This window comes from Dendrobates tinctorius, unplaced genomic scaffold, assembly GCF_039654945.1.
Source record: "Dendrobates tinctorius isolate UK_male_01 unplaced genomic scaffold, ASM3965494v1 ptg000130l, whole genome shotgun sequence".
Taxonomy (NCBI): Eukaryota; Metazoa; Chordata; class Amphibia; order Anura; family Dendrobatidae; genus Dendrobates; species Dendrobates tinctorius.
The window spans coordinates 3,702,871-3,774,959 of NW_027361798.1; the positions used below are offsets into that span (position 1 = coordinate 3,702,871).

The following is a 72,089-nucleotide window of genomic DNA, read 5'->3' on the forward strand; positions in this document are numbered from 1 at the left end:
GACCGCATTCAGTTTCCTGAAGTCATTGCAGAACCGGATGGTGCCGTCCGGTTTAGGAATTAGCACAATCGGGCTGGACCAAGCACTGTGCGATTCCTCAACGACTCCTAACTAGAGTTGAGCGACTTTTGGTTTTTTAGGGTCGCGTTTCGTTTCGTGAAACCCGACTTTTCCAAAAGTCGGGTCGAGCAAGATCGTCCGATTATAGGGAAAAGTCGGGGTCGTCCCGAAACACGAAACCCAATGTAAGTCAATGGGGAATAAAAGTCGGCAGTGAGAGGAGGACAGGAAACACACCTACAGTGCCCATTTGAATGCCAAAAGCATCAATTCTTCTTACTTAAGCTTGTCAACCTTAATTAACTTCATAATACAAGTTACGCACTGAAAAATGGGGGTTATTTGGCTAAAGTTGTGGGGGGGGGGAGGGCTGGCTGCAGGTTTTCATGTGCCCTGGGCGAAAGAGCGCCCCTTTAACACATACCACAACTCATCATGCTCCGATACGGCAGATAAATAGCGGTATAGTACAATGAAAAATACCTCACTTTTTACATCTCATGACGAGGCCCATCTATTTCTCCATACAGAATCATTGGTCCCATATAATGTTTGAAACAGTATATGATGAGCTCCACATAATGCTACAGTATATGTTGGTCCCCATGGATGAAGCTCCACTGTCTTATGGGCCCAAATAATGCTCCAAACATAATGGGCCCCATTTCTAATGCTCTAGTGTATAATGGGCCCTGTAAATGCTGCTCCAGTGTCTGATGTCCACCTTTGGAATGTTCCAGTGTATGGTGGGCCCCATCTATCATTCTCCAGAGTATAGTGCTCCCCAAAAATTGCTGTCCCAACATTGAAAACAATCAAATAAGTCTCCTCACTAGGGAATCCCTGTACTTGTCTGGACAGGTGCTGTAGCTTGCTTAACAGCTCGCCAGCCGTTCTCACGCCCAGTATGGATTGCACGTGATTGCACAAAGGTTAGAAAGGGTACCGTATCCCTGGATAACATGTATGGATAGCGTACACATTCAAAATATATGTCTCAGGAGGCAGGCTCAGACGGTGTCAGGCCCAGTATGGATTGCACGTGATTGCACAAAGGTTAGAAAAGGTACCGTATCCCTGGATAACATGTATGGATAGCGTACACATTCAAAATATATGTCTCAGGAGGCAGGCTCAGACGGTGTTAGGCCCAGTATGGATTGCACGTGATTGCACAAAGGTTAGAAAGGGTACCGTATCCCCGGATAACATGTATGGATAGCGTACACATTCAAAATATATGTCTCAGGAGGCAGGCTCAGACGGTGTCAGGCCCAGTATGGATTGCACGTGATTGCACAAAGGTTAGAAAAGGTACCGTATCCCTGGATAACATGTATGGATAGCGTACACATTCAAAATATATGTCTCAGGAGGCAGGCTCAGACGGTGTTAGGCCCAGTATGGATTGCACGTGATTGCACAAAGGTTAGAAAGGGTACCGTATCCCCGGATAACATGTATGGATAGCGTACACATTCAAAATATATGTCTCAGGAGGCAGGCTCAGACGGTGTTAGGCCCAGTATGGATTGCACGTGATTGCACAAAGGTTAGAAAGGGTACCGTATCCCTGGATAACATGTATGGATAGCGTACACATTCAAAATATATGTCTCAGGAGGCAGGCTCAGACGGTGTCAGGCACAGCATGGATTGCACGTGATTGCACAAAGGTTAGAAAGGGTACCGTATCCCCGGATAACATGTATGGATAGCATACACATTCAAAATATATGTCTCAGGAGGCAGGCTCAGACGGTGTTAGGCCCAGTATGGATTGCACATGATTGCACAAAGGTTAGAAAGGGTACCTTATCCCCGGATAACATGTATGGATAGCGTACACATTCAAAATATATGTCTCAGGAGGCAGGCTCAGACGGTGTTAGGCCCAGTATGGATTGCACATGATTGCACAAAGGTTAGAAAGGGTACCGTATCCCCGGATAACATGTATGGATAGCGTACACATTCAAAATATATGTCTCAGGAGGCAGGCTCAGACGGTGTTAGGCCCGGTATGGATTGCACGTGATTGCACAAAGGTTAGAAAGGGTACCGTATCCCCGGATAACATGTATGGATAGCGTACACATTCAAAATATATGTCTCAGGAGGCAGGCTCAGACGGTGTTAGGCCCAGTATGGATTGCACGTGATTGCACAAAGGTTAGAAAGGGTACCGTATCCCCGGATAACATGTATGGATAGCGTACACATTCAAAATATATGTCTCAGGAGGCAGGCTCAGACGGTGTTAGGCCCAGTATGGATTGAACGTGATTGCACAAAGGTTAGAAAGGGTACCGTATCCCTGGATAACATGTATGGATAGCGTACACATTCAAAATATATGTCTCAGGAGGCAGGCTCAGACGTGTCAGGCCCAGTATGGATTGCACGTGATTGCACAAAGGTTAGAAAGGGTACCGTATCCCTGGATAACATGTATGGATAGCGTACACATTCAAAATATATGTCTCAGGAGGCAGGCTCAGACGGTGTCAGGCACAGTATGGATTGCACGTGATTGCACAAAGGTTAGAAAGGGTACCGTATCCCCGGATAACATGTATGGATAGCGTACACATTCAAAATATATGTCTCAGGAGGCAGGCTCAGACGGTGTCAGGCACAGTATGGATTTGACGGCCCAGATTACACAGCGGAGGAGCAGGGAGAGGTAAAGATTGCAAATGCTGGGGCCCTGCCCAAGCAAGGGGGGCCCACTCGTGGGCGTCGGTACTGGCACTGGGCCCCTCATAGTACAGCGGTGTGTCTGACGGCGGGTGTGCACCACCACCGTCAGAGACACTTGATTGCACTATGAGGGACCCTGTGCCAGTGCCCGCGCCCAAGAGTCGGCCTACCCACCTGTCCAGGGCAACGGCACTCGCACGGTGTCGTGCGGTAGGTGGTGACCCCGGCCATGGGGGGGGAGGCAGCACAGTTAGGGAGTTTTAGAAAGTGGCATATGTTGATGTTGGACATTCAGCTGATGCAAAAGGCGAAATAGGTGAAGTACCAGGAAGAGGTGGACCAAAGCAAGCCATTTTTCTGTCACCCTATGTGTCATCAGGGGAAGGTGGGACAAAATCCTTGGAAACCCATGCGTGGTTCATTTTAATGAAGGTTAGATCATCCACATTTTGGGTTGACAGACGGGTCCTTTTTTCTGTCAGGATTGATCCAGCTGCACTGAAGACTCTTTCCGATAGCACACTTGCAGCTGGGCAAGCGAGCTCCTGTAAGGCATATTGGGCCAATTCAGGCCAGGTGTCCAGTTTAGCGGCCCAATAGTCAAAGGGGAGTGACCTGTGTGGGAGAACATCGATATGGGAGGAAAAGTAGTTTGTAACCATAGTTGACAACTGCTGTCTCCTGTCACTTTCCATCGATGCAGTATTACCAGTTGTGTGAGCGGTATTTGAAAAATCAGTCCTCAACATTGTCATGAAACCCCTGTCTCCAACGCCACTTCTGCTGTGTGCACCACGAACACCTCTGCCAAGCTGCCCCCGGCCCGTACGGCTCGTGTGAGAACCATTACCGCTGCTGTGTGCTGGGAATGCCTCAAGCAACCGATTTACCAGAGTTGCTTGTTTATTAGCCAATATTAGGTCAAGGTTCTCCTGTGGCATGATGTTTTGTAATTTGCCTTTATAGCGTAGATCCAGGATGCTGGCCAACCAGTAGTCGTCATCGTTCATCATTTTGGCAATGCGGGGGTCCCTTTTTAGGACCCGCAAGGCATAATCTGACATGTGGGCCAATGTTCCCGGTGTCAATGATGCAGTGCGAGTGCTGGGTGGAGGAGCACTTTCTGGCAAATCCACATCCCTCCAGTCACGCACAAACCCTGTACCAGACCTTGCCACGCCAACATTTTCACTTGCCCCACGAGATGCATCCTCCTCCCCTAAGTAATCATCCCCATCATCATCCTCCTCCTCCTCTTCTTCCTCCACCTCGTCCAGGAGAGGTCCCTGAGCAGACAATGGCTGAATGTCATCAAGGATTCCCTCCTCCTCTTCCTCCTCATCAACATTGGCTGCAGACGCCTGCTCCTTAAGGTGCGTCAAAGTTTGCATGAGCAGACGCATAAGTGGGATGCTCATGCTTAGGATGGCGTCGTCTGCGCTTACCAGCCGTGTGCATTCCTCAAAACACTGAAGGACTTTACAGAGGTCTTTCAGCTTCGACCACTGCACACCTGTCAACTCCATGTCTGCTCTCAAAGTGCCTGGCCGTGTATCTTCCCACAAATGCATTATGGCCTGCCTCTGCTCGCACAGCCGCTCCACCATGTGCAGGGTGGAGTTCCACCTTGTTGCAATGTCGATAATGAGGCGGTGGTTGGGAAGGTGGAGCAATCGCTGCAGCTTCTGCATACGAACGGAGTGTACAGGCGACCGGCGGATGTGCACGCACAGTCTTCGCACCTTCTGGAGCAGGGCTGTTAACTCCGGATAATTTTTGAGGAAGCACTGCACCACCAGGTTCAAGGTGTGAGCCAAGCAAGGTATGTGGCTGAGTTTTGAAAGGGCTATGGCTTCCACAAAATTACGCCCGTTATCACTAACTACCTTGCCTGCCTCAAGATGTACACTGCCCAGCCATGACTCAGTTTGTCGCTTCAAGTACTCGGCCAGCACCTCCGTGGTGTGTCTGTCGCCCAAACACATCATCTGCAACACAGCCTGCTGACACTTTCCACTAGCTGCTCGATAGGGGGACACATCGTGTGCAACAGTGGCAGCTGCAGATGGAGTGCTCGTACGACTGCGCTCTGTGGACGAGCTTTCGCTTCTGGAGGAGAAGGAGGAGGAGGGTCGAACGCCTACAGCCAACTGTTTCCTATACCGTGGGCTAGGCAGCACTGTCCCACCGCCGCTGTCCCCTGTGGACCCTGCATCCACCACATTAACCCAGTGCGCAGTGATGGACACGTAACGGCCCTGGCCATGCCGACTGGACCATGCATCAGTTGTGAGGTGCACCTTTCCGCTCACTGAGAGCTGAAAGGTGTAGAGCTGTATGATCAGTGCCACCACCTCCTCCCTGCAGAGCTGTATGATCAGTGCCACCTCCTCCCTGCAGAGCTGTATGATCAGTGCCACCTCCTTCCTGCAGAGCTGTATGATCAGTGCCTCCTCTGCAGTTTATGAGCTGCTGATAATCCGGGCGCAGTGTCAGGATGGGTGTGATCTGGTGATAATGGGGAGCTGCACTGTACAGCGCTGTGTACACGGGGTCATGGCAGTGCGGTGGCGGCTGCTCCAGGTCTCCTCCTGCGCTGGAGATGACGTCACCGGATTTCTCTATTCTGTACAGCGGGAGATGAGCGCGATCTGCTGAGAGCCGCATCATGGAGGAGGCGGGGTTACAGGGCGGGAGGCCGCGGTTTGCTTCACGATAATTGGTCAAACAAATCAGGTTTTTATTGGCTTCTATTTAATGTAAGCACCAATGGCGAGCAGGGGGCGTGTTTCCTATAGACCAATGAGGACGCGCACTAGGGGATAAATACCCTGCTCCCGCCGCTCCTCACATCACGTTTGTGTACATCTATTCAGAGCTATGGCCAGAACCAAGCAGACCGCCCGTAAATCCACCGGAGGGAAAGCTCCCCGCAAGCAGCTGGCCACTAAGGCAGCCAGGAAGAGCGCTCCTGCTACTGGCGGAGTGAAGAAGCCGCATCGTTACCGCCCAGGAACAGTCGCTCTCCGTGAGATCCGTCGCTACCAGAAGTCCACCGAGCTGCTGATCCGTAAGCTTCCCTTCCAGCGCCTGGTGAGGGAGATCGCCCAGGACTTCAAGACCGATCTGCGCTTCCAGAGCTCGGCGGTGATGGCCCTGCAGGAGGCCAGCGAGGCTTATCTGGTGGGGCTGTTCGAGGACACCAACCTGTGCGCCATCCACGCCAAGAGGGTCACCATCATGCCCAAAGACATCCAGCTGGCCCGCAGGATCCGTGGGGAGAGAGCTTAGATCTTCCCGAGCACCGACCACAACACAAAGGCTCTTCTCAGAGCCACCAAATCCTCCCACAGATGAGCTCCTTCCTGCCGTTTCTCCTTCCTTCCTCCTGGTTCGGTAATATCTGGGCTGCTTAGTCCACAGTTGTCTGAGGGCCGTTATTCTGGCCGGTTCCGTTATCGGTAGATCCAGCGGTTCTGTTCCTGCTTCCATGCAGCCTCATACAGAAGGGGGAAATGAGCAGCGCACGGTCACTAAGGAGTTAACCGGAGGAGTCCATACCTGGCTCTGGGATTGGTCGCGCCTGCGGACTTCTCTCATTGGCTGATCACAGACCCGTTGATGGTTTTGAATTTCCCGCTCAATCCCTTTCCTGTCCTTTGGATTATTCCCGGCCCCTCTGCTTAGTAGCGGAGATCGCTGTGACGTGAGCCGTCCGGTCTGGGGCAGCTGCACCCGCAGAGCTCAGAGTCCTGCTCCCCGGAGCTGCTGATCGCTCCCCTGATCGGCCGCCGCCGTTACCTTCCCTTCATCTCACAGCAGCACTCCGAGCTCTGTACTGTGCACAGAGGGGTCTGTGTCCGGATATAGCGCCCATACACCCTGTTACAAGGCTCAACCCCAGAATAGATCGGAAAGTGCAAACAGCGGTGCGAGCTCCAGGGGCTGAAGACAGGGGCAGCACCGAGAGAGGAGGCCGCAGCCAGGACCGCAGTGTGTCCGGAGGAAGAGAGCCGCCCGGGCTGCGACATCGAGTCCCGAGATCACAGGGACCCACTGAGCCCGGGGCAGCTCCATAGAGAGCAGCGACCTCCTCCTGGTCTCTGTTGGAGGCGCCGGCACTAGGGGCAGAGCTGTGGTTCCATAGTTGGGGTCATTGATTCCTTTCCACACATCTCGGATGACGTTACTGTAGAGTTGGGACCTGGTGACAGAGCAGTGGGTATAATCCTCTATATATCTCTCTAGTGGGTGACACAGTGGATATAATTCCTGCTATTAGCAGTTGGCACAGTGGGTATATTCCTGTATATGATAATTTGCTCCGGGATTTAGATCCGGTGGTTGGTGCAAAGTGTGATGTGGGCAGATGTTCTCCTGATCACAGGCAGAGCGACCCTGTATTCCTGCACCGTCCCTCCCTGCCCATGTGGTGGCGCAGAAACACAGACAGCCCCTCTCATCGCATGTAGGTATCCTGTTGATACCCCAATCCTGAGCCGCTGCTCAGGAGCGTTCACACCGGCGTCCATTCATCAGTGCAGCTGCATTCCACTCCTCGCAGCCATCCTACAACCCACAGGATCTCAGCAGCAGGAGACGTGGCACAACCACATTTATTACCAGCACTCGGATTTCTGCTCTGTAGTAACTGCAGCATCATAGGAGGTGACTGTGCGGCCGATCGATTCCCCCATACACCCGGATCATCTGTGCCCCACCTCACACTGAGACTACTCACTGGATCAGCTCCAGAAGAGAGAACGTCTCCCCCAATGCGCAACGTCACAAGCCGGTCCCGGCGATCACACCAGCAGCGACCGCTAGACCCCAGCGGGAATTGCAGCCTCTCACGTGAGATGTGGGCGGCTCTGAGAAGAGCCTTTGGGTTGTCAGGACAGAGACGAGAATACAATTAACCTCCGAAGCCGTAGAGAGTGCGGCCCTGGCGCTTGAGCGCGTACACCACGTCCATGGCGGTGACGGTCTTCCTCTTGGCGTGCTCGGTGTAGGTGACGGCGTCACGGATCACGTTCTCCAGGAAGACTTTCAGGACGCTGCGAGTCTCCTCATAGATGAGGCCGGAGATGCGCTTCACTCCTCCCCTGCGAGCCAGACGGCGGATGGCAGGCTTGGTGATGCCCTGGATGTTATCACGGAGCACCTTCCTGTGCCGCTTGGCGCCGCCCTTCCCGAGACCTTTCCCTCCTTTACCGCGACCAGACATTGGCATGGGACTATGGGATGGAGGATGTATGATGGGTATATGGGCACTGGACTATGGGATGGAGGATGTATGATGGGTATATGGGCACGGGACTATGGGATGGAGGATGTGTGATGGGTATATGGGCACGGGACTATGGGATGGAGGATGTGTGATGGGTATATGGGCACGGGACTATGGGATGGAGGATGTATGATGGGTATATGGGCACGGGACTATGGGATGGAGGATGTATGATGGGTATGATGGGTATATGGGCATGGGACTATGGGATGGAGGATGTATGATGGGTATATGGGCACGGGACTATGGGATGGAGGATGTGTGATGGGTATATGGGCACGGGACTATGGGATGGAGGATGTATGATGGGTATGATGGGTATATGGGCACGGGACTATGGGATGGAGGATATGTATGATGGGTATATTGGCATGGGACTATGGGATGGAGGATGTATGATGGGTATATGGGCACGGGACTATGGGATGGAGGATATGTGATGGGTATATGGGCACGGGGCTATGGGATGGAGGATGTGTGATGGGTATATGGGCACGGGACTATGGGATGGAGGATATGTATGATGGGTATATGGGCACGGGACTATGGGATGGAGGATAATTATAATTTCCTATAACTAACCACAGTTAGTTACTATGCCCGGGCAGCGCCGCGCTCTTCAGCTAGTAAATGATAAAATTATCAGTCTGCCTTCATGCTCTAAGAAAAGAACTATGTGCCTTTTTTAGATAATCGCTACTAATTTGGGGGTTTGCCACGGACCCTCTTAATTAACTCTTTGATTAAGTGAATCGTGGCTGGTGGCAGCGTGGTGTGTTCGGTTGGTTGGGCTAGTTGACAGTACGGAAGGGTCTTATATGCTGATTGAGTGGCTGTGGCCAAAGCATTGATAATTCCCTTACTGCAGTAGTCTAATTGTCCGTGCACAACAAACAGCCCATCCGACAACTATTTATCCTAGGTGCAGTTCCCTGACTGACCTGAGGGTAAGGGGGGCGTCGGAGAGCTGCGAGTTCCAAAGTGGAACTGACAAAGTGGCATATCCATAAATCCCCGCAGTTCTTGGAAGGTTGTTAGCAGTGGTGAGGCATCCAAAATACCCCCCTGCGGTAAATTGTTAGAGCAAGATTAGCTTGCTGTATTTTTGTCACATGGTGCCAGTGGTGGGATAACTAAGATAAGCCCCCACTGTGCCTGTGATAGCCGTGTGCCGGCAGTGCGTCACATCTATCTGTCCGCTGACAAACCCGTGCCGGTGGTGGGATCGTGACATATTGGTGGCACAGGGTGCGTTTTCATCACATATTGGTGGCAGCAGTGGGATTTTCATAGAGCATTAGTGATTTGGTTTGAGCAATCATTCCTCTCACTAAAGACCTGCACGGTTCCTGCGGGAATCCTGCATCATAGGTTTTGGAGAACAGACTCAGTGGTTACTAGTACTGAGACATTAGTGTGTAAGTGCGAGTATTCCCTCCCTTTTCTTCGTTTTTCTTTTCTATCTTTTATTTGGCAACCATGGCGGCAAAAGGAGAACGCTGGTATACACAGCAGAAAAAGGAAACTCTTGCTGGAGTATGCACGTACCGAGGCATTGACGCCACAAACAAAACCAGAGACTAATTGATCGCGGCTCTGTTGCAGCTGGACAATGCACAGAGCCCATCGGGCGCAGAAGCCGGCCCTAGCCAAGGTGGCGCTGCATCTGAGGTCCATCCACCGTAAGCCGGCCCCACATGCAACCAGGCCAGGCTGGACCCCTACCTGCAAGCGGCCTTGGACGCACTCCCTGCCGAAGACCATGATGGACGTCTGAAGCTGATCCAGCAAGCTCAGGAGAGAGAGGAGCAGCGAGCCGAGCGGGAGGAGAGAGCCGAGCGCCAAGCACAGGCTGAGAGAGCCGAGCGCCAAGCGCAGAGGGCCCATGAACTGGAGGTGCTCCAGCGGGGAGGAATGCCCCCACAGCCCAAAGCAGTGAGCCCAGCAACGCCCAGAGTCCTAAACCCTGGCCAGAGCATTTTCCCGTGATGAAAAAGGAAGGGGACTTGGACATATTTCTGCGAGCCTTTGAGAAAGCCTGCAGACAGTACCGGCTGGCTAAGGACCAATGGGCCAGATACTTGACCCCAGGGCTAAAAGGCAAAGCTCTGGAGATGTTTAATTCTCTACCGCCAGAAGACGATGACGACTATGATGCCATCAAGCAGGTTCTGATCGCCAAATACCGGCTGACACCTGAGGTATACCGAAAGAAGTTCCGGAACCTCCAACGTGGCCCACACGATAGCTATAGCTACAGTATGTGGTGCAAGGACTCAGGACCCACTTTGACCAGTGACTCCATGGACTGTCAGTTGATTCCTTTGAGCTGCTAAAGGACCTGATGATCAAAGACCAGTTCCTGCATCTCTGCCCAGCTGAGGTCCGACAGTTTATCCTGTCGGGCAGGGCCTTGGAATGGGCCACTCCACTGTGGGAGCGTGGGGATCCCCTGGTACAGAGTGCCACCCACTTCTTGGTCGCTCTGAAACAGGTCTTCCAGGTGCAAAAATTAAAGATGTGTCTGACAGGATATCAGGACTCTTCAGACCTACAGATGACTACCCATTCCTGCTACTACATGTGGGGACAAATGACACCGCAAGAAACGACCTGGAAACCATCTGCAGAGACTTTGAAGACTTAGGCAAGAAAGTGAAAGAACTGGGAGCGCAGGTGGTCTTCTCTTCCATCCTCCCTGTGGATGGCCATGGAACAAGGAGGTGGAATAAGATTCTGCAGGGGAACAACTGGCTACATCGATGGTGCCGTCAGCAACGATTTGGATTTCTGGATCACGGAGTGAACTACTTATACGATGGACTACTTGCTAGAGATGGGGTGCACCTTATGAAGACTGGAAAGCATGTATTTGGAAGTCGCCTTGCTACACTTGTAAGGAGAGCTTTAAACTAGAACAACATGGGAAGGGAAGCAAAAGACCAGAAAAAGCCATACACCTGACAAATGCTATTGAGAACTCTGCTATTAGAAGTGGAAAGGAAGAACAAAGACGAAAGAATCTAATTAATAAAAATATTGGAGAAAGAGAAACCAATCACAAACTAAAATGTTTCTATACTAATGCACAAAGCATGGGCAACAAACAAGGAGAATTGGAACTACTAACACAGGAAAAGAAATATGATGTCATTGGAATCACTGAAACTTGGTGGGACAATACACATGATTGGAATACAAGACTAGAACGATACAACTTATTTGCAAGAAACAGACTTGATAAACGAGGAGGGGGTGTCGCATTGTATGTTAGAAACACGTATATCTGCACAGAGATTGAAGCTTCAGAGACTGGGAGTTCTGTGGAAACTGTTTGGGTAAGAATACAAGGACAGAACAATGGAAAGGACACCATTGTAGGCATTTACTACAGGCCGCCTGTGCAAGCTGAAGATATGGATGAACTCTTTATGCATCAAATGGCCAAGTTCTCCAAAAAATATGACATAGTTGTCATGGGAAATTTCAACTATCCAGACATTTGTTGGGAATCTCTCTCAGGCAAAACTAACAGGTCAAGGAAATTCTTATCCTCTCTTGCTGACAACTTTATCTTCCAAAAGGTAAAGGAGAAAACAAGGGGAACTGCTACCTTGGATCTAATCCTTATAAACAGGGAGGAAATGGTTGAGGAGGTAAAAGTGGCTGGGACCCTAGGAGGTAGCGACCATGCTATTTTAGAATTTTGGATAACTAGAGGCGGAAGACCTGTGAAGACTCAGACGTCAAGGTTAGATTTCAGAAAGGCAGATTTTAAGGGATTCAGAAAGAGAATTGGAGGGATCCAATGGCTGGATATCCTTAAAGACAAAAATGTCCAGGAAGGATGGGAAATCTTGAAAAATGAAATTCTCAAAGCACAGTTGTTAACAATTCCGAAAAGAGGGAAGAATAGGAAGCATTTAAGGAAACCAGGATGGATGAACACAGAACTTAAGCACATGCTAAAAAGGAAGAAAAAAATGTTTATAAAATGGAAAGAGGGAGGCATATCTAAAGAAGAATATAATGCTGTCTGCAGAACCTGCAGGGCACAAATCAGATTATCTAAAGCTGAAAATGAATTGAGGCTTGCAAGAGATGTCAAAAGAAATAATAAAGGATTTTGGGGATATGTCAAAAGTAAAAGAAAAGTCAAAGTTGCTATAGGATTTTTACAGGATGAAAATGATGAAATGGTAAGACAGGATGTTGAGAAGGCTGAACTTTTAAATTCCTATTTTGCATCTGTTTTCTCTCAGAAAGGAAATGTGAAATCAACTGTTATTCACTGTCCTATTAAGGGAATAGAAGAATCCAGGATATCTATAAACAGAAAGAAAGTGAGGAAACACTTAGCTAACCTAAATGAATTCAAGTCTCCAGGTCCAGATGAATTACACCCCAGAGTACTGAAGGAGATAGCAGAAGAAATTTTTGAACCCCTCTCCATAATCTTTGAAAATTCTTGGAGAACAGGAGAAGTGCCAGAAGACTGGAGAAGAGCAAATGTTGTCCCTATCTTCAAAAAGGGGAAGAAGGTGGACCCAGGCAACTATAGGCCGGTGAGTCTGACTTCTATACCAGGAAAGATCTTTGAACAAATTATTAAACAACATGTATGTCAATACCTGGATAAGAATGAAGTGATTAAACAGAGTCAGCATGGGTTTGTAACTAATAAGTCATGTCAGACTAACTTAATTTCCTTCTATGACGGTATCACTGATTGGGTGGATCAAGGAAATGCTGTAGATATAGTATATCTTGACTTCAGCAAAGCATTTGACAAAGTCTCTCATACAATCCTTATTGAAAAAATGACAAAGTATGGAACGGACAAGGCAACTGTTAGGTGGATTCATAACTGGCTTAGGCCTCTTTCACACATCAGGTTTTCGCCGTCAGGCGCGATCTGGCGCTTTTGACAGAAACCGGATCCGGCGAAATGCAATGCCGGATCCGGTTTCCCCCCCATTGACTTGCATTTGCGCCGGATCGCGCCGGATGGCCATGCGTTTCATCCGGTTTTCGCCGGATCCGGCAATGTGTCGCGATCCGGCGTCTGGAAAAAACGGCTACTGTAACGTTTTTTGTCTCCGGGGTAAAAGCCGGACACGTCCGGCTTTTTCACACAATGAAAGTCTAGAATCATAGAATCATAGAATCGTAGAGTTGGAAGGGACCTCCTGGGCCATCTGGTCCAACCCCCTGCTCAAAGCAGGATTCGCTAAATCATCCCAGTTAGATGTCTGTCCAGCCTCTGTTTGAAGACTTCCATTGAAGGAGAACTCACCACTTCTCGTGGCAGCCTGTTCCACTCATTGATCACTCTAACTGTCAAAAAGTTTTTTCTAATATCTAATCTGTGTCTCCTCCCATTCAGCTTCATCCCATTGCTTCTAGTCTTTCCTTGTGCAAATGAGAATAAAGTTGATCCTTCTACAATGTGACAGCCCTTTAGATATTTGTAGACAGCTATTAAGTCTCCTCTCAGTCTTCTCTTTTGCAAACTAAACATTCCCAAATCCTGCAACCTTTCCTCATAAGACAGGGTTTGCAGACCGGTCACCATTCTGGTCGCTCTTTTCTGAACTTGCTCCAGTTTGTTGATGTCTTTTTTAAAATGTGGTGCCCAAAATTGGACACAATATTCCAGATGAGGTCTGACCAAAGAGGAGTAGAGGGAAATAATTACTTCACGTGATCTAGACTGTATGCTTCTGTTAATACATCCTAGAATTGCATTTGCCTTTTTTGCTGCTGCATCACACTGTTGACTCATATTCAGTCTGTGATCTATTAGTATACCCAAGTCTTTTTCACATGTGCTGTCACTTAGCCCTATTCCTCCCATTCTGTATATGCTTTTTTCATTTTTATTGCCCAGATGTAGTACTTTGCATTTCTCCCTGTTAAAAACCATTCTGTTAGTTGCTGCCCACTTCTCCAGTTTATTTAAATCTTTTTGAATCCTCTCTCTCTCTTCTCTAGTATTAGCTATCCCTCCTAGCTTTGTGTCATCAGCAAATTTAATCAGTTTACCCTCAATTCCTTCATCTAAATCGTTGATAAAGATGTTGAACAATACAGGGCCCAGGACAGAGCCCTGTGGTACCCCACTTGAGACATTCTTCCAACTGGATGTGCAGCCATTTACGACCACTCTTTGGGTCCGATCACTAAGCCAGTTATGAATCCACCTAACAGTTGCCTTGTCCATTCCATACTTAGTCATTTTTTCAATAAGGATTGTATGAGAGACTTTGTCAAATGCTTTGCTGAAGTCAAGATATACTATATCTACAGCATTTCCTTGATCCACCCAATCAGTAATACCATCATAGAAGGAAATTAAATTAGTCTGACATGACTTATTAGTTACAAACCCATGCTGACTCTGTTTAATCACTTCATTCTTATCCAGGTATTGACATACATGTTGTTTAATAATTTGTTCAAAGATCTTTCCTGGTATAGAAGTCAGACTCACCGGCCTATAGTTGCCTGGGTCCACCTTCTTCCCCTTTTTGAAGATAGGAACAACATTTGCTCTTCTCCAGTCTTCTGGCACTTCTCCTGTTCTCCAAGAATTTTCAAAGATTATGGAGAGGGGTTCAAAAATTTCTTCTGCTATCTCCTTCAGTACTCTGGGGTGTAATTCATCTGGACCTGGAGACTTGAATACATTTAGGTTAGCTAAGTGTTTCCTCACTATCTTTCTGTTTATAGATATCCTGGATTCTTCTATTTCCTTAATAGGACAGTGAATAACACTTGATGTTACATTTCCTTTCTGAGAGAAAACAGATGCAAAATAGGAATTTAAAAGTTCAGCCTTCTCAACATCCTGTCTTACCATTTCATCATTTTCATCCTGTAAAAATCCTATAGCATCTTTGACTTTTCTTTTACTTTTGACATATCCCCAAAATCCTTTATTATTGCTTTTGACATCTCTTGCAAGCCTCAATTCATTTTCAGCTTTAGATAATCTGATTTGTGCCTTGCAGGTTCTGCAGACAGCATTATATTCTTCTTTAGATATGCCTCCTTCTTTCCATTTTATAAACATTTTTTGCTTCCTTTTTAGCATGTGCTTATGAGCGCCGCAATGCGCCGGATCCGGCGAAGGCCGGATCCGGTGGCCGGATCCGGTTTTTTTGGTCTGAGCATGCTCAGTAGCTCTGCCCACAAGACATATATAAAAGCAAGACAGTGGGACCCACAGCCACACCCAACATGCCACCCAAGAAAACAACCAAGCGCAGCAGGAGAAGGCAGGAGACCACTGCAGCACCATCAGCACCACCACCACCCCAAATGGAGCAGCAAATGGAACATGCTGAGGAGGGGAGGCCAGCAGCAGATGAGAGACGGTAATTATCAAATCCCCCATTCCTCCAAACTAGGGCTATTGAATATCAAGATATTCATTGGCCCTTTGTTTCTCTTTATTCAACAGCTGCCCAATAGATGCAGCAGCAGCAGCAGCAATGGCAGCAGGTGGAACACCACCCACAGGCATGGAGTGTGGCCACCAGGAAGACAGCACATCATCTTCTGGGAGCCCTCCCTCGCATCGTCAGCGTTTGACGGTAAGTTTTTATTTCCAAAATCCATCATCTCTGTAATATATGTCTATTCATTGCCTTTTATTTCAAAACAGGAATCACAAGATGAAGAGGAGCTCCCAGAAGAAGAAGGAAGGGGTGGACAGACACCTGGAGTGGGCTCACAATTGGTAAGTTTTTTGCATCAAACGCAGAAACACAACATCACACTACACACAACACATAGAAAACAATGTTCTGCAGACCACACACAGCAAACAAATGCCTACATCCAAAGACATAACATTTTTTGTTTTTTTCTCTAGTCTTCCCAATCTGGTGCTCGGCCAAGAGGTCCTCGCAGTGCCTCCCAGGGTCGTCGGCGACAGCAACGCGGCGGTCACCAGCGTGTAAGTATAAATATTTTTGCTTTGTTTTTTTGCACTTTTTATTTCATTTCTTTTGTGGAGGCTAATTATGTTATTTTTGTCTTTTTCTTTAACAGCCTTCACAGCGTGCTCCCGACTCTGACGGTGAGGATGGAGGGATTGATGTGGACCGCCTCATCGATCTCGTCAGAGAAAGGGAGCCGCTCTGGAATATGGCTGACCGCCGCCACGCTGACCTTATCGTTACCCGACGACTCTGGGAGGAAATCTGTTCGCTCCTTGTGGGCCGCTGGGAGGACCTCGATGTTCGGGCCCAGATTAAAGAGCGTAAGTATATACAGTACCGGTTGCTTGATGTAAACCAGTGTTTCCCGAACTCCAGTCCTCGTGGTCCCCACGGATCATGTGTTCAGGATTTCTATTTACTTTGGAAATCCTGAAAACATGACCCCTGGGGACCATGAGGACTGGAGTTTGGGAAACACTGATGTTGTATACTAACCACTCCTTTCTCGTTTCAGGGAACAGAATTGTGAATCGGTGGCGGTCTGTGAGGGATCGTTTCAAGAAGGAGTTCAATAAAGAGATGCGGGCCCCGAGTGGATCTGGAGGACGCAGGAGCAAGTACAAGTACGCACAAGCCCTGTCGTTCCTCCGGGAAACAATGGTCACTAGAAGGTAAATATTACACACCACATGTGAAAAAAAATGTTAGATGTAACTTTTTTTTTTCAGCCAGGGCCATACCATGTCAGTATTTTAATTGTTTTTTTTTCTCTTTATTCCACAGCACGGTGAGCAGCACTCGGGAGCCTGCACGATTGGACCCTTCTGAGGCGATCCCTGAGGAGACCGGCACCGAGGGACACTTCGACCGCCCCGGTACATCTGCACCTTCCCAGCCTTCCCACACATTCGACCCATCTGTCCCATCCACCAGCACAGGAGCATCGTGGCTGCCTACATTACATGAAGCTGCTGGTGAGGAGATCGCTTTCCCTTTACCCCACCCTTCTGCCCCTGCCACCTCTAGTACACCTGCGGGTACTGGGCGGCAGCGGCAGAGGGGTCAGGAAAAGAGTTATGCGCCAGAGTTCTTGCATCTGAATGCATCTTTCCAGAACTGTCTAAAAGTCTTGTCAGAGCAAATCTCCGCAGGCTTTCAGCAGATCAACTCCAGCATTCTGGAGGTGAAGACACTTCTGCAAACCATGCATTCAGAAGCAAGATCTTCGCCAAACCACAACTTTTTCAGGTCTGTTGTGGAGCGCATGGCAACACTATCTCCTACCCAGCAGATGCATGTAATGCATTCATGCCACGGTGCTCTACAGCAGGTTACCTCCCAACCTCCACCTCCCACCACTGTAGTTCCTCCACCTGCACCCCCTCCAGCCACTTTCCATCCTCCCCCTCCTATTACATCTGCACCCCCTCCAGCCACTTTCCATCCTCCCCCTCCTATTACATCTGCACCCCCTCCAGCCACTTTCCATCCTCCCCCTCCTATTACGTCTCCGTCTCATCAGGAGATGCTGTCTCTCCTTGTGATGCCAGAAGGTATCGACCAGGTCCTCCTAGGGGTTCCCTGGTTACGGGCCCACTCTCCCCACATAGACTGGTCCTCGGGGAAAATCCTCGCTTGGAGTAAATCCTGCGAGGGTAGGTGTCTGAGGGACTGCATTCTGGTCGCTACTTCTGAGGTTCCTGCAGATCTTTCCTCGCTTCCCAAGCCATATCGGCAGAATGCAGACGTTTTCTCCAAGAAGGCGGCGGAGATCCTTCCGCCGCACCGCCCTTACGACTGTCCTATTGACCTCTTGCCCGGCGCTGAGCCTCCCGGGGTCGAGTATACCCCCTATCTCTCCCAGAGACAGAGGCCATGTCGCAGTATATCAGGAAGAATCTGGCAAGGGGATTCATTAGGAAGTCGGTGTCCCCGGCGAGAGCGGGATTCTTCTTTGTCCAAAAGAAGAATGGGGAATTACGTCCGTGCATCGATTACAGGGGACTTAACGCCATAACCGTTAAGAACAAGTATCCTCTGCCCCTGATATCGGAACTATTTGATAGGCTACGGGGAGCGAGAGTGTTTACTAAGCTTGATCTGCGGGGAGCCTATAACCTGATTCGCATCCGTGATGGGGACGAATGGAAGACGGCATTTAACACCAGAGATGGGCACTATGAATATCTGGTGATGCCCTTCGGGCTATGTAACGCCCCAGCCGTCTTCCAAGATTTAGTGAACGATATCTTCCGGGATATGCTTGCCACCTTGGTAGTAGTCTATCTGGATGATATTCTTATTTTTTCTCCAGATATTGACTCCCACCGGAGAGATGTTCGCAAAGTTTTCGATCTCCTGCGGGCCAACTCCCTCTATGCCAAATTGGAGAAATGTGGGTTTGAGTCCTTGCCTTTCCTGGGTTACATCATCTCAGCCCAGGGTTTGGCCATGGATCCTGCCAAGCTACAGGCGGTGATGGATTGGCAGGAACCCCATTCTCTCAAAGCGGTGCAGCGCTTTATGGGGTTCATAAATTACTATCGCCAATTCATTCCCCATTTCTCAACTTTGGTTGCACCCGTGGTAGCCCTCACCAAGAAGGGTGCGAACCCCAAACTGTGGTCGGAGACTGTCTCCAAGGCTTTCGCCTCCATTAAGTCCCATTTTGCTAGCGCTCCCATTCTACATCGCCCTGATGTAGATAAGCCATTCATTCTAGAAGTGGATGCCTCCTCCGTCGGTGCTGGGGCGGTCCATTTCCAGAAGGACTCGCAAGGTCGGAAGCACCCATGCTTCTTCTTCTCCAAGACCTTCACACCGGCGGAGAGGAATTATTCCATCGGGGACAGAGAGTTGCTAGCAATGAAACTGGCCTTCTCAGAATGGAGACATCTCCTGGAGGGGGCTCGCCATCCTTTCCAGGTGTTCACCGATCACAAACATTTGGTCTATTTGCAGACGGCTCAGCGGCTGAATTCTCGTCAGGCCAGATGGTCCTTGTTCTTCTCCCGGTTCCATTTCACACTACATTTTCTCTCCAGGGAGAAGAACGTCCGAGCCGATGCTCCTTCTCGCTCTGTGGTGTCATCAGAGGAGGAGGAGGAGCCTCACTGATAGTCCCATCGGAGAGCCTGAGGACCGTGGCTCTGGTTGCTCTTGAGTCTGTACCTCCGGGCAAGACTTTTGTCGCTGTCCATCTGCGACCGGAGGTCCTCTCGTGGGCTCATTCGTCCACAGTGGGAGGTCATTTCAGGATCAAACTGAACTACTGGCGAGGACGTACTGGTGGCCGCATATGGCCCGTGACGTCAAGGGCTATATTCAGGCGTGCGTCTCTTGCGCCCAGAATCGGCCCTCTCGGCAGCGGCCCGCTGGGTTACTCTATCCTCTGCCGGTTGCGGACAGGCCCTGGGAGATGGTTGGTATGGACTTTGTGGTGGGTCTGCCCAAGTCCAGTGGCAGCACCGTCATCTGGGTGATCACCGATCATTTCTCCAAGATGGTGCACCTAGTACCACTCTCTCGGTTACCGTCGGCACGAGGCCTAGCGGCATTGTTCATTAAATATGTTTTCCGCCTACACGGCATGCCGGATAAGATTGTCAGCGACCGGGGTCCCCAGTTTGCTTCTCGGTTCTGGAGAGAGCTCTGTTCTCTGCTCAGCATTGAGCTAAATCTCTCTTCGGCCTATCATCCCGAGACGAATGGGTTGGTGGAGAGAGCCAACCAGACCCTGGTGACATATCTGCGACATTTTGTCTCAGCTAGGCAGGATGATTGGGCGTCCTTACTGCCGTGGGCGGAGTTCGCCTTGAACAACGCGGTAGCCGATTCCACCGGTCAGACCCCATTTCTCTTAAATTATGGTCAGCATCCGCGCGTCCCCGTGCCCATGCCCGTGTCATCCACCGACTCTAGGGTGGCAGACTGGGCGGTGGAAGCACGTAACATTTGGGACCACACGCAGGATGCTATCCGGGCCTCCAAGGAGAGAATGAGGTCCTCCGCTGATACCTGCCGGCGCCCTGCTTCTGACCTTTGCCCCTGGCGACTTAGTGTGGCTCTCTGCCCGTAACATCAGGCTGCGGGTGGAATCCGCTAAGTTCGCACCACGCTACATCGGTCCTTTCAAGGTCCTCGAGCAGATTAATCCTGTGGTCTACCGTCTAGCCCTTCCACCACACATGGCTATCTCGGACACGTTTCATGTGTCTCTCCTCAAGCCAGTTCACATGTCCCGGTTTTCTGAGCCAGCTGCCAGAACATCAGATCTGTCGTCTGACGAGTTTGAGGTCAATGCCATCGTGGGATGCAAGGTGATGCGGGGCAAAAAGTTTTACTTGGTGGATTGGAAGGGTCATGGTCCAGAGGCCCGGACCTGGTGGAGAATATCCACGCTCCTCTTCTCATTGCAGAGTTTGAGCGGAGCGAGGCTCAGAGAGGAGGGGGCCCTAGGAGGGGGGGTAATGTTAGGCGTCGGATTTCCGGCGCTGCACAGCGGGAATCCCAAGCCTTGCCTCTGACGGTCTCCCATTCCTTCCCAGCCGCAGAGGAGCTTGCTCAGCAAACTCGTCAGTCCCAGCGCTCTGTCCAGACCAGCTCCGTGGGTTTGCTTGCTGCTGCCGAGCTCTGTGAGCGAAAACAGGCTACGACATCTATTATTTGCGGTAGTGCGGCTCTAAGGCCTGTTTCACACTTCCGTTTTTGTGTCCGCCAAACGGATCCGTTTCCGTTTTTTTGACGGAAACTGATGCAAACGGATCCGTTTTTTAAAAACGGATCCGTTTTTTTGACGGATCCGCGGTAACCGTAATGGAAGTCTATGGGACAAAAAAAAACGGATCCTGCAAAAAATGGCGGATCCGTTTTTTTACGGAAAACAACGGATTTTGACGGATTTGAAAAAACGGAAGTGTGAAACAGGCCTAAGTTATAAGAGATCGCCTCGGTACACCTTGGGTGAGGTTAACCCCGTATGTGCCGTTATTGCACCGCCATATCGCGTCCGCCATTGCCGAGCAGCAGTTAACACCTCTGCACGGTGGACCTCGGGCTGCGAACGCACCTAAACACCATCTTATTATTTGGTGTGTTCCGCCAGCCCTTAACAATACTACTGATTACTCCATGGAGCTGTTTTCACATACCATGCTTGGATTATCAAGTGAAATGGTGAATTACCCAGGCCAAGATGAATCTGACATGGAGTGCACTGATGCACAGCCGCTGATGGATGATTCTGCTGGTACATTCACTCAGAGCACTACATTGTCCTCGCAGTGTACAGAGCCAGATTCTGACCCTGATGAGACTCAGGTGCCCCTTCCCGCACACTATACCACCATACACGGTGACACAGAGGAAGGTGCACATGACATTGAAGAGGAGGTGATGGATGACCCAGGTGTTGACCCAGATTGGCATCCATTGGGGGAAGAGGGTGCCGCTGCCAATAGCTCAGAAGAGGAGGAGGAGCATCCGCCGCAGACATCAACATCGCAACAGCTGTTATCTGGCAGGCCCGGAGCACTCCAAAGACAGGTTCCAAAAAACCGAAAAGTTGCTTGACTGCTTGGCCAGACGGTCAAAATAGCACAGCGTGCAAGGACGCAAAATGTCTTCCATAGTAGAAAGAGTGCAGTGTGGCACTTTTTTGAACAAAATCCTCATGATCAGGCCAAGGTTACCTGTAAGAAGTGCGCAAAGACCTTTAGCCGAGGGAAAAATCTGAAAAATTTGAATACCAGTTGCATGCTTAGACATTTAACCAGCATGCACTTGCAAGCGTGGACACAACACCAAACCTCAAGTACCTCATGTGCAACTGATCACAACGAAGGTAGTCAGCAACGCTACATTGTTTCCCCCACTGTAAGCCCACCGGTTAGCACAGCAGCAAATGTTGAGGTGTTGATGCAAGGCCACAGCAGTCAGGGAATCCCACTGTTATATCAACGAAAGACTGAATCTAGGACATCAGAAAGAACACCAACTCCATCACCATCATCAACCCTCTCTCAGTCCGCCCTGTCCACCGCTACTTCCACCATATGCAGCTCTCAAGTCCAGCTCACCCTCCCAGACACTATGAGTAGGTCAAGAAAGTACTCAGTCTCTCATCCACGTACACTGGGTTTGAACGCCCACATTGCCAAACTAATCTCGTTTGAGATGATGCCCTTTCGGTTGGTGGAAAGCGCAGCTTTCCGCGAACTCATGGCCTATGCAGTACCACGCTATGACCTACCCAGTCGCCACTTCTTCTCTCGCAAAGCCATCCCAGCCCTCCACCATCATGTGAAAGACCGCATTGTCCATGCACTCAAGCAGTCAGTGAGCGGAAAGGTGCACCTCACAACTGATGCATGGTAAAGTCGGCATGGCCAGGGCCGTTACGTGTCCATCACTGCGCACTGGGTTAATGTGGTGGATGCAGGGTCCACAGGGGACAGCGGTGGTGGGACAGTGCTGCCTAGCCCACGGTATAGGAAACAGTTGGCTGTAGGCGTTCGACCCTCCTCCTCCTCCTCCAGAAGCGAAAGCTCGTCCACAGAGCGCAGTCGTACGAGCACTCCATCTGCAGCTGCCACTGTTGCACACGAGGTGTCCCCCTATCGAGCAGCTAGTGGAAAGTGTCAGCAGGCTGTGTTGCAGATGATGTGTTTGGGCGACAGACACACCGCCGAGGTGTTGGCCGAGTACTTTCAGCGACAAACTGAGTCATGGCTGGGCAGTGTACATCTTGAGGCAGGCAAGGTAGTTAGTGATAACGGCCGTAATTTTGTGGCAGCCATAGCCCTTTCAAAACTCAGCCACATACCTTGCTTGGCTCACACCTTGAACCTGGTGGTGCAGTGCTTCCTCAAAAATTATCCGGAGTTAACAGCCCTGCTCCAGAAGGTGCGAAGACTGTGCGCGCACATCCGCCGGTCGCCTGTACACTCCGTTCGTATGCAGAAGCTGCAGCGATTGCTCCACCTTCCCAACCACCGCCTCATTATCGACATTGCAACAAGGTGGAACTCCACCCTGCACATAGTGGAGCGGCTGTGCGAGCAGAGGCAGGCCATAATGCATTTGTGGGAGGATACACGGCCAGGCACTTTGAGAGCAGACATGGAGTTGACCGGTGTGCAGTGGTCGAAGCTGAAAGACCTCTGTAAAGTCCTTCAGTGTTTTGAGGAATGCACACGGCTGGTAAGCGCAGACAACGCCATCCTAAGCATGAGCATCCCACTTATGCGTCTGCTCATGCAAACTTTGATGCACCTTAAGGAGCAGGCGTCTGCAGCCAATGTTGATGAGGAGGAAGAGGAGGAGGGAATCCTTGATGACATTCAGCCATTGTCTGCTCAGGGACCTCTCCTGGACGAGGTGGAGGAAGAAGAGGAGGAGGAGGAAGAGGATGATGGGGATGATTACTTAGGGGAGGAGGATGCATCTCGTGGGGCAAGTGAAAATGTTGGCGTGGCAAGGTCTGGTACAGGGCTTGTGCGTGACTGGAGGGATGTGGATTTGCCAGAAAGTGCTCCTCCAACCAGCACTCGCAGTGCATCATTGACAGCGGGAACACTGGCCCACATGTCAGATTATGCCTTGCAGATCCTAAAAAGGGACCCCCGCATTGCCAAAATGATGAACGATGACGACTACTGGTTGGCCAGCATCCTGGATCCACGCTATAAAGGCAAATTACAAAACATCATGCCACAGGAGAACCTTGACCTAATATTGGCTAATCATAGAATCATAGAATCGTAGAGTTGGAAGGGACCTCCTGGGCCATCTGGTCCATCCCCCTGCTCAAAGCAGGATTCGCTAAATCATCCCAGTCAGATGTTTGTCCAGCCTCTGTTTGAAGACTTCCATTGAAGGAGAACTCACCACTTCTCGTGGCAGCTTGTTCCACTCATTGATCACTCTAACTGTCAAAAAGTTTTTTCTAATATCTAATCTGTGTCTCCTCCCATTCAGTTTCATCCCATTGCTTCTAGTCTTTCCTTGTGCAAATGAGAATAAAGTTGATCCTTCTACAATGTGACAGCCCTTTAGATATTTGTAGACAGCTATTAAGTCTCCTCTCAGTCTTCTCTTTTGCAAACTAAACATTCCCAAATCCTGCAACCTTTCCTCATAAGACAGGGTTTGCAGACCGGTCACCATTCTGGTCGCTCTTTTCTGAACTTGCTCCAGTTTGTTGATGTCTTTTTTAAAATGTGGCGCCCAAAACTGGACACAATATTCCAGATGAGGTCTGACCAAAGAGGAGTAGAGGGAAATAATGACTTCACGTGATCTAGACTGTATGCTTCTGTTAATGCATCCTAGAATTGCATTTGCCTTTTTTGCTGCTGCATCACACTGTTGACTCATATTCAGTCTGTGATCTATTAGTATACCCAAGTCTTTTTCACATGTGCTGTCACTTAGCCCTATTCCTCCCATTCTATATATGCAACTCTGGTAGATCGGTTGCTTGAGGCTTTCCCAGCACACAGCAGCGGTGATGGTTCTCACACGAGCCGTACGGGCCAGGGTCAGCTTGGCAGAGGTGTTCGTGGTGCACACAGCAGAAGTGACGTTGGAGACAGGGGTTTCATGACAATGTTGTGGACTGATTTTTCAAGTACCGCTCACACAACTGGTAATACTGCATCGATGGAAAGTGACAGGAGACAGCAGTTGTCAACTATGGTTACAAACTACTTTTCCTCCCATATCGATGTTCTCCCACACAGGTCATTCCCCTTTGACTATTGGGCCGCTAAACTGGACACCTGGCCTGAATTGGCACAATATGCCTTACAGGAGCTCGCTTGCCCAGCTGCAAGTGTGCTATCGGAAAGAGTCTTCAGTGCAGCTGCATCAATCCTGACAGAAAAAAGGACCCGTCTGTCAACCCAAAATGTGGATGATCTAACCTTCATTAAAATGAACCACGCATGGGTTTCCAAGGATTTTGTCCCACCTTCCCCTGATGACACATAGGGTGACAGAAAAATGGCTTGCTTTGGTCCAGCTCTTCCTGGGACTTGACCTATTTCACCTTTTGCATCAGCTGAATGTCCAACATCAACATATGCCACTTTCTAAAACTCCCTAACTGTGCTGCCTCCTCCCCCCATGGCCGGGGTCACCACCTAGCGCACGACACCGTGCGAGTGCCGTTGCCCTGGACAGGTGGGTAGGCCGACTCTTGGGCGCGGGCACTGGCACAGGGTCCCTCATAGTGCAATCAAGTGTCTCTGACGGTGGTGGTGCACACCTGCCGTCAGACACACCGCCGTACTATGAGGGGCCCAGTGCCAGTACCGACGTCCACGAGTGGGCCCCCCTTGCTTGGGCAGGGCCCCAGCATTTGCAATCTTTACCTCTCCCTGCTCCTCCACTGTGTAGTCTGGGCCGTCAAATCCATACTGGGCCTAACACCTTCTGAGCCTGCCTCCTGATGTATAGACATATATTTTGAATGTGTACGCTATCTATACATGTTATCCGGGGATACGGTACCCTTTCTCACCTTTGTGCAATCACGTGCAATCCATACTGGGCCTGACACCGTCTGAGCCTGCCTCCTGATGTATAGACATATATTTTGAAAGTGTACGCTATCCATACATGTTATCTGGGGATACGGTACCCTTTCTAACCTTTGTGCAATCACGTGCAATCCATACTGGGCCTGACACCGTCTGAGCCTGCCTCCTGATGTATTGACATATATTTTGAATGTGTACGCTATCAATACATGTTATCCGGGGATACGGAACCCTTTCTCACCTTTGTGCAATCACGTGCAATCCATACTGGGCCTGACACCGTCTGAGCCTGCCTCCTGATGTATAGACATATATTTTGAATGTGTACGCTATCCATACATGTTATCTGGGGATACGGTACCCTTTCTAACCTTTGTACAATCACGTGCAATCCATACTGGGCCTGACACTGTCTGAGCCTGCCTCCTGATGTATTGACATATATTTTGAATGTGTACGCTATCAATACATGTTATCCGGGGATACGGTACCCTTTCTCACCTTTGTGCAATCACGTGCAATCCATACTGGGCCTAACACCGTCTGAGCCTGCCTCCTGATGTATAGACATATATTTTGAATGTGTACGCTATCCATACATGTTATCTGGGGATACGGAACCCTTTCTCACCTTTGTGCAATCACGTGCAATCCATACTGGGCCTAACACCGTCTGAGCCTGCCTCCTGATGTATAGACATATATTTTGAATGTGTACGCTATCCATACATGTTATCTGGGGATGCGGTACCCTTTCTCACCTTTGTGCAATCACGTGCAATCCATACTGGGCCTAACACCGTCTGAGCCTGCCTCCTGATGTATAGACATATATTTTGAATGTGTTTTGAATGTGATCAAACAGCAAATATATTTAACTGTTTGAAAGCTAGACAAAACTAGTAGGTGCAGGTCTGTAAGAACGGAACATGTCCTCCACTTATTCTCACAGAGTGACACACAGATAGCTTCACTGTGGCTGTGATAACAGCCGTTACACGGTACTGTGTGAGGAGCGTACACTGCTGTATGGTGTGAAAAAATGCACGCTCAGCACCTCAGCAGGACAAAAAAAAAAATTGGGATTGCTTTTAAAAAAGCAGTTTGCGGAACAGTGGGTAAACAGCAATGCAGCTGTCAGGAAGCCTTAGAAGGCAGCCTAACAACCAACACCGCTCATCCACCACAATATAGCCTCCCCTTGCACTGCACACACAGTGACTGGTGTGTTGCACAGGCAAAATCGCTAGCAGCAGAAGCAGTTTTTTTGTCTTCTTCCCTGCCTAACGCTCTCCCTACAGAATCAGCAGCAACCTCTCCCTATACAAAGATCGGCAGAAGTAAGATGGCGGTCGGCGTGCACGCCCTTTTATACCCCCTGTGACGCCCACCAAAGCAAGCCAATCACTTGCATGCCCTTCTGAAAGATGGTGGTGACCCGTGCCTATGTCATCACGTTGCCCACAGTGTCCGTGGATCCTGATTGGCTGAAATAGAGCGCAAAACAAACTTTTGAAACGCGACTTTGGCGCGTAAGTCGCCGACCTCGTGGCCGACCTCATCCTAGGGTCGGGTTTCGTTTCATGAAACCCGACTTTGCCAAAAGTCCGGGACTTTTGAATTTTTTCAACCCGTTTCGCTCAACTCTAGTCAGCACTATGTTGGATTCTTGACTATTCGGGGCTGTATAGCAGTATAGAGGGCGCTTACGGCACTTTATGGAGATATACATGACTATATGGAGGTAATCGGCATTATAGTGAGGGTATTCAACCTTATCTATAGATTATACAGATTTTTCTGGAATCCTTGCAGCATTATATGAGTATTCAGCACTAGATGGCAGTATACAGCATATGTGGCCTCTGTAGTGCTGTATACCGCCCAGTATGGAGTCAGCTGAGGATAAACGGGAATTCCACACTCCCTGGTGCTGCGGCCACTGGAGACAATCAGCGCTGGGATCTCCCAATATGTACGCCGCCTGGAGTCACTGAGAATACATCCAGTAACACCGACTATGAACCTGCACTAATAGAGGATTATACCCACTGTGCCAAGCACTAATAGAGGATTATACCCGCTGTGCCAGGCACTAATAGAGGATTATACCCACTGTGCCTCCAAGCACTAATAGAGGATTATACCCCCTGTGCCAAGCACTAATAGAGGATTATACCCACTGTGCCAAGCACTAATAGAGGATTATACCCACTGTGCCAAGCACTAATAGAGGATTATACCCACTGTGCCAAGCACTAATAGAGGATTATACCCACTGTGCCAATCACTAATAGAGGATTATACCCGCTGTGCCAGGCACTAATAGAGGATTATACCCACTGTGCCTCCAAGCACTAATAGAGGATTATACCCCCTGTGCCAAGCACTAATAGAGGATTATACCCACTGTGCCAGGCACTAATAGAGGATTATACCCACTGTGCCAAGCACTAATAGAGGATTATACCCACTGTGCAAGGCAATAATAGAGGCTTATACCCACTGTGCCAAGCACTAATAGAGGATTATACCCACTGTGCCAAGCAATAATAGATGATTATACCCACTGTGCCAAGCACTAATAGAGGATTATACCCACTGTGCCTCCAAGCACTAATAGAGGATTATGTCCACTGTGCCAAGCACTAATAGAGGATTATACCCAATGTGCCAGGCACTAATAGGGGATTATACCCACTGTGCCAAGCACTAATAGATGATTATACCCACTGTGCCAAGCACTAATAGGGGATTATACCCACTGTGCCAAGCACTAATAGAGGTTTATACCCACTGTGCCAAGCACTAATAGAGGTTTATACCCACTGTGCCAAGCACTAATAGAGGGTTATACCCACTGGTCCTCCAAGCACTAATAGAGGATTATACCCACTGTGCCTCCAAGCACTAATAAAGGATTATACCCCCTGTGCCAGGCATTAAGAGGATTATACCCCCTGTGCCAAACACTAATAGAGGATTATACCCACTATGCCAAGCACTAATAGAGGATTATACCCACTGTGCCAAGCACTAATAGAGGATTATACCCACTGTGCCAAGCGCTAATGGGGGATTATACCCACTGTGCCAGGCACTAATAGAGGATTATACCCACTATGCCAGGCACTAATAGCTCTCCGGTCAGGTGGAGGCGTCTGACTGATGATGATCTCCCAGAGATTGATTTATTTCCAGGCCGGAATCTCACATTGTCAGTAATTTCTCGTTCCTCCAGCGGCGCTGACAGGACGAGGTTTGCGGAATTTTCTTGTTAGCATAATACAGAGAAGCGAGAAATTCACATCACCAACTGTCCTGTGCTCAGCCAATCAGCGAGAAAGGGGAGGGGCTGAAAATGCCAATTCAGGACAACAAACATCTCCGGTACGCGTCATCACTGTGCAGTTCTCACTCCGGTCCGCCTAGCCTCCATATAAAGGAGGACTCAACGCTGACCCCTCACAGTCGTCTGAAGATTTCCTGAACGATGTCTGGTCGCGGTAAAGGAGGGAAAGGTCTCGGGAAGGGCGGCGCCAAGCGGCACAGGAAGGTGCTCCGTGATAACATCCAGGGCATCACCAAGCCTGCCATCCGCCGTCTGGCTCGCAGGGGAGGAGTGAAGCGCATCTCCGGCCTCATCTATGAGGAGACTCGCGGCGTCTTGAAAGTCTTCCTGGAGAACGTGATCCGTGACGCCGTCACCTACACCGAGCACGCCAAGAGGAAGACCGTCACCGCCATGGACGTGGTGTACGCGCTCAAGCGCCAGGGCCGCACTCTCTACGGCTTCGGAGGTTAATTGTATTCTCGTCTCTGTCCTGACAACCCAAAGGCTCTTCTCAGAGCCGCCCACATCTCACGTGAGAGGCTGCAATTCCCGCTGGGGTCTAGCGGTCGCTGCTGGTGTGATCGCCGGGACCGGCTTGTGACGTTGCGCATTGGGGGAGACGTTCTCTCTTCTGGAGCTGATCCAGTGAGTAGTCTCAGTGTGAGGTGGGGCACAGATGATCCGGGTGTATGGGGGAATCGATCGGCCGCACAGTCACCTCCTATGATGCTGCAGTTACTACAGAGCAGAAATCCGAGTGCTGGTAATAAATGTGGTTGTGCCACGTCTCCTGCTGCTGAGATCCTGTGGGTTGTAGGATGGCTGCGAGGAGTGGAATGCGGCTGCACTGATGAATGGACGCCGGTGTGAACGCTCCTGAGCAGCGGCTCAGGATTGGGGTATCAACAGGATACCTACATGCGATGAGAGGGGCTGTCTGTGTTTCTGCGCCACCACATGGGCAGGGAGGGACGGTGCAGGAATACAGGGTCGCTCTGCCTGTGATCAGGAGAACATCTGCCCACATCACACTTTGCGCCAATCACCGGATCTAAATCCCGGAGCAAAATATCATATACAGGAATATACCCACTGTGCCAACTGCTAATAGCAGGAATTATATCCACTGAGTCACCCACTAGAGAGATATATAGAGGATTATACCCACTGCTCTGTCACCAGGTCCCAACTCTACAGTAACGTCATCCGAGATGTGTGGAAAGGAATCAATGACCCCAACTATGGAACCACAGCTCTGCCCCTAGTGCCGGCGCCTCCAACAGAGACCAGGAGGAGGTCGCTGCTCTCTATGGAGCTGCCCCGGGCTCAGTGGGTCCCTGTGATCTCGGGACTCGATGTCGCAGCCCGGGCGGCTCTCTTCCTCCGGACACACTGCGGTCCCGGCTGCGGCCTCCTCTCTCGGTGCTGCCCCTGTCTTCAGCCCCTGGAGCTCGCACCACTGTTTGCACTTTCTGATCTATTCTGGGGTTGAGCCTTGTAACAGGGTGTATGGGCGCTATATCCGGACACAGACCCCTCTGTGCACAGTACAGAGCTCGGAGTGCTGCTGTGAGATGAAGGGAAGGTAACGGCGGCGGCCGATCAGGGGAGCGATCAGCAGCTCCGGGGAGCAGGACTCTGAGCTCTGCGGGTGCAGCTGCCCCAGACCGGACGGCTCACGTCACAGCGATCTCCGCTACTAAGCAGAGGGGAATAATCCGAAGGACAGGAAAGGGATTGAGCGGGAAATTCAAAACCATCAACGGGTCTGTGATCAGCCAATGAGAGAAGTTCGCAGGCGCGACCAATCCCAGAGCCAGGTATGGACTCCTCCGGTTAACTCCTTAGTGACCGTGCGCTGCTCAATTCCCCCTTCTGTATGAGGCTGCATGGAAGCAGGAACAGAACCGCTGGATCTACCGATAACGGAACCGGCCAGAATAACGGCCCTCAGACAACTGTGGACTAAGCAGCCCAGATATTACCGAACCAGGAGGAAGGAAGGAGAAATGGCAGGAAGGAGCTCATCTGTGGGAGGATTTGGTGGCTCTGAGAAGAGCCTTTGTGTTGTGGTCGGTGCTCGGGAAGATCTAAGCTCTCTCCCCCCGGATCCTGCGGGCCAACTGGATGTCTTTGGGCATGATGGTGACCCTCTTGGCGTGGATGGCGCAGAGGTTGGTGTCCTCGAACAGCCCCACCAGATAAGCCTCGCTGGCCTCCTGCAGGGCCATCACCGCCGAGCTCTGGAAGCGCAGATCGGTCTTGAAGTCCTGGGCGATCTCCCTCACCAGGCGCTGGAAGGGAAGCTTACGGATCAGCAGCTCGGTGGACTTCTGGTAGCGACGGATCTCACGGAGAGCGACTGTTCCTGGGCGGTAACGATGCGGCTTCTTCACTCCGCCAGTAGCAGGAGCGCTCTTCCTGGCTGCCTTAGTGGCCAGCTGCTTGCGGGGAGCTTTCCCTCCGGTGGATTTACGGGCGGTCTGCTTGGTTCTGGCCATAGCTCTGAATAGATGTACACAAATGTGATGTGAGGAGCGGCAGGAGCAGGGTATTTATCCCCTAGTGCGCGTCAGCCAATCAGGATCCACGGACACTGTGGGCAACGTGATGACATAGGCACGGGTACCACCATCTTTCAGAAGGGCATGCAAGTGATTGGCTTGCTTTGGTGGGCGTCACAGGGGATATAAAAGGGCGTGCACGCCGACCGCCATTTTACTTCTGCCGATCTTAGTATAGGGAGAGGTTACTGCTGATTCTGTAGGGAGAGCGTTAGGCAGGGAAGAAGACCAAAAAACTGCTTCTGCTGCTAGCAATTTGGCCTGCACAACACACCAGTCACTGTGTGTGCAGTGCAAGGGGAGGCTATATTGTGGTTTATCAGTGGTGTTGGTTGTTGGGCTGCCTTTTAAGGCTTCCTGATGGCTGCATTGCTGTTTACCCACTGCTCCGCAAACTGCTTTTTTAAAAGCAATCCAATCTCCCTTATCCTCTCGTCACTTTGGTCACAGGCAGCTGTGCCATCGAGCGTGTCACATAGCGCTCAGATATCAGTGGGCCTCACACAATCCACAAGTGTCCAGTGTCCAAAAGTGTACGCAGAGATTCAAAATCTCCATTATCCTCTCGTCACTTTGGTCACAGGCAGCTGTGCCATCGAGCGTGTCACATAGCGCTCAGATATCAGTGGGCCGCACACAATCCACAAGTGTCCAGTGTCCAAAAGTGTACGCAGAGATTCAAAATCTCCATTATCCTCTCGTCACTTTGGTCACAGGCAGCTGTGCCATCGAGCGTGTCACATAGCGCTCAGATATCAGTGGGCCGCACACAATCCACAAGTGTCCACTGTCCACAAGTGTGTGCAGAAATTCTAAAACTCCCCTGTCCTATAGACACCTTGTACCTTGTTTTACATTACTATATAGTTTGTTGGATTTTGTCTACATTTCTACCAAAAATGAGGAAGGTTGGTGGAAGAGGCCGTGGAATTGGGCGGGGGTTGGCAGCTGGTAATGAGGGTGTTGGTGGTGGATCTGCTGATGGTAGTGGCAAGAGCAAAATAGGACCGAATGCAGGAGGTGCTGACCCTGCGTCATCGTCTGGCTACATAAGGACTCGAACGCTTAGTTTTCTAGGAGTTGGCAAACCGCTTTTAAAGGCAGAGCATCAGGAAAAAGTTTTGTCTTACATTGCTGACTCAGCCTCCAGCTCTATCGCCTCCTCTTCTTCAGTTGTAAAAAGTAAAAGCACTGAGTCGTCATTGGAGGCTCATGTTCATGAACCACACCTTTCCTTGTGTCCTTCACCCCAACCAAGATTGAAGGATGACGCAGGCCATACTACTGATTACTCCATGGAGCTGTTTTCACATACCATGCCTGGATTATCAAGTCAAATGGTGAATTACCCAGGCCAAGATGAATCTGACATGGAGTGCACTGATGCACAGCCGCTGATGGATGATTCTGCTGGTACATTCACTCAGAGCACTACATTGTCCTCGCAGTGTACAGAGCCAGATTTTGACCCTGATGAGACTCAGGTGCCCCTTCCCGCACACTATACCACCATACACGGTGACACAGAGAAAGGTGCACATGACATAGAAGAGGAGGTGATGGATGACCCAGTTGTTGACCCAGATTGGCATCCATTGGGGGAAGAGGGTGCTGCTTCCAATAGCTCAGATGAGGAGCATCAACAGCAGACATCGACATCGCAACAGCTGTTATCTGGCAGGCCCGGAGCACTCCAAAGACAGGTTCCAAACATCAAAAGAGTTGCTGGACAGCTTGTCCAGAGGGTCAAAAGATCACAGCGTGCTAGGCCGCAAAATGTCTGCCAAAGTAGGAAGAGTGCAGTGTGGCACTTTTTTGAACAAAATCCTCATGATCAGGCCAAGGTTATCTGTAAGAAGTGCGCAAAGACCTTTAGCCGAGGGAAAAATCTGAAAAATTTGAATACCAGTTGCATGCTTAGACATTTAACCAGCATGCACTTGCAAGCGTGGACACAACACCAAACCTCAAGTGCCACATGTGCAACTGATCACAACAAAGGTAGTCAGCAACGCTACATTGTTTCCCCCACTGTAAGCCCACCAGTTAGCACAGCAGCAAATGTTGAGGTGTCGTTGCAAGGCCACAGCAGTCAGGGAATCCCACTGTTATATCAACGAAAGACTGAATCTAGGCCATCAGAAAGAACAACAACTCCATCACCATCATCAACCCTCTCTCAGTCCGCCCTGTCCACCGCTACTTCCACCATATGCAGCTCTCAAGTCCAGCTCACCCTCCCAGACACTATGAGTAGGTCAAGAAAGTACTCAGTCTCTCATCCGCGTACACTGGGTTTGAACGCCCACATTGCCAAACTAATCTCGTTTGAGATGATGCCCTTTCGGTTGGTGGAAAGCACAGCTTTCCGCGAACTCATGGCCTATGCAGTACCGCGCTATGACCTACCCAGTCGCCACTTCTTCTCTCGCAAAGCCATCCCAGCCCTCCACCATCATGTGAAAGACCGCATTGTCCATGCACTCAAGCAGTCAGTGAGCGGAAAGGTGCACCTCACAACTGATGCATGGTAAAGTCGGCATGGCCAGGGCCGTTACGTGTCCATCACTGCGCACTGGGTTAATGTGGTGGATGCAGGGTCCACAGGGGACAGCGGTGGTGGGACAGTGCTGCCTAGCCCACGGTATAGGAAACAGTTGGCTGTAGGCGTTCGACCCTCCTCCTCCTCCTCCTCCAGAAGCGACAGCTCGTCCACAGAGCGCAGTCGTACAAGCACTCCATCTGTAGCTGCCACTGTTGCACACGAGGTGTCCCCTTATCGAGCAGCTAGTGTAAAGCGTCAGCAGGCTGTGTTGCAGATGATGTGTTTGGGCGACAGACACACCGCCGAGGTGCTGGCCGAGTACTTGAAGCGACAAACTGAGTCATGGCTGGGCAGTGTACATCTTGAGGCAGGCAAGGTAGTTAGTGATAACGGCCGTAATTTTGTGGCAGCCATAGCCCTTTCAAAACTCAGCCACATACCTTGCTTGGCTCACACCTTGAACCTGGTGGTGCAGTGCTTCCTCAAAAATTATCCGGAGTTAACAGCCCTGCTCCAGAAGGTGCGAAGACTGTGCGCGCACATCCGCCGGTCGCCTGTACACTCCGTTCGTATGCAGAAGCTGCAGCGATTGCTCCACCTTCCCAACCACCGCCTCATTATCGACATTGCAACAAGGTGGAACTCCACCCTGCACATGGTGGAGCGGCTGTGCGGGCAGAGGCAGGCCATAATGCATTTGTGGGAGGATACACGGCCAGGCACTTTGAGAGCAGACATGGAGTTGACAGGCGTGCAGTGGTCGAAGCTGAAAGACCTTTGTAAAGTCCTTCAGTGTTTTGAGGAATGCACACGGCTGGTAAGCGCAGACGACGCCATCCTAAGCATGAGCATCCCACTTATGCGTCTGCTCATGCAAACTTTGACGCACCTTAAGGAGCAGGCGTCTGCAGCCAATGTTGATGAGGAGGAAGAGGAGGAGGGAATTCTTGATGACATTCAGCCATTGTCTGCTCAGGGACCTCTCCTGGACGAGGTGGAGGAAGAAGAGGAGGAGGAGGATGATGGGGATGATTACTTAGGAGAGGAGGATGCATCTCGTGGGGCAAGTGAAAATGTTGGCGTGGCAAGGTCTGGTACAGGGTTTGTGCGTGACTGGAGGGATGTGGATTTGCCAGAAAGTGTTCCTCCACCCAGCACTCGCAGTGCATCATTGACACCGGGAACATTGGCCCACATGTCAGATTATGCCTTGCGGATCCTAAAAAGGGACCCCCGCATTGCCAAAATGATGAACGATGACGACTACTGGTTGGCCAGCATCCTGGATCCACGCTATAAAGGCAAATTACAAAACATCATGCCACAGGAGAACCTTGACCTAATATTGGCTAATAAACAAGCAACTCTGGTAAATCGGTTGCTTGAGGCATTCCCAGCACACAGCAGCGGTGATGGTTCTCACACGAGCCGTACTGGCCGGGGGCAGCTTGGCAGAGGTGTTCGTGGTGCACACAGCAGAAGTGGCGTTGGAGACAGGGGTTTCATGACAATGTTGTGGACTGATTTTTCAAATACCGCTCACACAACTGGTAATACTGCATCGATGGAAAGTGACAGGAGACAGCAGTTGTCAACTATGGTTACAAACTACTTTTCCTCCCATATCGATGTTCTCCCACACAGGTCATTCCCCTTTGATTATTGGGCCGCTAAACTGGACACCTGGCCTGAATTGGCACAATATGCCTTACAGGAGCTCGCTTGCCCAGCTGCAAGTGTGCTATCGGAAAGAGTCTTCAGTGCAGCTGGATCAATCCTAACAGAAAAAAGGACCCGTCTGTCAACCCAAAATGTGGATGATCTAACCTCCATTAAAATGAACCACGCATGGGTTTCCAAGGATTTTGTCCCACCTTCCCCTGATGACACATAGGGTGACAGAAAAATGGCTTGCTTTGGTCCACCTCTTCCTGGTACTTCACCTATTTCGCCTTTTGCATCAGTTGAATTTCCAACATAAACATATGCCACTTTCTAAAACTCCCTAACTGTGCTGCCTCCCCCCCCATGGCCGGGGTCACCACCTAGCGCACGACACCGTGCGAGTGCCGTTGCCCTGGACAGGTGGGTAGGCCGACTCTTGGGCGCGGGCACTGGCACAGGGTCCCTCATAGTGCAATCAAGTGTCTCTGACGGTGGTGGTGCACACCCGCCGTCAGACACACCGCTGTACTATGAGGGGCCCAGTGCCAGTACCGACGCCCACGAGTGGGCCCCCCTTGCTTGGCCAGGGCCCCAGCATTTGCAATCTTTACCTCTCCCTGCTCCTCCGCTGTGTAATCTGGGCCGTCAAATCCATACTGTGCCTGACACCGTCTGAGCCTGCCTCCTGAGACATATATTTTGAATGTGTACGCTATCCATACATGTTATCCAGGGATACGGTACCCTTTCTAACCTTTGTGCAATGACGTGCAATCCATACTGGGCCTAACACTGTCTGAGCCTGCCTCATGCTGTATAGACATATATTTTGAATGTGTACGCTATCCATACATGTTATCCGGGGATACGGTACCCCTTCTAACCTTTGTGCAATGACGTGCAATCCATACTGGGCCTAACACCGTCTGAGCCTGCCTCATGCTGTATAGACATATATTTTGAATGTGTACGCTATCCATACATGTTATCCGGGGATACGGTACCCTTTCTAACCTTTGTGCAATCATGTGCAATCCATACTGGGCCTAACACCGTCTGAGCCTGCCTCCTGAGACATATATTTTGAATGTGTACGCTATCCATACATGTTATCCAGGGATACGGTACCCTTTCTAACCTTTGTGCAATCACGTGCAATCCATACTGGGCCTAACACCATCTGAGCCTGCCTCTTGCTGTATAGACATATATTTTGAATGTGTACGCTATCCATACATGTTATCCGGGGATACGGTACCCCTTCTAACCTTTGTGCAATGACGTGCAATCCATACTGGGCCTAACACCGTCTGAGCCTGCCTCATGCTGTATAGACATATATTTTGAATGTGTACGCTATCCATACATGTTATCCGGGGATACGGTACCCCTTCTAACCTTTGTGCAATGACGTGCAATCCATACTGGGCCTAACACCATCTGAGCCTGCCTCTTGCTGTATAGACATATATTTTGAATGTGTACGCTATCCATACATGTTATCCGGGGATACGGTACCCTTTCTAACCTTTGTGCAATCACGTGCAATCCATACTGGGCCTAACACCGTCTGAGCCTGCCTCATGCTGTATAGACATATATTTTGAATGTGTACGCTATCCATACATGTTATCCGGGGATACGGTACCCCTTCTAACCTTTGTGCAATGACGTGCAATCCATACTGGGCGTGAGAACGGCTGGCGAGCTGTTAAGCAAGCTACAGCACCTGTCCAGACAAGTACAGGGATTCCCTAGCGAGGAGACTTATTTGATTGTTTTCTATGTTGGGACAGCAATTTTTGGGGAGCTCTATACTCTGGAGAATGATAGATGGGGCCCACCATACACTGGAACATTCCAAAGGTGGACATCAGACACTGGAGCAGCATTTACAGGGCCCATTATACACTAGAGCATTAGAAATGGGGCCCATTTTGTTTGGAGCATTATTTGGGCCCATAAGACAGTGGAGCTTCATCCATGGGGACCAACATATACTGTAGCATTATGTGGAGCTCATCATATACTGTTTCAAACATTATATGGGACCAATGATTCTGTATGGAGAAATAGATGGGCCTCGTCATGAGATGTAAAAAGTGAGGTATTTTTCATTGTACTATACCGCTATTTCTCTGCCGTATCGGAGCATGATGAGTTGTGGTATGTGTTAAAGGGGCGCTCTTTCGCCCAGGGCACATGAAAACCTGCAGCCAGCCCTCCCCCCCCACAAATTTAGCCAAATAACCCCCATTTTTCAGTGCGTAACTTGTATTATGAAGTTAATTAAGGTTGACAAGCTTAAGTAAGAAGAATTGATGCTTTTGGCATTCAAATGGGCACTGTAGGTGTGTTTCCTGTCCTCCTCTCACTGCCGACTTTTATTCCCCATTGACTTACATTGGGTTTCGTGTTTCGGGACGACCCCGACTTTTCCCTATAATCGGACGATCTTGCTCGACCCGACTTTTGGAAAAGTCGGGTTTCACAAAACGAAACGCGACCCTGAAAAACCAAAAGTCGCTCAACTCTACCCTGCAGACATCTTTCCGGTGGGTGGGCAAATCTGGCGAAAAGATGAGGATGTCATCCAGATAGACCACCACCGAGGTAGAAAGCATGTCACGGAAGACGTCGTTGACGAAATCCTGGAAGACAGCGGGCGCATTACAAAGGCCGAAGGGCATGACCAGATATTCATAATGGCCATCCCGAGTATTAAAAGCTGTCTTCCACTCGTCTCCCTCACGAATACGGATCAGGTTGTATGCCCCTCGTAGATCTAGCTTAGTAAAGAGTCGCGCCCCACGCAACCTGTCGAACAACTCGGAGATCAACGGGAGAGGGTACTTATTCTTTACCGTGATGGCATTGAGACCCCAGTAGTCGATGCAAGGGCGTAACTCTCTGCTCTTCTTCTGAACGAAGAAGAAGCCTGCCCCGGCCGGTGACACCGACTTCCTGATAAAGCCCCGTGCCAGGTTCTCCCGGATGTATTGGGACATTGCCTCCGTCTCCGGGAGAGATAATGGGTAAACACAACCTCGAGGAGTTTCTGTGCCTGGCAGGAGGTCAATCGGGCAGTCATAGAGACGGTGCGGCGGGAGTGTCTCCGCGGACTTCTTAGAGAAGACGTCCGCATATTGATGGTAAGGTTCAGGGAGCGTGGAGAGGTTTGTAGGCAGCTCCGTAGACGCTACCTGAAGACTGTCCCTGAGACACCTACCCTCGCAGTCCTTGCTCCAGCCCAATATTCTCCCCGAAGCCCAATCAATGTGAGGGGAGTGACATCGAAGCCAGGGAACCCCAAGGAGCACCTGATCGATGCCATGAGGCATAATAAGCAAGGACAGGGTCTCCGGATGTGAGGGGGACATGGCGAGACCGAGTGGGACCGTCTGATGGGTCACTCGAGACGGCAATGGTGCCCCATCCACCACCCTGATGGTCAGAGGTTGTGGGAGTAATACCAGAGGGATAGTGTGACTCTGGGCAAAACTCGAGGACATAAAGTTCCCCTCGGCCCCGGAATCCAGAGTGACCTCTGCCTCCCAGGTGGAGGAACCATTATCTAGGGTACCCCGGAATACCGGCTTAGGTGAAAAGGACTCCATCTGGGACTGGCCACCACCTACAACCATGGAACGGGGTCGTCCCTTCGGCCGCTGAGGACATGTGCCAGCCGTGTGGCCAAAGTGTTGGCAGTGGTAACAGCGCACGGAGCCCCGCACCTGACGTGACTTAGTGCCGGTGCGAGATACCTCCATGGGCTCGGTGGAGGGAGACTCCTGTGCGGAATGGCTCAGCGGTTCGGTAAAGGTGGGAGCCAGGTTAATTTTACGTCGGGATTGAGTCCTCTCCAACCCGCGCTCCGTGAACCGGAGATCAATACGGGTGGAGACGGCGATCAATTCCTCCAGAGATGTGGGAATATCTCGGGTAGCTAGAGCATCCTTGATGTGATCAGCTAGGCTTCTCCAGAACACTGGGACTAATACTTTGTCCGGCCACTCCAGTTCGGAAGCCAATGTCCGAAACCGGACAGCATAATGGCTAACCGAGAGTGACCCTTGTGTTAAGGACAACAGGTCGAGAGCCGTATCGTGCGTGACCTGTGGTCCTAAGAAGACCTGCTTCAGAGCCGCGAGGAACTGAGCAGGCCCCTGAACCACAGGATCATCACGTTCCCACAATGGCGTGGCCCACTGCAATGCCCGGCCAGACAATAAGGAGACAATGAAGCCCACCTTAGCCCGCTCTGTAGGAAACCGTGCAGCCAGCAACTCCAGGTGAATGGAGCACTGACTGACGAATCCCCTACAGGTGGCGCTTTCACCCGAAAACTTATCGGGGAGCGGGAGGGAAGAGATTGTCGGCGAGGGCAAGAGTGTGGGTACACGTGAGACGGCCTCAGCGACCGTCTGGGCGGCAGCTAGCGCAGCATTCGCAGCTGAGTTGGTGCTCTCGATAGCCGCCAACCTGCTCTCCAGCTGCCGAATGTAGCGCTGCAGCTGCTGCACGTCTGCCATTGCCAGCCAGACCCTGGCGCTAGTGTAATGTTATGGTCGGCGGAACGCACCAGATATAAAATAATAAGAGGTGCGTTCGCCGCCCGGGGTCCACCGTGCGGTAGTTGGTAAGACCGCTGCTGGGCAATGGCAGATGCACCAGAAGGTGAAGTAGTGCGCACGGGTTAATGTCACCCGAACGCTAGGAGCGGCTCTGTTCAGACACAGAGTCGCTTGCCAGAAATAAATACAAAGGTGCTGGCCCTGTTATCGTCACAGGAGTCAGCGTGTGGCGTCGCAGCCGCGAACACCAATAGCTGCTGTTAATGCAGCGCAGCGGCAACTATAGCCGCAAGCGTCGGCGCCGAGGACCGGGCACCGACGGACGCTAGTGTAGGCGAAGGAGCACTGTGGCGTAGCTTGCCACTGCCTGGTGCTGACCTAAGAACACTCTCTGTCACCAATCGTATTATCCGAGGGAAGGGGTTTCATAATGAGTCAGCCAACAGTCCATGCATCCGTCACCATTCACACAAATAGCAAGATAAGTCTACACTAGCGCATCGCCGAGCCGCCCTGCGGGCTTTTTATAGCGATGCGCTTCCGGAACCTTCCATTAGCTTGGGAAGGACCAATCAGAGCAGCTGGCGTTACTGAACCCCACTAACAAAGGAACTAGTGTTTTTCTCTGTGCAGATGGCAGTGTTGGAGCCCAGGGTCAATCATGGAGTAGGCTGAGGCCTACTTGGAGCAAGTGTAAAATCTGATGTAGTTTGAATGTGGAGGGAGCAGGAGATATTGCCGGACACACAGCAGGGGAGCAGCTGGCGTTATTGAACCCCACTAACACTGCAGCATGTGTTTTTCTCTGTGCAGACGGCACTTCTGAGCAACAACTGGCAGTGTTGGAGCCTAGGGTCAATCATGGAGTAGGCTGAGGCCTACTTGGAGCAAGTGTAAAATCTGATGTAGTTTGAATGTGGAGGGAGCAGGAGATATTGCCGGACACACAGCAGGGGAGCAGCTGGCGTTATTGAACCCCACTAACACTGGAGCATGTGTTTTTCTCTGTGCAGACGGCACTTCTGAGCAACAACTGGCAGTGTTGGAGCCCAGGGTCAATCATGGAGTAGGCTGAGGCCTACTTGGAGCAAGTGTAAAATCTGATGTAGTTTGAATGCGGAGGGAGCAGGAGATATTGCCGCATACAAAGCAGGGGAGCAGCTGACGTTGCTGAACCCCACTAACACAGGAGCGAGTGTTTTTCTCTGTGCAGACGGCACTTCTGAGCAACAACTGGCGGTGTTGGAGCCCAGGGATTACAGTTCAGGTGGTTGAAACATGAACACAACAGGACACCTGGATACTGTTGCCAACTAATTATTTATTCTGGAAGAGGACTGGCAAATTCCGGTGAGATCCAGGCCTTGTTCATTTTCAGAAAAGTAAGCCGGTCAACGTTATCGAAGGATAGTCGCGTGCGACGGTCTGTTAGTACAGCACCTGCTGCACTAAAGACGCGTTTCGATAATACACTGGCAGCAGGGAAAGCCAGCACCTCCAATGCATACTGGCTAAGCTCTGGCCATGTATCCAGCTTAGAGACCCAAAAATTGACGGGGGAAGAGCCGTCTGGGAGTACACTGAGAGGTCAAGACATGTAGTCTGTCACCATCTGACGGAAACGTTGCCTCCTGCTGACTGGAGCCATCTGTGATGGTGTAGACATTTGTGGCGGGCACTCAAAACTTTGACTCATTTGGGCCATAGTGGTCTTGCCTTGTGCTGTGGCGCTGCCTCTGCTCCCTCTGTGCAGAGCTTCCTCCACTGCCTCGATGCACAGAGCTGCTTTGTAAAGCACTAGCAGCAGTGCTGTCGGTTGGAATGGAGAACATGATGGACTGCACCAGTGTGTCTTGGTACATTTTACGCTCCCAGTTCAACCGTGAGGCTTTGTAAGTTGTCCCGGTAGCGAGGATCTAGGAGTGTGTACACCCAATAATCAGCTGTGTTGAGAATATGGGCGATGCGGCGGTCGTTTTTCAGGCACTGCAGCATGAAGTCAACCATGTGCTGCAGACTCCCAACTGCCCAAGAACCGCTGTCCCCTGCTTGAGTCTTCATCTCTGCCTGCTCTGCATCACCCCACCGTCGCTGTACATACTGACTAGAGCTTTGTGTACCTCCCTCCTGTGGAGAGATGTCTTCCTCCTCCATCGACTCCTCCTCATCCTCCTCACAAAGTGTCCCCTGCCTAGGCCTTTGTGAGGAACCACGTAGCGCAGACTGTCCAGAAGCAGATGGCATTTGAGACTCCTCATCCTCCACCTCTTCCAGAACCTCCTCCCTTACTGCTTGCAGTGTTTTTTGAAGCATGCAGATAAGGGGGACAGTCATGCTGACTAGTGCATCATCTGCACTCGCCATCCGCGTGGAATCATCGAAGGCACGCAAAACGAGGCAGATGTCCTTCATAGAGGCCCACTCAGTGGTGCTGAAGTGTGACCGGTGCACAGTGCGACTTGTTTGCGCCTGATGCAGCTGGTACTCCATGACTGCTGCATGCTGCTCACACAACCGCTCCAACATAAGTAACATAGAATTCCACCTGGTGGGTAGGTCACATATGATGTGATGTTCCGGAAGGCGTAATTGGCGCTGCAGAGCAGCAAGGCGCGATCTTGCCATGCTGGAACGACGCAAGTGAGCGCACTCTATGCGGACCTTGTGCAGCAGTGCATCAAGATCCGGATAGTCCCTCAGAAAACTCTGCACGACCAAGCTGAGCACATGTGCCAGACATGGGATGTGAGTGAGGTTGCCTAGGCCCAGAGCTGCCACCAGATTTCGGCCATTGTCACACACTACCCAGCCTGGCTGGAGATTCGCTGGCACAAACCATATGTCGCTCTCCTGCTTGATGGCATTCCAGAGCTCCTGCGCTGTGTGGCTTCAATTCCCCAATGAAATTAATTTCAGTACGGCCTGTTGACGTTTGGCCACGGCTGTGCTCATATCGGTCGTAACAGGCTCCTGCTGCGCTGTTTCAGAGGAACTTGAGTAGGAGGAGAAGTCTATGTGTACAGACTGGATTCCTGCAATCCGTGGAGTTGGCAGAACACGTACAGCGCCACTCTCCAGATCTGTACCCGGCTCCACAACATTGACCCAATGGGCAGTGAGGGAAAGGTCTCCTCCCTGTCCATGGTTACTGGTCCACGCATCGGTGGTCAGGTGGACCTTGCTACTGACGGCGTTTAGTAGCGCATGTTTTATTTTTCCCTCCACATGTTTTTGCAGGGCAGGGACGGCTTGCCTGCTGAAATAAAAGCGGCTGGGCACAGTGTATTGTGGGAAAGCCAATGCCATGAAGTTCCGGAAGGTGTCAGTCTCCACCAGCCTGAATGAGAGCATTTCAAGGGCCAGTAGTTTGGCAATGCTAGCATTCAGAGCCTGTGCTCGGGGATGGTTTGCCGAGTATGGCCGCCTTTTCTCCCATGCCTGTGCTACCGATGGCTGTAGAGTGGCCTGGGAGTGTGAGGATGACAGGGAACGTGGTGCTGTGGGTGGAATGTCACAGGGTCTCCGGACAACAGTGCCAGAGGTTCTTCCTTGGCGATCCTGTGAGGAAGCCGAACCAGCTGTGTGTGAGCTGGAGGAAGAGGCCCCAACATGAGCTGAAGAGGTGGTAGGTGGTGCTGTACGTTGGCCTACGTCTTCAGTGTGTCTGTGTAACTCCAGCTCGTGCTTGGTCCGCACATGTTTCCACATATTTGTGGTATTGAGGTTGCTGACACTTTTCCCTCTTTTGACTTTCTGATGACACAGCTTGCATTTGACAAAGCAAATGTCATCTACAACTGTGTCAAAAAAGGACCACGCACTGCAAGTCTTGGGAGCGCCCGTTTTGGGTTTTGGAAGAGGAATGCTCCTAACGGGTGCCAAAGTGGAGGCTACAGGCAACCAAGTCTGCCCCCTCCTGTTTTGGCCGTTCGGGGAATCTCTTCCTCAGAGCTGCTCCCACCACCTTCCTGTTCCTCACGCCATGATGGGTCAAGGACCTCATCATCTACACTCCCCTCTTCAAACACCTGCTTCTCCTGGGTAGTCTCGGCAGCACCGTACGCAACAGAAAGTGGCACCTGAGTCTTATCATCATCTGATGCGTACTGAGGTGTGCTGACCATAGGCACTGGCCCACCCGCCTCTTCAGATTCAGAGGGACAAAGCAGTTGCGCATCACTGCATACTCCCTCTTCTTCACGCTCTAGAATGCTGCTTGGCTGGCCACCTCTTTCCAAGCCAACAGATTCTGAGAACAGAAGTAAAGATTGAAATGGCTCCTGTCCAGGGCTCTCTGACTGCCTGGGCAATTTGGCAGGTGGTGAAGAGACAGATGGTTGCTCTTCGGTGCTCTGGCCCTGAGAGGATGTGGAAGTCATTGAATTCAATGCATTAGCTGCCATCCATCCGACAACTGCTTCAGTTTGTTCGTCACGCAGCAGTGGGGTATGGCGAGGTCCTAAAAAGCTACGCATAAAGGACTGTTGCCTGCTAAAACTGGGGGATGCCGGGTCACTGGTGGCCGCAGCAGGCACAGAATCCCCACGTCCTCTACCTGCTGAATCCCCTCGTCCTCTCCCTGCTGAAACTCCACGACCACGTGCCTTACTCCCTGCCTTCTTCATCTTGGTAGACTGATAAAGACAGGCAGAAAAGTACAAAGGGGGGCCTTAGTGTGCTTATTCCTGAACAGCTGGTTACAGGTATAAGAAACACTAATTTTATGAAGTGTGTCGACTACACTTTAATGGGAGCTAATGTGGCCTACACAACTGTCAAGTGGAGTGTTTGGTGAACTTTATTTACATGTTTTTTTTTTTTTTAAAAAAACAAAAAGAATGTGACCAAAGATTTAAAAAAGTGAGAGTATCTCTAACTTTTTGGAGCTATTACAATGCAGGAAGGTAACCTTCAATGCAAAAGATGAGGCTCCAAAAAATAGGCTAATACTAATCTGGCTGTGGCTGCAGGGCACAAGCCAGCAGAAAGGCTCCTCTATCTACTCCTATATAGTGTTTGCAACCAACCAATGTAGATGGATACGGATGGAAGCACACTAACAGGAGAAAAAAAATCAGGAAAAATGAGCTGCAATAAAACAATGAAAGGACTATGTATGAGGCAGTGATGCACGCTGAGCGGACTACAACCAGAGGTGGCTGCAGAACACACTACAACGTGAGCTGCACTCACACAGAGACCTCACAGACAGCCGTGAACAGTGCAGAGAACTGGGCACTAGCACTGACAGGCTGCAGAAAGGCTCCGCTGTCTACTCCTATAGTGTTTGCAACCAATGTAGATGGATACGGATGGATCCACACTAATAGGAGAAATCAGGAAAAATGAGCAGCAATAAAAAAAAAAACATGTACAGTATGAGGCAGTGACGCACGCTGAGCGGCCTACAACCAGAGGTGGCTGCAGAACACACTACACCGTGAGCTGCACTCACACAGACCTTGCATACAGCTGTGAACAGCGCTGCAAGGCAAAAGAAAGCTACACTGATTGCAAAAGTAGCCTGGGTAAAGCACAATATAGCAAATCGCTATTTCTAACTGTCCCTCAGAGTCTTGATCAGCAGCCTGTCCCTAACTGAATTCACAGCAGAGTGAACCCTAAATGGGGGCGGCTTTTATAGTGCATCATGACATCATTTCAGCAGCCAATCACAGCCATGCCAATAGTTAACATGCCTACATGCCTAACAGGATGTGCCCACACTTCTGAGGATTCCCATTGGCTGAATCAAAGCGAGCGGGCTGATAGCATTATGGGAACTTCCGATTCCAGTACTCGATATGCTAAAAGTATCGGTACTCAGTATCGGAATTACAATACTGCGAATATCGGCCGATACCCGATACTTGCGGTATCGGAATGCTAAACACTAGTCTCTGTACAATCACCGGGCCGGATCCTCTGTTGGCGCCGATCCCACCACAGAGCCGATAATCCCAGCCTTGCTTGGTTACCTGAAGCATTATGCGCGTTGTGCCGGGGTTAGGGTTAGTGGTTGGCACAGTGGGTAAAATCCTCTGGTATTAGTGCTTGGCACAGTGGGTATAACCCTCTATTAGTGCTTGGCATAGTGGGTATAATCATCTATTTGTGCTTGGCATAGTGGGTATAACCCTCTATTAGTGCTCGGCACAGTGGGAATAATCCTCAATTAGTGCTTTACAGAATTATTATTATCCTCTTTTAGTGCTTGGCACAGTGGGTAAAAATCCTCTGCTATTAGTACTTGGCTCAATGGGTATAATGCTCTATTAGTGTCTGGCACAGTGAATATAATCCTCTGTATATCTCTCTAGTGGGTGACTCAGTGGATATAATTCCTGCTATTAGCAGTTGGCACAGTGGGTATATTCCTGTATATGATAATTTGCTCCGGGATTTAGATCCGGTGATTGGTGCAAAGTGTGATGTGGGCAGATGTTCTCCTGATCACAGGCAGAGCGACCCTGTATTCCTGCACCGTCCCTCCCTGCCCATGTGGTGGCGCAGAAACACAGACAGCCCCTCTCATCGCATGTAGGTATCCTGTTGATACCCCAATCCTGAGCCGCTGCTCAGGAGCGTTCACACCGGCGTCCATTCATCAGTGCAGCCGCATTCCACTCCTCGCAGCCATCCTACAACCCACAGGATCTCAGCAGCAGGAGACGTGGCACAACCACATTTATTACCAGCACTCGGATTTCTGCTCTGTAGTAACTGCAGCATCATAGGAGGTGACTGTGCGGCCGATCGATTCCCCCATACACCCGGATCATCTGTGCCCCACCTCACACTGAGACTACTCACTGGATCAGCTCCAGAAGAGAACGTCTCCCCCCAATGCGCAACGTCACAAGCCGGTCCCGGCGATCACACCAGCAGCGACCGCTAGACCCCAGCGGGAATTGCAGCCTCTCACGTGAGATGTGGGCGGCTCTGAGAAGAGCCTTTGGGTTGTCAGGACAGAGACGAGAATACAATTAACCTCCGAAGCCGTAGAGAGTGCGGCCCTGGCGCTTGAGCGCGTACACCACGTCCATGGCGGTGACGGTCTTCCTCTTGGCGTGCTCGGTGTAGGTGACGGCGTCACGGATCACGTTCTCCAGGAAGACTTTCAGGACGCCGCGAGTCTCCTCATAGATGAGGCCGGAGATGCGCTTCACTCCTCCCCTGCGAGCCAGACGGCGGATGGCAGGCTTGGTGATGCCCTGGATGTTATCACGGAGCACCTTCCTGTGCCGCTTTGCGCCTCCCTTCCCGAGACCTTTCCCTCCTTTACCGCGACCAGACATCGTTCAGAAAATCTTCAGACGACTGTAAGGGGTCAGCGCTGAGTCCTGCTTTATATGGAGGCTAGGCGGACCGGAGTGAGAACTGCACAGTGATGACGCGTACCGGAGATGTTTGTTTTCCTGAATTGGCATTTTCAGCCCCTCCCCTTTCTCGCTGATTGGCTGAGCACAGGACAGTTGGTGATGTGAATTTCCCGCTTCTCTGTATTATGCTAACAAGAAAATTCCGCAAACCTCGTCCTGTCAGCGCCGCTGGAGGAACGAGAAATTACTGACAATGTGAGATTCCGGCCTGGAAATAATCCAATCTCTGGGAGATCATCATTCAGACGCCTCCACCTGACCTGAGAGCTATGAGTGCCTGGCCTAGTGGGTATAATCCTCTATTAGTGATTCACAGTGGGTATAATCCCCCATTAGTGCTTGGCACAGTGGGTATAATCCTCTGGTATTAGTGCTTGGCACAGTGGGTATAATCCTCTGGTATTAGTGCTTGGCACAGAGGGTATAATCCTCTGGTATTAGTGCTTGGCACAGAGGGTATAATCCTCTGTTAGTGTCTGGCACAGTGAATGTAATCGTCTGGGATCAGTGCTTGAGACAGTGGGTATAATCTGCTATTAGTACTTGGCACTGTGGGTATAATCCTTTTTTAGTGCCTTCTAGCACAGTGGGAATAATAATAAGGCTGGAGTCACACTAACCTGCGCAAAATACGCTCCGTATTTTACATGCGTAATACGGATGAATCACCACTAAATAGTGCTCCGTAGGTCATCCGTAAGCAAGGTGAGGTCGCGTATTTTGCGCATGTGTGTATCCGTATGTAATCCGTATGTAATCCGTATGGCGAGATTTTCTCGCAGCCTTGCAAAATGGACATTTAACGGTTTTGAGGCCTGCAAACAATTTAAATCATTAGCCTGCACCCTATTTAGACACTCAGAAACAGGTGGCTGCCTCCATTCTGTCCATTTGTCACCTTGCTTTCACGAGGGGTGTTGGTGTTCTTTGTGCAGCATAGCAGAGGGTCTGACATTCAATACAACTGAGCAGGTTCTCTTTACCCGGCTTTTGTCACGGCGCTTTGGCCAACCATATCCTGTGATAGTGGATCCGCGGAGGAGGAGACTCATGTGGGTCCATCCACTTTTGAGGCAACGACTCATAAGAGGTCATTTTCACCGCCTCTATTCTTCTCTGCGGGAGCATCCGGAGAAATTTTACCAGTACTGTCGAATGATCATTTCCACATTTGATCGCCTCTTGGAGACAGTGCGCCCTGGGATCACCTTTCAGGACACAAGGATGCGCAAAGCCATATCTGCAGAGGAGCGACTTCTACTCACAATACGTTATGTACTACACAACCACATTCTCTATGTTCATAATGTGTGTGTTAATTTATGTTTTTTGGCCTTCTTGGACAGTTTCATACCCTCATCTTACTCAAAATATGTTTCACCTGACACAGCAGAATGTTACATCTAATATGTCCTGCATATCACTTAGTCATTGTGCCACCAAATATGTGTGTGTTGTTCTCTCTCATTTCCTACCAAGTTTGGTCGGCATGTAACTGATTTTTTTTTACTTTAGCCATTCTAAACTGTACTATTTCTGTTGTTCTTCAGCTTCCTGTCCACTGGCCTGTCTTATGTCGCCCTCCACCATGAGTTTCTCATTGGAAAGTCCACCATTTCAGGCATAGTGAGGTCTACATGTGCAGAAATCTGGACAAGACTCCATCAGGTGGTCATGCCCGAGCCCAGGATGGAAGACTGGTTGAGGATATCAAGGGACTTTGAGGAGGACTGCCAGTTTCCAAATTGTATTGGGGCCCTGGATGGCAAACATATCAGGGTGCGCAAGCCGCCGAACTCTGGCTCCCAATTCTTCAATTATAAACAATACTTTTCTGTTGTATTGTTGGCTCTGGTAGACCCTCAATACAAGTTTATAGTTGTTGACATTGGGGCCTATGGAAGGACGGGAGACTCTAGAGTCTTCAATACTTCATAATGGGTCGGCGGCTACGCACCAACCAGTTGGATCTACCACCACCACGCCAGCTACCAGGCTCCCCCGAACAATCAGTCCCTTATGTCCTTGTGGCAGATGAGGCCTTTCAGTTATCACGCAATGTCATGAGGCCATATCCCCGGCACAACCTTGACCACAGGCGCAGAATTTTTAACTTGCGCCTATCACGTGCTAGGCGACTGGTGGAGTGTTCCTTTGGCATTCTTTGTGCCAAATGGCGGGTACTCCAGTCTGCCATTCAGTTGAGTGAGCAAAATGTGAATGAAGTTGTGAAAGCCTGTGTGGTTCTGCATAACTTCACCAGGATACATGATTGTTCCTCCTCTGATGGTGTTGTTCGTAGGCCGGACAATGCGCGCAGGGTGAGACCACCTATCAACCCTCAACGTAGACCGCTCTCTGGCCTCAAAGTGCGTGATATTTTCACGAATTACTTTATCTCACCTGAGGGGGCAACTTCTTGGCAAGAGCATGCTGTGTCTATGGTCTAATTTGTTGCTTTAAGTGTGTCTAAATATATATTACTCAAGCCTTTATGATTCTATGACTGTTTCTTTGCATTGGTTGGTGTCTGTTAGTATGTTGTGAGGGATTGTGAGAAATCACACAGAGACGTTAACTAGAGTAGACAAATTTTTAGTTTTGCCCTTTTTTTTTTTGTTTTGCTTAAAGGCAAACATAATTTTGCCATAACACAAATTTGGCAATGGCCAAAATGACCCTTTGTGCCTTCTTTAACTTGGTGTGAAATTAACATTACAGAAAAAAACTGCAACAAACATTATGCAATAACAACATTGCTGCATGCCTACATTAACCTGGATTAGGCAACAAAGGGTGAGCTCCATCACCTAAATAAAGTCAATAAGATAACACTCACATTTCCTCATAATGTTTTCCAATCATAGAAAGATTCCACCATGACAGGCAAGGCTACCTCACATCTTTCACACAGATATTACCTGTCTGTAGAACAGACAATATTTAAGCATGCTATACTGGAAAGGATGAAAATACAAAACTCACTTGTTAAGACATAGAGAGAGCGTGATATTGTGAAGGCTGGTCGCCTTGATTTGTTTTACTAGAGAATGCTAATAACAAAGGTGACTACTTCACTAAGGCAAGCACGCCTTTCCTAGGCATTAGCAAGTGATTAGTGTATTTTCGTCTTTTCAGGTAACAGTATAGCGCATTTAAATATTCTCTTTTATACACACATGTAATATCTGTGTGAAAGGCGTGAGGTAGCGTTGCCTGTCATGATGGATTGTTTCATATGTTTGGAAAACATTGTTTAAAAATGTGAGTGTTAAATTATGCTCTAAATGTTGGTGAAGGAGAACACCTGTTTTTTTTGGTCTAGATTAGAAGCACCAGTTACATGTCACTGGACATCTCCAAACATTAGAATAATAAATCCTCATATGTAGGGGAAGGGGAACGTGGCTGAACAGCCTGTAGGTGCTGCTGGACATTGTGGCCAACATCGCCCTGTGTGGGGCCATACTGTTGCCCATGATGCTGTTGTTGTCCAGCCTCCTGGGCCTGTTGGGGATACTGGCCAGAGTAATGATGATGATGGTGAGGGGCTTCTTGTTGGCTCTGGTAGGCCCGTGGCTCATACCCACCAAGATAGTCAGATCGTCCCCAACCAGGTTGGGACCAGCCTCCAACACTGGGTGGGTACAAGTGGCCATATTGGTGGGGTTGGCTTGATGAAGACATTTGGGGCTGCGGAATAGAAGGATGGGTAGGGGGAGGAAGGGGTTGAGGTGTTGGCCCACGTATTAGGGGCTGTTCAGACCCTGCTTGAGCAAGCATCTGTGTGGATGGTCTCATGCGCATTACATTTCTTGGTGATAGCTGCCACCTCTCCAGAAATTCAAACACCTCATATGGGGTATTGGGGGGGTGCTTGCATCAAGCAGGATCTGAATACATCCCCTAATACGGAGCCTGACCTCACAGGTAAGGGCACGGAGATAAAGGGTGAGGCTACGTGCATAGGCCTCCTCACCATCATCTGTAGTGACTCTGGACAAGTAATTCAGCACCCCAGTGTCCACATTGGTCCTGCTCTCTTGAATAGTGACCTGGCGCCTTCTTCTTATTCGCCGTGATGTAAGAGCAGCCTGTGGGGAGGGCCTGATCTGGGCAGTTCGGCTGCTGCTCAAGTTGCCCGGCTCTTCCAGGATGGGTGAGGTGGCAGCAGCAGACCGTCCTGGTGGTGTTGTGTGTAAGCCAGCCATTGTGTTGTCCTGTGATGCCTCATCTTCAGCCATCCTTCTTGTAGGGGGAGAAGATGGGCCAGCCACCTCATCCCCTACAGGATCTATTATGGGCTCTGCCTCTGAGGCCGTTCCTCGATCCGTAAGGTTGGATTGAGTTCTGTTATGAAATAGAACAGAGGCAAAAATACATCAATATTTTTGTCCCTGTAAAGTATTTGTGTAATGTTTTTGTGTCATGTGGTGTGAGGTATGTACTTACGGTCTCAGAGCCAGAATTGGGGCGAGGAAGTTCAGCCGGTCATAGTAGATGTATTTGCGCTTTACATGGCCAGCATCCCCACTCCTGGACCGCTGCTGGCGTTCCTGGCGGTATTGGTCCCGGATGCTTCTCCACCGTTTCATCACATCTTCCACTGCAATGTGACAGGAAAGATTGTCAAAATCAGATATTTGAGAGGTCACATTTTCTACCAGTAGTCTAGGCATGGGGCCTTCTGGGGTGTGCGTTCTACCCATGGTGGCATATGTAATTGGGCCGATACCCAGGGTCTCATTAGCTCCCCTGAAACTAATTTTATTGGCTAGGAGGATGAGGAGCTTGTGGCCTAACCCCTAATTATGGCTGTGAGAAGCCACGTGTCACATCCTAATGTAACGGCCTCATGAGGCTAATAAAAGTACATGCCCAGGAAGGGGGGGGCTGATTGTAGAGTCATTTTATAGCGCGCGCTAACGGTAATTATATTTTTATTGTTGCACTTACGAATTTTCTGCTGCTCATCACGTGGTCTGTCACCAAAGTCATGTTACATCTGGCGACAGATGCGCCTCCATGACGCCTCCTTTCTTGTGCGGTTTGCATAGTTTGCGTCGCGTGGGTCCCATATTTCTGGACGCTCCTGCACCAGCACAATGAGGAGCTCTACATTAATATATGTGGACGCCATGCTGCTGCTGTACTCCGTGGGGGCGTACTTCCGGGATGTCTGGAGCGCTTTTTGAGCTCATTTACATGTCTACGCTTCCTGATGATGGATTGGCCCATTTCCTGTCACCAGCCAAAAGATCTGCGTATTGCTCGCAGGTCACACGTGTGTTCAGGGTGTAATCCGTATTTTTTGCGCACCCATAGACTTGCATTGGCGTATTACGGGCGTAGTACGCTGACAGTCCCAGCATGCTGCGAGTGGCACGGAGCGGAGGATACGGAGGAGAAATATACGCCTGGTGCGAGTGACCCCATAGAGAATCATTGGTCCGTGTCTAATGCGTGCTTTTAGCGCCTCTCACGCACCCGTATTCCTCGCCAGTGTGACTCCGGCCTAATACTCTATTAGTGCTTGCCACAGTGAATATAAGGCCGGAGTCACACTGGCGAGGAATACGGGTGCGTGAGAGGCGCTAAAAGCACGCATTAGACACGGACCAATGATTCTCTATGGGGTCACTCGCACCAGGCGTATATTTCTCCTCCGTATCCTCCGCTCCGTGCCACTCGCAGCATGCTGGGACTGTCAGCGTACTACGCCCGTAATACGCCAATGCAAGTCTATGGGTGCGCAAAAAATACGGATTACACCCTGAACACACGTGTGACCTGCGAGCAATACGCAGATCTTTTGGCTTGTGACAGGAAATGGGCCAATCCATCATCAGGAAGCGTAGCCATGTAAATGAGCTCAAAAAGCGCTCCAGACATCCCGGAAGTACGCCCCCACGGAGTACAGCAGCAGCATGGCGTCCACATATATTAATGTAGAGCTCCTCATTGTGCTGGTGCAGGAGCGTCCAGAAATATGGGACCCACGCGATGCAAACTATGCAAACCGCACAAGAAAGGAGGCGTCATGGAGGCGCATCTGTCGCCAGATGTAACATGACTTTGGTGACAGACCACGTGATGAGCAGCAGAAAATTCGTAAGTGCAACCATAAAAATATAATTACCGTTAGCGCGTGCTATAAAATGACTCTACAATCAGCCCCCCCCTTCCTGTGCATGTACTTTTATTAGCCTCATGAGGCCGTTACATTAGGATGTGACACGTGGCTTCTCACAGCCATAATTAGGGGTTAGGCCACAAGCTCCTCATCCTCCTAGCCAATAAAATTAGTTTCAGGGGAGCTAATGAGACCCTGGGTATCGGCCCAATTACATATGCCACCATGGGTAGAACGCACACCCCAGAAGGCCCCATGCCTAGACTACTGGTAGAAAATGTGACCTCTCAAATATGTGATTTTGACAATCTTTCCTGTCACATTGCAGTGGAAGATGTGATGAAACGGTGGAGAAGCATCCGGGACCAATACCGCCAGGAACGCCAGCAGCGGTCCAGGAGTGGGGATGCTGGCCATGTAAAGCGCAAATACATCTACTATGACCGGCTGAACTTCCTCGCCCCAATTCTGGATCTGAGACCGTAAGTACATACCTCACACCACATGACACAAAAACATTACACAAATACTTTACAGGGACAAAAATATTGATGTATTTTTGCCTCTGTTCTATTTCATAACAGAACTCAATCCAACCTTACGGATCGAGGAACGGCCTCAGAGGCAGAGCCCGTTATTGATCCTGTAGGGGATGAGGTGGCTGGCCCATCTTCTCCCCCTACAAGAAGGATGGCTGAAGATGAGGCATCACAAGACCACACAGTGGCTGGCCTACACACAACACCACCAGGACGGTCTGCAGCTGCAACCTCACCCATCCTGGAAGAGCCGGGCAACTTGAGCAGCAGCCCAACTGCCCAGATCAGGCCCTCCCCACAGGCTGCTCTTACATCACGGCGAACAAGAAGGCGGCGCCAGGTCACTATTCAAGAGAGCAGGACCAATGTGGACACAGGGGTGCTGAATTACTTGTCCAGAGTCACTACAGATGATGGTGAGGAGGCCTATGCACGTAGCCTCACCCTTTATCTCCGTGCCCTTACCCGTGAGGTCAGGCTCTGTATTAGGGGGTGTATTCAGATCCTGCTTGATGCAAGCACCCCCCCCCCCAATACCCCATATGAGGTGTTTGAATTTCTGGAGAGGTGGCAGCTCTCACCAAGAAATTTAATGCGCATGAGACCATCCACACAGATGCTTGCTCAAGCAGGGTCTGAACAGCCCCTAATACGTGGGCCAACACCTCAAGCCCTTCCTCCCCCTACCCATCCTTCTATTACGCAGCCCCAAATGTCTTCATCAAGCCAACCCCACCAATATGGCCACTTGTACCCACCCAGTGTTGGAGGCTGGTCCCAACCTGGTTGGGGACGATCTGGCTATCTTGGTGGGTATGAGCCACGGGCCTACCAGAGCCAACAAGAAGCCCCTCACCATCATCATCATTACTCTGGCCAGTATCCCCAACAGGCCCAGGAGGCTGGACAACAACAGCATCATGGGCAACAGTATGGCCCCACACAGGGCGATGTTGGCCACAATGCCCAGCAGCACCCACAGGCTGTTCCTCCACGTTCCCCTTCCCCTACATATGAGGATTTATTATTCTAATGTTTGGAGATGTCCAGTGACATGTAACTGGTGCTCCTAATCTAGACCAAAAAAAACAGGTGTTCTCCTTCACCAACATTTAGAACATAATTTAACATTCACATTTTTAAACAATGTTTTCCAAACATATGAAACAATCCATCATGACAGGCAACGCCACCTCACGCCTTTCAGACAGATATTACATGTGTGTACAAAAGAGAATATTTAAATGCGCTATACTGTTACCTGAAAGGATGAAAATACACTACTCACTTGCTAATGCCTAGGAAAGGCGTGCTTGCCTTAGTGAAGTAGTCACCTTTGTTGTTAGCAATCTCTAGTAAAACAAATCAAGGCGACCAGCCTTCACAATATCACGCTCTCTCTATGTCTTAACAAGTGAGTTTTGTATTGTCATCCTTTCCAGTATAGCATGCTTAAATATTGTCTGTTCTACAGACAGGTAATATCTGTGTGAAAGATGTGAGGTAGCCTTGCCTGTCATGGTGGAATCTTTCTATGATTGGAAAACATTATGAGGAAATGTGAGTGTTATCTTGTTGCCTTTATTTAGGTGATGGAGCTCACCTTTTGTTGCCAAATCCAGGTTAATGTAGGCATGCAGCAATGTTGTTATTGCATAATGTTTGTTGCAGATTTTTTCTGTAATGTTAATTTTACACCAAGTTAAAGAAGGCACAAAGGGTCATTTTGGCCATTGCCAAATCTGTGTTATGGCAAAATTATGTTTGCCTTTAAGCAAAACAAAAAAAAAAAAGGCAAAACTAAAAATTTGTCTACTCTAGTTAACGTCTCTGTGTGATTTCTCACAATCCATCACAACATACTAACAGACACCAACCAATGCAATGAAACAGTCATAGAATCATAAAGGCTTGAGTAATATATATTTAGACACACTTAAAGCAACAAATTATAACATAGACACAGCATGCTCTTGCCAAGAAGTTGCCCCCTCAGGTGAGATAAAGTAATTTGTGAAAATATTACGCACTTTGAGGCCAGAGAGCGGTCTACGTTGAGGGTTGATAGGTGGTCTCACCCTGCGCACATTGTCCGGCCTACGCACAACACCAGCAGAGGAGGAACTATCATGTATCCTGGTGAAGTTATGAAGAACCACACAGGCTTTCACAACTTCATTCACATTTTGCTCACTCAGCTGAATGGCAGACTGGAGGACCCGCCATTTGGCACAAAGAATGCCAAAGGAACACTCCACCAGTCGCCTAGCACGTGATAGGCGCAAGTTCAAAATTCTGCGCCTGTGGTCAAGGTTGTGCCGGGGATATGGCCTCATGACATTGTGTGATAACTGAAAGGCCTCATCTGCCACAAGGACATAAGGGACTGATTGTTCGGGGGAGCCTGGTAGCTGGCGTGGTGGTGGTAGATCCAACTGGTTGGTGCGTAGCCGCCGACCCATTATGGAAGTATTGAAGACTCTAGAGTCTCCCGTCCTTCCATAGGCCCCAATGTCAACAACTATAAACTTGTATTGAGGGTCTACCAGAGCCAACAATACAACAGAAAAGTATTGTTTATAATTGAAGAATTGGGAGCCAGAGTTCGGCGGCTTGCGCACCCTGATATGTTTGCCATCCAGGGCCCCAATACAATTTGGAAACTCGCAGTCCTCCTCAAAGTCCCTTGAAATCCTTAACCAGTCTTCCATCCTGGGCTCGGGCATGACCACCTGATGGAGTCTTGTCCAGATTTCTGCACATGTAGACCTCACTATGCCTGAAATGGTGGACTTTCCAATGAGAAACTCATGGTGGAGGGCGACATAAGACAGGCCAGTGGACAGGAAGCTGAAGAACAACAGAAATAGTACAGTTTAGAATGGCTAAAGTAAAAAAAAATCAGTTACATGCCGACCAAACTTGGTAGGAAATGAGAGAGAACAACACACACATATTTGGTGGCACAATGACTAAGTGATATGCAGGACATATTAGATGTAACATTCTGGTGTGTCAGGTGAAACATATTTTGAGTAAGATGAGGGTATGAAACTTTGTCCAAGAAGGCCAAAAAACATAAATTAACACACACATTATGAACACAGAGAATGTGGTTGTGCAGTACATACCGTATTGTGAGTAGAAGTCGCTCCTCTGCAGATATCGCTTTGCGCATCCTTGTGTCCTGGTAGGTGATCCCAGGGCGCACTGTCTCCAAGAGGCGATCAAATGTGGAAATGATCATTCGACAGTACTGGTAAAATTTCTCCGGATGCTCCCGCAGAGAAGAATAGAGGCGGTGAAAATGACCTCTTGTGAGTCGTTGCCTCAAAAGTGGATGTACCCACATGAGTCTCCTCCTCCGCGGATCCACTATCACAGGATATGGTTGGCCAAAGCGCCGTGACAAAAGCCGGGTAAAGAGAACCTGCTCAGTTGTATTGAATGTCAGACCCTCTGCTATGCTGCACAAAGAACACCAACACACCTCGTGAAAGCAAGGTGACAAATGGACAGAATGTAGGCAGCCACCTGTTTCTGAGTGTCTAAATAGGGTGCAGGCTAATGATTTAAATTGTTTGCAGGCCTGAAAACCGTTAAATGTCCATTTTGCAAGGCTGCGAGAAAATCTCGCCATACGGATTGCATACGGAAACACACATGCGCAAAATACGCGACCTCACCTTGCTTACGGATGACCTACGGAGCACTATTTAGTGGTGATTCATCCGTATTACGCATGTAAAATATGGAGCGTATTTTGCGCAGGTTAGTGTGACTCCAGCCTTATTATTATTCCCACTTTGCTAGAAGGCACTAAAAAAGGATTATACCCACAGTGCCAAATACTAATAGCAGATTATACCCACTGTCTCAAGCACTGATCCCAGACGATTACATTCACTGTGCCAGACACTAACAGAGGATTATACCCTCTGTGCCAATCACTAATACCAGAGGATTATACCCACTGTGCCAAGCACTAATACCAGAGGATTATACTCACTATGCCAAGAACTAATAGGGGATTATACCCACTGTGCCAAGCACTAATAGAGGATTATACCCACTGTGCCAGGCACTAATAGAGGATTATACCCACTATGCCAGGCACTAATAGCTCTCCGGTCAGGTGGAGGCGTCTGACTGATGATGATCTCCCAGAGATTGAATTATTTCCAGGCCGGAATCTCACATTGTCAGTAATTTCTCGTTCCTCCAGCGGCGCTGACAGGACGAGGTTTGCGGAATTTTCTTGTTAGCATAATACAGAGAAGCGGGAAATTCAAATCACCAACTGTCCTGTGCTCAGCCAATCAGCGAGAAAGGGGAGGGGCTGAAAATGCCAATTCAGGACAACAAACATCTCCGGTACGCGTCATCACTGTGCAGTTCTCACTCCGGTCCGCCTAACCTCCATATAAAGCAGGACTCAGCGCTGACTCTTCACAGTCGTCTGAAAATTTCCTGAACGATGTCTGGTCGCGGCAAAGGAGGGAAAGGTCTCGGGAAGGGCGGCGCCAAGCGGCACAGGAAGGTGCTCCGTGATAACATCCAGGGCATCACCAAGCCTGCCATCCGCCGTCTGGCTCGCAGGGGAGGAGTGAAGCGCATCTCCGGCCTCATCTATGAGGAGACTCGCGGCGTCTTGAAAGTCTTCCTGGAGAACGTGATCCGTGACGCCGTCACCTACACCGAGCACGCCAAGAGGAAGACCGTCACCGCCATGGACGTGGTGTACGCGCTCAAGCGCCAGGGCCGCACTCTCTACGGCTTCGGAGGTTAATTGTATTCTCGTCTCTGTCCTGACAACCCAAAGGCTCTTCTCAGAGCCGCCCACATCTCACGTGAGAGGCTGCAATTCCCGCTGGGGTCTAGCGGTCGCTGCTGGTGTGATCGCCGGGACCGGCTTGTGACGTTGCGCATTGGGGGGAGACGTTATCTCTTCTGGAGCTGATCCAGTGAGTAGTCTCAGTGTGAGGTGGGGCACAGATGATCCGGGTGTATGGGGGAATCGATCGGCCGCACAGTCACCTCCTATGATGCTGCAGTTACTACAGAGCAGAAATCCGAGTGCTGGTAATAAATGTGGTTGTGCCACGTCTCCTGCTGCTGAGATCCTGTGGGTTGTAGGATGGCTGCGAGGAGTGGAATGCGGCTGCACTGATGAATGGACGCCGGTGTGAACGCTCCTGAGCAGCGGCTCAGGATTGGGGTATCAACAGGATACCTACATGCGATGAGAGGGGCTGTTTCTGCGCCACCACATGGGCAGGGAGGGACGGTGCAGGAATACAGGGTCGCTCTGCCTGTGATCAGGAGAACATCTGCCCACATCACACTTTGCGCCAATCACCGGATCTAAATCCCGGAGCAAATTATCAAATACAGGAATATACCCACTGTGCCAACTGCTAATAGCAGGAATTATATCCACTGAGTCACCCACTAGAGAGATATATAGAGGATTATACCCACTGCTCTGTCACCAGGTCCCAACTCTACAGTAACGTCATCCGAGATGTGTGGAAAGGAATCAATGACCCCAACTATGGAACCACAGCTCTGCCCCTAGTGCCGGCGCCTCCAACAGAGACCAGGAGGAGGTCGCTGCTCTCTATGGAGCTGCCCCGGGCTCAGTGGGTCCCTGTGATCTCGGGACTCGATGTCGCAGCCCGGGCGGCTCTCTTCCTCCGGACACACTGCGGTCCCGGCTGCGGCCTCCTCTCTCGGTGCTGCCCCTGTCTTCAGCCCCTGGAGCTCGCACCGCTGTTTGCACTTTCTGATCTATTCTGGGGTTGAGCCTTGTAACAGGGTGTATGGGCGCTATATCCGGACACAGACCCCTCTGTGCACAGTACAGAGCTCGGAGTGCTGCTGTGAGATGAAGGGAAGGTAACGGCGGCGGCCGATCAGGGGAGCGATCAGCAGCTCCGGGGAGCAGGACTCTGTGCTCTGCGGGTGCAGCTGCCCCAGACCGGACGGCTCACGTCACAGCGATCTCCGCTACTAAGCAGAGGGGCCGGGAATAATCCGAAGGACAGGAAAGGGATTGAGCGGGAAATTCAAAACCATCAACGGGTCTGTGATCAGCCAATGAGAGAAGTCCGCAGGCGCCGACCAATCCCAGAGCCGGGTATGGACTCCTCCGGTTAACTCCTTAGTGACCGTGCGCTGCTCATTTCCCCCTTCTCTGCTCTCCCCTCGGATCCCGGGAGATGCTGCTCGCGCTTCCTGGTCTGTTCTGCGGCCGGTGCTGCACAGAACCCCAGGGTGAAGAGACGCAGACATCGCCTTGTAATGGCCGCGCCCTGTGCTTCTGGTAACCAAGCAAGGCCGGGATTACCGGCTCTGTAGTGGGATCGGCGCCAACAGAGGATCCGGCTCGGTGATTGTACAGAGACTGCAGGGAGGGAAGCAGGAACAGAACCGCTGGATCATACCCACTGTGCCAAGCACTAATAGGGAATTATACCCACTGTGCCTAGCACTAATAGGGAATTATACCCACTGTGCCTAGCACTAATAGGGAATTATACCCACTGTGCCAAGCACTAATAGGGAATTATACCCACTGTGCCAAGCACTAATAGGGAATTATACCCACTGTGCCTAGCACTAATAGGGAATTATACCCACTGTGCCAAGCACTAATAGGGAATTATACCCACTGTGCCTAGCACTAATAGGGAATTATACCCACTGTGCCTAGCACTAATAGGGAATTATACCCACTGTGCCAAGCACTAATAGGGAATTATACCCACTGTGCCAAGCACTAATAGAGGATTATACCCACTGTGCCAAGCACTAATAGGGAATTATACCCACTGTGCCAAGCACTAATAGGGAACTATACCCACTGTGCCTAGCACTAATAGGGAATTATACCCACTGTGCCAAGCACTAATAGGGAACTATACCCACTGTGCCTAGCACTAATAGGGAATTATACCCACTGTGCCTAGCACTAATAGGGGATTATACCCACTGTGCCAAGCACTAATAGGGGATTATACCCACTGTGCCAAGCACTAATAGGGAATTATACCCACTGTGCCAAGCACTAATAGGGAATTATACCCACTGTGCCAAGCACTAATAGGGAATTATACCCACTGTGCCTAGCACTAATAGGGAATTATACCCACTGTGCCAAGCACTAATAGGGAATTATACCCACTGTGCCTAGCACTAATAGGGAATTATAGCCACTGTGCCAAGCACTAATAGGGAATTATACCCACTGTGCCTAGCACTAATAGGGAATTATACCCACTGTGCCAAGCACTAATAGGGAATTATACCCACTGTGCCAAGCACTAATAGGGAATTATACCCACTGTGCCTAGCACTAATAGGGAATTATACCCACTGTGCCAAGCACTAATAGGGAATTATACCCACTGTGCCTAGCACTAATAGGGAATTATAGCCACTGTGCCAAGCACTAATAGGGAATTATACCCACTGTGCCTAGCACTAATAGGGAATTATACCCACTGTGCCTAGCACTAATAGGGAATTATACCCACTGTGCCTAGCACTAATAGGGAATTATACCCACTGTGCCAAGCACTAATAGGGAATTATACCCACTGTGCCTAGCACTAATAGGGAATTATACCCACTGTGCCTAGCACTAATAGGGGATTATACCCACTGTGCCAAGCACTAATAGGGAATTATACCCACTGTGCCAAGCACTAATAGGGAATTATACCCACTGTGCCTAGCACTAATAGGGAATTATACCCACTGTGCCAAGCACTAATAGGGAATTATACCCACTGTGCCAAGCACTAATAGGGAATTATACCCACTGTGCCAAGCACTAATAGGGAATTATACCCACTGTGCCAAGCACTAATAGGGGATTATACCCACTGTGCCAAGCACTAATAGGGGATTATACCCACTGTGCCAAGCACTAATAGGGAATTATACCCACTGTGCCAAGCACTAATAGAGGATTATACCCACTGTGCCAAGCACTAATAGAGGATCATACCCACTGTGCCAAGCACTAATAGGGGATTATACCCACTGTGCCAAGCACTAATAGAGGATTATACCCACTGTGCCAAGCACTAATAGGGAATTATACCCACTGTGCCAAGCACTAATAGGGGATTATACCCACTGTGCCAAGCACTAATAGGGGATTATACCCACTGTGCCAAGCACTAATAGGGAATTATACCCACTGTGCCAAGCACTAATAGAGGATTATACCCACTGTGCCAAGCACTAATAGAGGATCATACCCACTGTGCCAAGCACTAATAGGGGATTATACCCACTGTGCCAAGCACTAATAGAGGATTATACCCACTGTGCCAAGCACTAATAGGGGATTATACCCACTGTGCCAAGCACTAATAGAGGATCATACCCACTGTGCCAAGCACTAATAGGGGATTATACCCACTGTGCCAAGCACTAATAGGGGATTATACCCACTGTGCCAAGCACTAATAGAGGATTATACCCACTGTGCCAGGCACTAATAGGGGATTATACCCACTGTGCCAGGCACTAATAGAGGATTATACCCACTGTGCCTAGCACTAATAGGGAATTATACCCACTGTGCCAAGCACTAATAGAGGATTATACCCACTGTGCCAAGCACTAATAGGGGATTATACCCACTGTGCCAAGCACTAATAGAGGATCATACCCACTGTGCCAAGCACTAATAGGGGATTATACCCACTGTGCCAAGCACTAATAGGGAATTATACCCACTGTGCCAAGCACTAATAGGGAATTATACCCACTGTGCCAAGCACTAATAGGGAATTATACCCACTGTGCCAAGCACTAATAGGGGATTATACCCACTGTGCCAAGCACTAATAGGGGATTATACCCACTGTGCCAAGCACTAATAGGGGATTATACCCACTGTGCCAAGCACTAATAGGGAATTATACCCACTGTGCCAAGCACTAATAGAGGATTATACCCACTGTGCCAAGCACTAATAGAGGATCATACCCACTGTGCCAAGCACTAATAGGGGATTATACCCACTGTGCCAAGCACTAATAGAGGATTATACCCACTGTGCCAAGCACTAATAGGGAATTATACCCACTGTGCCAAGCACTAATAGGGGATTATACCCACTGTGCCAAGCACTAATAGGGGATTATACCCACTGTGCCAAGCACTAATAGGCAATTATACCCACTGTGCCAAGCACTAATAGAGGATTATACCCACTGTGCCAAGCACTAATAGAGGATCATACCCACTGTGCCAAGCACTAATAGGGGATTATACCCACTGTGCCAAGCACTAATAGAGGATTATACCCACTGTGCCAAGCACTAATAGGGGATTATACCCACTGTGCCAAGCACTAATAGAGGATCATACCCACTGTGCCAAGCACTAATAGGGGATTATACCCACTGTGCCAAGCACTAATAGGGGATTATACCCACTGTGCCAAGCACTAATAGAGGATTATACCCACTGTGCCAGGCACTAATAGGGGATTATACCCACTGTGCCAGGCAATAATAGAGGATTATACCCACTGTGCCTAGCACTAATAGGGAATTATACCCACTGTGCCAAGCACTAATAGAGGATTATACCCACTGTGCCAAGCACTAATAGGGGATTATACCCACTGTGCCAAGCACTAATAGAGGATCATACCCACTGTGCCAAGCACTAATAGGGGATTATACCCACTGTGCCAAGCACTAATAGGGGATTATACCCACTGTGCCAAGCACTAATAGAGGATTATACCCACTGTGCCAGGCACTAATAGGGGATTATACCCACTGTGCCAGGCACTAATAGAGGATTATACCCACTGTGCCTAGCACTAATAGGGGATTATACCCACTGTGCCAAGCACTAATAGAGGATTATACCCACTGTGCCAGGCACTAATAGGGGATTATACCCACTGTGCCAGGCACTAATAGAGAATTATACCCACTGTGCCTAGCACTAATAGGGAATTATACCCACTGTGCCAAGCACTAATAGGGAATTATACCCACTGTGCCAAGCACTAATAGGGAATTATACCCACTGTGCCAAGCACTAATAGGGAATTATACCCACTGTGCCAAGCACTAATAGGGGATTATACCCACTGTGCCAAGCACTAATAGGGGATTATACCCACTGTGCCAAGCACTAATAGGGAATTATACCCACTGTGCCAAGCACTAATAGAGGATTATACCCACTGTGCCAAGCACTAATAGAGGATCATACCCACTGTGCCAAGCACTAATAGGGGATTATACCCACTGTGCCAAGCACTAATAGAGGATTATACCCACTGTGCCAAGCACTAATAGGGGATTATACCCACTGTGCCAAGCACTAATAGAGGATCATACCCACTGTGCCAAGCACTAATAGGGGATTATACCCACTGTGCCAAGCACTAATAGGGGATTATACCCACTGTGCCAAGCACTAATAGAGGATTATACCCACTGTGCCAGGCACTAATAGGGAATTATACCCACTGTGCCAAGCACTAATAGGGGATTATACCCACTGTGCCAGGCACTAACAGAGGATTATACCCACTATATCATGCGCTAATAGAGGATTATTCCCATTGTGCCAAGCACTTACAGCAGAGGATTTTACCCACTGTGCCAAGCACTAATACAAGAGGATTTTACTCACTGTTCAAAGCAGTAATAGAGGATTATACCCACTATGCCAATTACTAATAGAGCATTATATTCACTGTGCCAGGCAATAATAGGGGATTATACCCACTGTCTCAAGCACTAATTCCAGAGGATTATATTCACTGTGCCAAGGACTAATACCAGAGGATTATACCCCCTGTGCCAAGCACTATTACCAGAGGATTTTACTCACTGTGACGAAAAATAATAGAGGATTATACCCCCTGTGCCAAGCACTAACAGCAGATTATTTTACCCACTGTTCCAGGCACTAATACCAGAGGATTATATTCACTGTGCCAAGCACTAATTCCAGAGGATTTTACCCACTGTGCAAAGTACTAATGGCAGATTATAACCACTATCTCAAGCACTAATACCAGAGGATTTTATTCACTGTTCCAAGCACTAATAGATGATTATACCCACTATGCCAAGAACTAATAGAGCAATATATTCACTGTGCCAGGCAATAATAGAGGATTATACCCACTGTGCCAAGCACTAATAGAGGATTATACCCACTGTGCCAAGCACTAATAGGGAATTATACCCACTGTGCCAAGCACTAATAGGGGATTATACCCACTGTGCCAAGCACTAATAGGGGATTATACCCACTGTGCCAAGCACTAATAGGGAATTATACCCACTGTGCCAAGCACTAATAGAGGATTATACCCACTGTGCCAAGCACTAATAGAGGATCATACCCACTGTGCCAAGCACTAATAGGGGATTATACCCACTGTGCCAAGCACTAATAGAGGATTATACCCACTGTGCCAAGCACTAATAGGGGATTATACCCACTGTGCCAAGCACTAATAGAGGATCATACCCACTGTGCCAAGCACTAATAGGGGATTATACCCACTGTGCCAAGCACTAATAGGGGATTATACCCACTGTGCCAAGCACTAATAGAGGATTATACCCACTGTGCCAGGCACTAATAGGGGATTATACCCACTGTGCCAGGCACTAATAGAGGATTATACCCACTGTGCCTAGCACTAATAGGGAATTATACCCACTGTGCCAAGCACTAATAGAGGATTATACCCACTGTGCCAAGCACTAATAGGGGATTATACCCACTGTGCCAAGCACTAATAGAGGATCATACCCACTGTGCCAAGCACTAATAGGGGATTATACCCACTGTGCCAAGCACTAATAGGGAATTATACCCACTGTGCCAAGCACTAATAGGGAATTATACCCACTGTGCCAAGCACTAATAGGGAATTATACCCACTGTGCCAAGCACTAATAGGGGATTATACCCACTGTGCCAAGCACTAATAGGGGATTATACCCACTGTGCCAAGCACTAATAGGGGATTATACCCACTGTGCCAAGCACTAATAGGGAATTATACCCACTGTGCCAAGCACTAATAGAGGATTATACCCACTGTGCCAAGCACTAATAGAGGATCATACCCACTGTGCCAAGCACTAATAGGGGATTATACCCACTGTGCCAAGCACTAATAGAGGATTATACCCACTGTGCCAAGCACTAATAGGGAATTATACCCACTGTGCCAAGCACTAATAGGGGATTATACCCACTGTGCCAAGCACTAATAGGGGATTATACCCACTGTGCCAAGCACTAATAGGCAATTATACCCACTGTGCCAAGCACTAATAGAGGATTATACCCACTGTGCCAAGCACTAATAGAGGATCATACCCACTGTGCCAAGCACTAATAGGGGATTATACCCACTGTGCCAAGCACTAATAGAGGATTATACCCACTGTGCCAAGCACTAATAGGGGATTATACCCACTGTGCCAAGCACTAATAGAGGATCATACCCACTGTGCCAAGCACTAATAGGGGATTATACCCACTGTGCCAAGCACTAATAGGGGATTATACCCACTGTGCCAAGCACTAATAGAGGATTATACCCACTGTGCCAGGCACTAATAGGGGATTATACCCACTGTGCCAGGCAATAATAGAGGATTATACCCACTGTGCCTAGCACTAATAGGGAATTATACCCACTGTGCCAAGCACTAATAGAGGATTATACCCACTGTGCCAAGCACTAATAGGGGATTATACCCACTGTGCCAAGCACTAATAGAGGATCATACCCACTGTGCCAAGCACTAATAGGGGATTATACCCACTGTGCCAAGCACTAATAGGGGATTATACCCACTGTGCCAAGCACTAATAGAGGATTATACCCACTGTGCCAGGCACTAATAGGGGATTATACCCACTGTGCCAGGCACTAATAGAGGATTATACCCACTGTGCCTAGCACTAATAGGGGATTATACCCACTGTGCCAAGCACTAATAGAGGATTATACCCACTGTGCCAGGCACTAATAGGGGATTATACCCACTGTGCCAGGCACTAATAGAGAATTATACCCACTGTGCCTAGCACTAATAGGGAATTATACCCACTGTGCCAAGCACTAATAGGGAATTATACCCACTGTGCCAAGCACTAATAGGGAATTATACCCACTGTGCCAAGCACTAATAGGGAATTATACCCACTGTGCCAAGCACTAATAGGGGATTATACCCACTGTGCCAAGCACTAATAGGGGATTATACCCACTGTGCCAAGCACTAATAGGGAATTATACCCACTGTGCCAAGCACTAATAGAGGATTATACCCACTGTGCCAAGCACTAATAGAGGATCATACCCACTGTGCCAAGCACTAATAGGGGATTATACCCACTGTGCCAAGCACTAATAGAGGATTATACCCACTGTGCCAAGCACTAATAGGGGATTATACCCACTGTGCCAAGCACTAATAGAGGATCATACCCACTGTGCCAAGCACTAATAGGGGATTATACCCACTGTGCCAAGCACTAATAGGGGATTATACCCACTGTGCCAAGCACTAATAGAGGATTATACCCACTGTGCCAGGCACTAATAGGGAATTATACCCACTGTGCCAAGCACTAATAGGGGATTATACCCACTGTGCCAGGCACTAACAGAGGATTATACCCACTATATCATGCGCTAATAGAGGATTATTCCCATTGTGCCAAGCACTTACAGCAGAGGATTTTACCCACTGTGCCAAGCACTAATACAAGAGGATTTTACTCACTGTTCAAAGCAGTAATAGAGGATTATACCCACTATGCCAATTACTAATAGAGCATTATATTCACTGTGCCAGGCAATAATAGGGGATTATACCCACTGTCTCAAGCACTAATTCCAGAGGATTATATTCACTGTGCCAAGGACTAATACCAGAGGATTATACCCCCTGTGCCAAGCACTATTACCAGAGGATTTTACTCACTGTGACGAAAAATAATAGAGGATTATACCCCCTGTGCCAAGCACTAACAGCAGATTATTTTACCCACTGTTCCAGGCACTAATACCAGAGGATTATATTCACTGTGCCAAGCACTAATTCCAGAGGATTTTACCCACTGTGCAAAGTACTAATGGCAGATTATAACCACTATCTCAAGCACTAATACCAGAGGATTTTATTCACTGTTCCAAGCACTAATAGATGATTATACCCACTATGCCAAGAACTAATAGAGCAATATATTCACTGTGCCAGGCAATAATAGAGGATTATACCCACTGTGCCAAGCACTAATAGAGGATTATACCCACTGTGCCAAGCACTAATAGGGAATTATACCCACTGTGCCAAGCACTAATAGGGGATTATACCCACTGTGCCAAGCACTAATAGGGGATTATACCCACTGTGCCAAGCACTAATAGGGAATTATACCCACTGTGCCAAGCACTAATAGAGGATTATACCCACTGTGCCAAGCACTAATAGAGGATCATACCCACTGTGCCAAGCACTAATAGGGGATTATACCCACTGTGCCAAGCACTAATAGAGGATTATACCCACTGTGCCAAGCACTAATAGGGGATTATACCCACTGTGCCAAGCACTAATAGAGGATCATACCCACTGTGCCAAGCACTAATAGGGGATTATACCCACTGTGCCAAGCACTAATAGGGGATTATACCCACTGTGCCAAGCACTAATAGAGGATTATACCCACTGTGCCAGGCACTAATAGGGGATTATACCCACTGTGCCAGGCACTAATAGAGGATTATACCCACTGTGCCTAGCACTAATAGGGAATTATACCCACTGTGCCAAGCACTAATAGAGGATTATACCCACTGTGCCAAGCACTAATAGGGGATTATACCCACTGTGCCAAGCACTAATAGAGGATCATACCCACTGTGCCAAGCACTAATAGGGGATTATACCCACTGTGCCAAGCACTAATAGGGAATTATACCCACTGTGCCAAGCACTAATAGGGAATTATACCCACTGTGCCAAGCACTAATAGGGAATTATACCCACTGTGCCAAGCACTAATAGGGAATTATACCCACTGTGCCAAGCACTAATAGGGGATTATACCCACTGTGCCAAGCACTAATAGGGGATTATACCCACTGTGCCAAGCACTAATAGGGAATTATACCCACTGTGCCAAGCACTAATAGAGGATTATACCCACTGTGCCAAGCACTAATAGAGGATCATACCCACTGTGCCAAGCACTAATAGGGGATTATACCCACTGTGCCAAGCACTAATAGAGGATTATACCCACTGTGCCAAGCACTAATAGGGAATTATACCCACTGTGCCAAGCACTAATAGGGGATTATACCCACTGTGCCAAGCACTAATAGGGGATTATACCCACTGTGCCAAGCACTAATAGGCAATTATACCCACTGTGCCAAGCACTAATAGAGGATTATACCCACTGTGCCAAGCACTAATAGAGGATCATACCCACTGTGCCAAGCACTAATAGGGGATTATACCCACTGTGCCAAGCACTAATAGAGGATTATACCCACTGTGCCAAGCACTAATAGGGGATTATACCCACTGTGCCAAGCACTAATAGAGGATCATACCCACTGTGCCAAGCACTAATAGGGGATTATACCCACTGTGCCAAGCACTAATAGGGGATTATACCCACTGTGCCAAGCACTAATAGAGGATTATACCCACTGTGCCAGGCACTAATAGGGGATTATACCCACTGTGCCAGGCAATAATAGAGGATTATACCCACTGTGCCTAGCACTAATAGGGAATTATACCCACTGTGCCAAGCACTAATAGAGGATTATACCCACTGTGCCAAGCACTAATAGGGGATTATACCCACTGTGCCAAGCACTAATAGAGGATCATACCCACTGTGCCAAGCACTAATAGGGGATTATACCCACTGTGCCAAGCACTAATAGGGGATTATACCCACTGTGCCAAGCACTAATAGAGGATTATACCCACTGTGCCAGGCACTAATAGGGGATTATACCCACTGTGCCAGGCACTAATAGAGGATTATACCCACTGTGCCTAGCACTAATAGGGGATTATACCCACTGTGCCAAGCACTAATAGAGGATTATACCCACTGTGCCAGGCACTAATAGGGGATTATACCCACTGTGCCAGGCACTAATAGAGAATTATACCCACTGTGCCTAGCACTAATAGGGAATTATACCCACTGTGCCAAGCACTAATAGGGAATTATACCCACTGTGCCAAGCACTAATAGGGAATTATACCCACTGTGCCAAGCACTAATAGGGAATTATACCCACTGTGCCAAGCACTAATAGGGGATTATACCCACTGTGCCAAGCACTAATAGGGGATTATACCCACTGTGCCAAGCACTAATAGGGAATTATACCCACTGTGCCAAGCACTAATAGAGGATTATACCCACTGTGCCAAGCACTAATAGAGGATCATACCCACTGTGCCAAGCACTAATAGGGGATTATACCCACTGTGCCAAGCACTAATAGAGGATTATACCCACTGTGCCAAGCACTAATAGGGGATTATACCCACTGTGCCAAGCACTAATAGAGGATCATACCCACTGTGCCAAGCACTAATAGGGGATTATACCCACTGTGCCAAGCACTAATAGGGGATTATACCCACTGTGCCAAGCACTAATAGAGGATTATACCCACTGTGCCAGGCACTAATAGGGAATTATACCCACTGTGCCAAGCACTAATAGGGGATTATACCCACTGTGCCAGGCACTAACAGAGGATTATACCCACTATATCATGCGCTAATAGAGGATTATTCCCATTGTGCCAAGCACTTACAGCAGAGGATTTTACCCACTGTGCCAAGCACTAATACAAGAGGATTTTACTCACTGTTCAAAGCAGTAATAGAGGATTATACCCACTATGCCAATTACTAATAGAGCATTATATTCACTGTGCCAGGCAATAATAGGGGATTATACCCACTGTCTCAAGCACTAATTCCAGAGGATTATATTCACTGTGCCAAGGACTAATACCAGAGGATTATACCCCCTGTGCCAAGCACTATTACCAGAGGATTTTACTCACTGTGACGAAAAATAATAGAGGATTATACCCCCTGTGCCAAGCACTAACAGCAGATTATTTTACCCACTGTTCCAGGCACTAATACCAGAGGATTATATTCACTGTGCCAAGCACTAATTCCAGAGGATTTTACCCACTGTGCAAAGTACTAATGGCAGATTATAACCACTATCTCAAGCACTAATACCAGAGGATTTTATTCACTGTTCCAAGCACTAATAGATGATTATACCCACTATGCCAAGAACTAATAGAGCAATATATTCACTGTGCCAGGCAATAATAGGGGATTACACCCACTGTGTCAAGCACTAATTCCAGAGGATTATATTCACTGTGCCAAGGACTAATACCAGAGGATAGTACCCACTGTGCCAAGCACTAATTCAGGGTTATATTCACTGTGCCAAGAACTAATAGAGTATTTTGCCCACAGTGAAAAGTACTAATAGCAGATTATACCCACTGTCTCAAGCATTAATAGAAGATTATACCCACTGTGCCAAGCACTAATACCAGAGGATTATGCCCATTGTGCGAGGCACTAATAGAGGATTATATCCACTGTGCCAAGTACTAACAGCATATTATACCCACTGTCTCCAGAACTAATGCAGGATTATACCCACTGTGCCAATCACTAATAGAGGATTATACCCACTGTGC

General features: G+C 49.2%; 6 protein-coding genes across 6 annotated transcripts; 3 read left to right on the forward strand and 3 right to left on the reverse strand.

Annotated features, from left to right (window-relative positions):
- The first annotated feature begins 5,632 nt into the window (after positions 1–5,632).
- LOC141047961 (histone H3) lies at positions 5,633–6,105 on the forward strand. The gene has a single exon (XM_073543336.1). It carries the CDS (start codon positions 5,644–5,646, stop codon positions 6,052–6,054), a length of 411 nt encoding a protein of 136 aa, XP_073399437.1. The 5' UTR covers positions 5,633–5,643; the 3' UTR covers positions 6,055–6,105.
- Positions 6,106–7,627: 1,522 nt separating this feature from the next.
- LOC141047962 (uncharacterized) lies at positions 7,628–7,990 on the reverse strand. The gene has a single exon (XM_073543337.1). The coding sequence runs from the start codon at positions 7,988–7,990 to the stop codon at positions 7,679–7,681; it is 312 nt and encodes a 103-aa protein (XP_073399438.1). The 3' UTR covers positions 7,628–7,678.
- Positions 7,991–29,027: 21,037 nt separating this feature from the next.
- LOC141047963 (histone H4) lies at positions 29,028–29,400 on the forward strand. Its single transcript, XM_073543338.1, has one exon. The coding sequence runs from the start codon at positions 29,038–29,040 to the stop codon at positions 29,347–29,349; it is 312 nt and encodes a 103-aa protein (XP_073399439.1). The 5' UTR covers positions 29,028–29,037; the 3' UTR covers positions 29,350–29,400.
- Positions 29,401–30,931: 1,531 nt separating this feature from the next.
- On the reverse strand, positions 30,932–31,409 carry LOC141047936 (histone H3). Its single transcript, XM_073543266.1, has one exon. It carries the CDS (start codon positions 31,377–31,379, stop codon positions 30,969–30,971), a length of 411 nt encoding a protein of 136 aa, XP_073399367.1. The 5' UTR covers positions 31,380–31,409; the 3' UTR covers positions 30,932–30,968.
- Positions 31,410–47,161: 15,752 nt separating this feature from the next.
- LOC141047964 (histone H4) lies at positions 47,162–47,558 on the reverse strand. Its single transcript, XM_073543339.1, has one exon. The coding sequence runs from the start codon at positions 47,522–47,524 to the stop codon at positions 47,213–47,215; it is 312 nt and encodes a 103-aa protein (XP_073399440.1). The 5' UTR covers positions 47,525–47,558; the 3' UTR covers positions 47,162–47,212.
- Positions 47,559–58,757: 11,199 nt separating this feature from the next.
- Positions 58,758–59,069, forward strand: LOC141047977 (histone H4). Its single transcript, XM_073543351.1, has one exon. The coding sequence runs from the start codon at positions 58,758–58,760 to the stop codon at positions 59,067–59,069; it is 312 nt and encodes a 103-aa protein (XP_073399452.1).
- The last annotated feature ends 13,020 nt before the right edge of the window (positions 59,070–72,089 follow it).

What these genes read in the sequence shown, in the direction of transcription:
- LOC141047964 (XM_073543339.1), bottom strand. Translation starts at nt 47,524, where the DNA reads ATGTCTGGTCGCGGTAAAGGAGGGAAAGGTCTCGGGAAGGGAGGCGCA.
- LOC141047936 (XM_073543266.1), bottom strand. Translation starts at nt 31,379, where the DNA reads ATGGCCAGAACCAAGCAGACCGCCCGTAAATCCACCGGAGGGAAAGCT.
- LOC141047977 (XM_073543351.1), top strand. Translation starts at nt 58,758, where the DNA reads ATGTCTGGTCGCGGCAAAGGAGGGAAAGGTCTCGGGAAGGGCGGCGCC.
- LOC141047963 (XM_073543338.1), top strand. Translation starts at nt 29,038, where the DNA reads ATGTCTGGTCGCGGTAAAGGAGGGAAAGGTCTCGGGAAGGGCGGCGCC.
- LOC141047961 (XM_073543336.1), top strand. Translation starts at nt 5,644, where the DNA reads ATGGCCAGAACCAAGCAGACCGCCCGTAAATCCACCGGAGGGAAAGCT.
- LOC141047962 (XM_073543337.1), bottom strand. Translation starts at nt 7,990, where the DNA reads ATGTCTGGTCGCGGTAAAGGAGGGAAAGGTCTCGGGAAGGGCGGCGCC.